Raw genomic sequence first — 72,089 nt, 5'->3', positions numbered from 1 at the left:
ATTCTATCAGTGAACTCCCTGCCCAACAAGGGAACCTGACCTGCTACCAGAAGTTCCAATTGAGAGCATTTGAATGAAGAGATGGGCAGACGCCAAGGCAAGACCTCCTCCAACAATCTGAAAAACAACATGAAAACACCAGATCCCAACGACCCTACAACAGAAGGATTTGAACACTCTAACCCAGATGAAGTGAAACAAAGTGCCATTATGAAAGCAATAGAGTCCCTTAAACAGGATATGAATAATTCCCTTAAGGAACTGGTCGAGAAGTATAACAAAAAGTTTGAAGAAATGAGTATAGAAATGGATGAGAAATATAACAAAAAGTTTGAAGAAATAAGTAAATCCGTGAATGAGACCCTGAGAAACCAAGAAAAAACAATCAAACAAGTAAAGGAAACAGTCCAAGAATTGAAAACTGAAATGGAGGCAATGAAGAAAACACAAAACGAGAACCGGCTGGATATGGAAAACATAGGTAAACGAGCGGAGACTACAGAATCAAGCATAACCAATAGAATACAAGAGATAGAAGAACGAATCTCAGATTCTGAAGATACCATAGAGAAAATAAATGCTCTGGTCAAAGAAAACAGCAAATTCAGCAAATTCTCACAAAACATTCAGGAAATCTGGGACACAATAAAAAAAAAACCAAATCTAAGAATAATAGGGATTGAAGAAGGAGAAGAACTGCAGATCAAAGGCCCAGAAAATATATTTAACAAAATTATAGAAGAAAACTTTCCCAATCTAAAGAACGATATTCCTATGAAGGTTCAAGAAGCATACAGAACGCCGAATAGACTGGATCAAAAAAAAAAAGTCCCCTCGCCATATAATAATCAAAACACAAAACATCCAGATTAAAGAAAGAATATTAAGAGCTGCAAAGGAAAAAGGTCAAGTGACTTATAAAGGTAAACCTATCAGACTTACACCAGACTTCTCTATGGAAACCATGAAAGCCAGAAGATCCTGGATAGAGATACTGCAGAAACTAAGAGACCATGGATGCAAACCCAGACTACTATACCCAGCCAAGCTATCGTTCACTATCAACGGAGAAAACAAAATATTCCAGGATAAAAATAACTTTAAACAATTCGTAGCCACAAATCCATCCCTACAGAAAGTAATAGAAGGAAAATCGCAACCCAAGGAATCCAACATTGCCATCACTGCCTACAATAAACCAGACATCTAGCGACCCTTCACAACCACAACTCAAAGAAGAGAAACACACAAACTCTACTACACACACACACACACACACACACACAAATAATAAACGGAATCAACAACCACTGGTCATTAATATCTCTTAATATTAATGGACTCAACTCACCTATAAAAAGGCACAGACTTAGAGACAGGATAAGAAAACAGGATCCAACATTCTGCTGTTTACAAGAAACACACCTCAACCACAGAGATAGACATCTACTCAGAGTAAAGGGTTGGGAAAAGGTTTTCCAAGCAAACGGACCTAAGAAACAAGCTGGTGTGGCCATTCTAATATCTAACAAAATTGACTTCAAACTAAAATCAGTCAGAAGAGATGCTGATGGACATTTCATACTCTTAACAGGAACAATTAATCAGGAGAAAGTCTCAATCCTGAATATCTACGCCCCTAATATAAAAGCACCCACTTATGTAAAAGAAAAGCTTTTAGAACTCAAGGCAGTCATCAAACCACACACACTAAGAGTAGGAGACTTCAACACACCTCTCTCACCAATGGACAGATCAATCAAACAGAAACTCAACAGAGAAATAAGAGAATTGCTAGAGGTAATGAATCAAATGGACTTAACAGATATCTATAGAACATTCTACCCAAAAAGGAAAGAATATACCTTCTTCTCTGCAGCTCATGGAACCTTCTCGAAAATTGACCACATACTTGGTAACAAAGCAAACTTACACAGATACAAAAGAATATTAGTAATCACCTGTGTCTTGTCGGATCACCACGGAATAAAGTTAGAACTTAATAACAATTCGAATTCCAGAAAGCCTACAAATGTGTGGAAGTTGAACAGTCAACTACTGAATCATCCTTAGGTCAAGGAAGAAATAAAGAAAGAAATTAAAGTCTTCCTTGAATTTAATGAAAATAAAGACACAACATACTCAAACCTATGGGACACAATGAAAGCAGTTCTAAGAGGAAAGTTCATAGCACTAAGTGCCCAATTAAAGAAAACGGAGAAAGCATATATTGGAGACTTAACAGCACACCCAAAAGCTCTGGAAAAAAAAGAAGCAGACTCTCCCAGGAGGAGAAGAAGATTGGAAATAATCAAACTGAGGGCTGAAATCAACAAAATAGAAACACAGAAAACAATTCAAAAAATCAACGAAACAAAAAGTTGGTTCTTGGAGAAAATCAACAAGATTGACAAACCCCTAGCCAAACTAATCAAACGGCAGAGAGAAAACACTCAAATTAATAAGATCAGAAATGAAAAGGGGGACATAACAACAGACACAGTGGAAATTCAGAGAATCATTAGATCTTACTACGAGAGTTTATATGCCACAAAGTTGGAAAATGTACAAGAAATGGGTTGGTTTTTAGATAAATACCATTTGCCAAAGTTAAATCAAGAGCAAGTGAACAATCTAAATAGACCTGTTAGTCGCAAAGAATTAGAAGCTGTTGTCAAAAAACTCCCCACCAAAAAAAGCCCAGGTCCAGATGGTTTCAATGCAGAATTCTACCAGAACTTCCAGGAAGAGCTAATACCTATACTCCTTAATGTGTTTCACAATATAGAAACAGAAGAATCATTGCCAAACTCTTTTTATGAAGCTACAATTACTCTGATACCAAAACCACACAAAGACACAACCATGAAAGAGAATTACAGACCAATTTCACTCATGAACATTGACACCAAAATACTCAATAAAATACTGGCAAACCGAATCCAAGAATACCTTAGAAAAATTATCCATTCTGATCAAGTGGGCTTCATCCCAGAGATGCAGGGCTGGTTCAACATACGCAAATCTATCAATGTAATCCATCATATAAATAAATTGAAAGAAAAAAAACCATATGATCATTTCATTGGATGCTGAAAAAGCATTTGACAAAATTCAACACCCCTTTATGATAAAGGTGCTGGAGAGATTGGGTATACGAGGAACATACCTAAATATAATAAAAGCAATATATAGTAAGCCGACAGCTAACATCAAATTGAACGGAGAGAAACTCAAAGCCATTCCACTAAAATCAGGAGCACGACAAGGCTGTCCACTCTCTCCATACCTCTTCAATATAGTGCTCGAAGTACTAGCAATAGCAATATGACAACATAAGGGGATCAAGGGGATTCAAATGGGAAAGGATGAAGTTAAACTTTCGTTATTTGCAGACAATATGATAGTGTACATAAGCGACCCCAAAAACTCTACCAAAGAACTCCTACAGCTGATAAACACCTTTAGTAATGTGGCAGGATACAAGATCAACTCCAAAAAATCGATTGCCCTCCTATACACAAAGGATAAAGAAGCAGAGAGGGAAATCAGAGAAACATCACCTTTCATGATAGCCACAAATAGCATAAAATATCTTGGGGTAACTCTAACCAAAGAAGTGAAAGACCTATTTGACAAGAACTTTAAGTCCTTGAAGAAAGAAATTGAGGAGGATACCAGAAAATGGAAAGATCTCCCCTGTTCTTGGATTGGGAGAATCAACATAGTAAAAATGGCAATTCTACCAAAAGCAATCTATAGATTCAACGCAATTCCCATCAATATCCCATTAAACTTCTTCACAGACCTTGAGAGAACAATAATCAAGTTTATATGGCAAAACAAAAAACCCAGGATAGCCAAAACAATCTTATACAATAAAGGAACTTCTGGAGGCATTACCATCCCTGACTTCAAACTCTATTACAGAGCAACAGTATTGAAAACAGCTTGGTATTGGCATAACAACAGAGAAGTCGACATATGGAATTGAATAGAAGACCCGGGTATTAACCCACAAACATATGAACACCTGATATTTGACAAGGGAGCTAAAGGCATACAATGGAAGAAGGAAAGCATCTTTAACAAATGGTGCTGGCATAACTGGATGTCAACCTGTAGAAGAATGAAAATAGATCCATATCTATCACCATGCACAAAACTCAAGTCCAAATGGATTAAAGACCTCAACATTAATCCGTCCACTTTGAAACTGATAGAAGAGAAAGTGGGAAGTAGTCTACAAGATATAGGCACAGGAGACCAGTTCCTAAGCAGAACCCCAGGAGCTCAGACAATAAGAGAAGCAATGAATAAATGGGACCTCCTGAAACTGAGAAGTTTCTGTAAAGCAAAGGACACTGTCAGTAAGACCAAAAGGCTACCTTCCAACTGGGAGAAGATCTTCACAAATCCCTCATCAGACAAAGGTCTGATCTCCAAAATATACAAAGAACTCAAGAAACTAGACACTAAAACTCTAACTAACCCAATTAAAAAATGGGGTACTGAACTTAACAGAGAATTCACAACAGATGAACTTCGAATGGCCAAAAGGCACTTAAGGTCATGCTCAACCTCCTTAGCGATCAGGGAAATGCAAATCAAAACAACTTTGAGATACCATCTTACACCTGTCAGAATAGCTAAAGTCAAAAACACCAATGATAGCTTATGCTGGAGAGGATGTGGGGTGAGGGGAACACTCATCCATTGTTGGTGGGAATGCAAACTTGTGCAGCCACTGTGGAAATCAGTGTGGCGGTTTCTCAGGAAACTGGGAGTCAACCTCCCTCAAGACCCAGCAATTCCACTCTTGGGTATATACCCTAGAGATGCCCTAACATACTACAAAAGCATTTGTTCTACTATTAGAACAACATAGCAGCACTATTTGTAATAGCCAGAACCTGGAAACAACCTAGGTGCCCCTCAATAGAAGAATGGTTAAAAAAGGTGTGGAACATATACACATTAGAGTTTTACTCAGCGGTAAAAAACAATGACATCTTGAATTTTGCATGCAAATGGATGGAAATAGAAAATGCTTTACTGAGTGAGGTAAGCCAGACCCAAAAAGAGGAACACGGTATGTATTCACTCATAAGTGGATTCTAACCATAATTAAAGGTCTTTGAGCCTATTATTCGTGATCCTAGAGAAGCTAAATAAGAAGATAAACCTGATGAAGATTATTTAGCTACCCGCCAGGAGGTAGGAAATAGACAAGAGTCCCAGGTAACCTCGGGTGCATGGGGGGGGTGGGAAGGTTGTTGGAAGGGGAGAGGGTTAGAGAGAAGGGAGTAGGGGAGGAATGGGGAAAGCTCGGTGGCCTGGGATGGGGAGAGTGAGGAAGGATGAATATGGGATCAGGGAAGAATATATTTCAAATAAGGGAGTCATTTTAGGGTTCACAGGAGACTTGATTATATATGGGATCCCAGGTCCAAGGAGAGATCCCCAGATTGTTCTCTGGACAGAGGAGAGGGTGCCTGAACCGGCCGTGGCCCATAACCATACTGATGTATATTTTGCTTATCACCATAGATCCTTCATCTGGCGAAGGAGGGCGATACAGACGGTGACCCACATTGGAGCACCGGACTGAGCCCCCCAAGGTCCAAATGAGGAGCAGAAGGAGGAAGAACATGAAAAAGAAAATCAGGACTGCGAGGGATGCTATCACCCACTGATACAAGGGAACGGATCTAATGAGAGTTTACCAAGGCCAGTTGGACTGGGACTGAACGAGGATGTGATCTAACCAGATTCTCGGAATTTGGCCGGATTCTCTGAATGTGGCTGGCCCGAAGTCTTTCTGAAAAGCCATTGACTATGATACTGGGACTTGTTTCCTCTGCATATACTGGATTTTGGGGATCCAGTCTGTTTGGATACTCACCTGCCTGGACCTGGAGGGAGAGGGGAGGAACTTGAACTTCCCACAGGGCAGGAAATCCTGACGAAGGGATGAAGAGGGAGGAGGAGAGGGAGTGGGGGGAGTGGTAGGGTGTTGGGAAGAGGGGCGGAAATGGAAACTTTTATAATTTAATAAAATTTACTCTCAAAAATAAAAAAAAGAATCAAAAATATGGGCTGGAGAGAGGACTCGGTGGTCAAGAGTGATAACTGTTCCCCAGAAAACCTGTTTGGTTCCCAGCACCCACACTGAGCAGCTCACAATCACCTGTAAGGCCAAGGTAACTGACACCCTCTTCTGACCTCCACGGTCACCTACACTTATTTGTACATACCTACATACAGATACAAACATGTATGCATAAATAAAAATAAATGAAATATTTTTTATAAAGGAGTTCAACAGACTTTTTAAAGTCCATTCTCTTTGGAGGGATACCTTGCTCAGCCTAGATACAAGGGAGAAGGCTTTGAACCTACCTGCCTCAAAGTGATGTGCCAGACTTTGTTGACTCTCCATGGGAAGCCTTACTCTCTCTGAGGAGTGGATGGGGGAATTAAAAAAAAGAGTTCAAATCTTTTTTCTTTTTTGATTTTTATACACACACACACACACACACGTGGTCTGGAACTAAGTTTTATGTAGTTGATGAACCATCATAGGTATACACACACACACACACACACACACACACGTGGTCTGGAACTAAGTTTTATTATTCAGTTGATGAACCATCATAGGTATTTTTGTTTGTTATATATAATAGTTTTTAAGTAATAACATTTTTAAATATTCTATAGGATATTTTACTTTACCTAAAGATATTTCTTTCTAATAGTTCTAAGCAGTGAGGATTTGTGGCTCTCTTTTTCTAGAAATTCCTTCCTCTCTCACTCTGTCAAATTCAGCCCCACAAAATTTCTAAAAGGTTCATTGATTTCCTCATCAGACAAGACATTTGGCAGAAAAATACAAATGGAATTGGACAGATTCTCTGCCCAGGGACTGGGCACGGTTCCAAGTGGAGTTTGCCCCCCAAATGGTAAGGCTAACAAGCACCTCCACGCGGTTCTCAGAAGGCTGGTCTCTAGGGGAGAGTTCCTCTGTTACATGATGCCTGCACTCTATCTTCAGGGAACCTTGGCTCAAAAGGATGAGCTCACACTTAGAGAAATATAGAGGAAGGATTGTGGGGCAGCTAAAATGGCTTGTATTGCAGGTCTTTGGGCCACCTCAGGTTACTGAATCGTACCTTTGAGGAATGAATGACAAATACTTGAATCTGTCATCATGATATGGACCCTACCCCAGGGATACATTTTACGTTGCAATAAGTAATAAAGTACAAGTGCATGCATTTTCAGAGATGCATTTACTGCTCATGGAACCAGAAACAGAACATGTTTCTGTGGGGACTCTTTTTAACTTATGCTCAGTGATGACTCCCTAGGTATTTATTGCCAGTGACATAATTGCTATCTCATTCTGACAGGACTTTTAGAGAAATTACTCAGGTTGACCGATCAGACAGGACAGGGAAGGGTGCAGTAAGATTCCTTTAAGGTACTATGTGCTTTAATTCTTCGTATTACTAAATGTCTAGGCATTTATTCAAAGTTAAAAGAACTACTACTCAATAATTAAATAATGTGTTTTCAACCTCAATACTCTTTTTTGAGAAATGTATGCAAATCTCTCTTTTAAAAATTTGTTTTTTTCTCATACATTATACTCTGTCCAAGTTTCTCCCCTCCTCCTCCTCTCCTCCCAGCTGCCTCCTACCCTCCTCTCCCCCATATCCACACCTTCCCCTTGTCCCTTCAGAAAGGAGCAAATCTCCCAGGGATATCAACTGATCACACCATATCAAGGCTAGAGTAGGCAACCCAGTACAAGAAGAGTCACAAGAGCAGGCAAAAGGGTCAAAGATGCCCCCACTCGCACTGTTAGGAGTCCCACAAGAACACCCAGAAACACAACTATAACATGGATGCAGAGGACCTAGGTCAGACTCATATAGGGTCTGTGATTGTCACTTCAGTCTCTGTGGGCCACATTCTCCTAGTATCCTCCACCCCTGTGGCTCCTACGGTCCTCCCCTCCCCCCAACCATCTGTGGGTTTCCCACACTGTGCCTAATGTTTGACTGTGGCTCTCGTACCTGCTCCCATTAGTTGCTGGATGAAATTTCCTCTCTGATGACGATTGGGATAGGCTCTGATCTGAGTATACCTGAATATCATTAGAAACCTTTTCATTGACTTTTTCTTTTGACCAGTCATGTTGGGATCTACCCTAGGTCTCTGGGCTGTCCAGCCTCTGGTCCCTGGCCATACAGGCATTGCTAGGCACCTGCTCCCTCTTGTGGTGTGGGCCTCTAGTTGCACCATCATAGATTACAAGGACCAGGTTTCCACATCAACCCCCACAATGGCCCCCAACAAAGTCATCTCTGTCAGTACTCTCCCTCTATCGTTCCACCCTCCTCAATACTCTTAATTGAATAAATGGTAAAACAATAAAAATTAATTTTTATACTTGTAATACAAATCATCAAAACAGCAGAAGGTTAAATCTCATTTGCCCTGTATCCTCAAACTTCCAGCTGTGCCACCTCCATTGGCTCAGCTCCCAAACACTCCAGGTGCAGGCCCCTGATCCTGACTGCTCCTCCCCCTGCTCCTGTCCTCATCCTGATCCTCTCTCTCTCTCTCTCTCTCTCTCTCTCTCTCTCTCACACACACACACACACACACACACACACACACACACACACGACACCTGTCCCCATTCTCCTGTCCTCATCCTGGTTCTCTCTCTCTCTCTCTCTCTCTCTCTCTCTCTCTCTCTTTCTCTCTCTCTCTCTTTCTCTCTCTCTCTCTCTCTCACACACACACACACAAGACAGCTGTCCACTGCCCACACTCCAAGCTCTTTTAGGATCCAATTCTCTTGTACACAGAGATGTCATTTCCACATTCCTTGTGCAGCCTTCGTTTACACTCACAGTCCTTCCCATTAACTCCCATTAACCGTGGCATGGACAGAATTGGCAACAAAAATGTTAAGCAGAGCCACCCTGCTAGCTTCCCCGCCAGCCATCCCAGCTTCTATCCAGAGGGCCTTCGGAGTGGTGAGTTGATTCGGGTCCCCGCGGGCCCAGCGAGGGGGAGCTAGGACTCTCCCCGACCCCATAGACTCCCAGGTCAGCCTGCTCTGCTGGCTCCACCCTGCTAGCTTCCCCGCCAGCCATCCCAGCTTCTATCCAGAGGGCCTTCGGAGTGGTGAGTTGATTCGGGTCCCCGTGGGCCCAGCGAGGGGGAGCTAGGACTCTCCCTGACCCCATAGACTCCCAGGTCAGCCTGCTCTGCTAGCTCCACCCTGCTAGCTTCCCCGCCAGCCATCCCAGCTTCTATCCAGAGGGCCTTCGGAGTGGTGAGTTGATTCGGGTCCCCGCGGGCCCAGCGAGGGGGAGCTAGGACTCTCCCCGACCCCATAGACTCCCAGGTCAGCCTGCTCTGCTGGCTCCACCCTGCTAGCTTCCCCGCCAGCCATCCCAGCTTCTATCCAGAGGGCCTTCGGAGTGGTGAGTTGATTCAGGTCCCCGCGGGCCCAGCGAGGGGGAGCTAGGACTCTCCCTGACCCCATAGACTCCCAGGTCAGCCTGTTTGCTGGCTCCACCCTGCTAGCTTCCCCGCCAGCCATCCCAGCTTCCATCCAGAGGGCCTTCGGAGTGGTGAGTTGATTCGGGTCCCCGTGGGCCCAGCGAGGGGGAGCTAGGTCTCTCCCCGACCCCCATAGACTCCCAGGTCAGCCTGCTCTGCTGGCTCCACCCTGCTAGCTTCCCCGCCAGCCATCCCAGCTTCTATCCAGAGGGCCTTCGGAGTGGTGAGTTGATTCGGGTCCCCGCGGGCCCAGCGAGGGGGAGCTAGGACTCTCCCCGACCCCATAGACTCCCAGGTCAGCCTGCTCTGCTGGCTCTATCCTGCTAGCTTCCCCGCCAGCCATCCCAGCTTCCATCCAGAGGGCCTTCGGAGTGGTGAGTTGATTCGGGCCCACGACAGGGGCCCAGCGAGGGGGAGCTAGGACTCTCCCCGACCCCATAGACTCCCAGGTCAGCCTGCAGTGCTGTTTCCACCCTGCTAGGCTCTCCCACCTGCCATCCCAGCTTCCATCCAGGTACAATTTCTATATTTCTCCCCTCCCACTGAGCCCATAAAATTTCCCCAGCTCAGCTGCCTTGCACACTGGGCCTGCTCTATAGGGGCATCCCGGACAGAGGCAGTGCCTGTGGTTCAATACCCTGCTTGGGGAAAGGTAGGCATTCTATCAGTGAACTCCCTGCCCAACAAGGGAACCTGACCCGATACCAGAAGTTCCAATAGAGAGCATTTGATCGAAGAGATGGGCAGACGCCAAGGCAAGACCTCCTCCAACAATCTGAAAAACAACATGAAAATATCAGATCCCAATGACCCTACAACAGAAGGATTTGAACACTCTAACCCAGATGAAGTGGAAAAAAGTGCCATTATGAAAGCAATAGAGTCCCTTAAACAGGATATGAATAACTCCCTTAAGGAACTGGTCGAGAAGTATAACAAAAAGTTTGAAGAAATGAGTATAGAAATGGATGAGAAATATAACAAAAAGTTTGAAGAAATAAGTAAATCCGTGAGTGATACCCTGAGAAACCAAGAAAAAACAATCAAACAAGTAAAGGAAACAGTCCAAGAATTGAAAACTGAAATGGAGGCAATGAAGAAAACACAAAACGAGAACCGGCTGGATATGGATAACCTAGGTAAACGAGCGGAGACTACAGAATCAAGCATAACCAATAGAATACAAGAGATAGAAGAACGAATCTCAGATTCTGAAGATACCATAGAGAAAATAAATGCTCTGGTCAGAGAAAACGGCAAATCCAACAAATTCTCTTCACAAAACATTCAGGAAATCTGGGACACAATAAAAAAACCAAATCTAAGAATAATAGGGATTGAAGAAGGAGAAGAACTGCAGATCAAAGGCCCAGAAAATATATTCAACAAAATTATAGAAGAAAACTTTCCCAACCTAAAGAACGATATTAATATGAAGGTTCAAGAAGCATACAGAACACCGAATAGATTGGATCAGAAAAAAACATCCCCGCGTCATATAATAATCAAAACACAAAACATAAATATTAAAGAAAAAATTTTAAGAGCTGCAAAGGAAAAAGGTCAAGTAACTTATAAAGGTAAACCTATCAGGCTTACACCGGATTTCTCTATGGAAACCATGAAAGCCAGAAGATCCTGGATAGAGGTACTGCAGAAACTAAGAGACCATGGATGCAAACCCAGACTAATATACCCTGCCAAGCTACTGTTCACTATCAACGGAGAAAACAAAATATTCCAGGATAAAAACAAATTTAAACAATACGTAGCTACTAATCCAGCCTTACAGAGAATATTAGAAGGAAAATCACTACCGAAGGAATCCAACATTCCCAACACGATCTACAATAACTCGAACATCTAGCGACCATTCACAAGCACAAATCAAAGAAGAAAAACACATACACTCTACTACTTAAAAAAAAAAAAATGACCAGAGTCAACAACCACTGGTCATTAATATCACTTGATATCAATGGACTCAATTCACCTATAAAGAGGCACAGACTTAGAGATTGGATACGAAAACAGGATCCAACATTCTGCTGTTTACAAGAAACACACCTCAACCACAAAGACAGACACTTACTCAGAGTAAAGGGTTGGGAAAAGGTTTTCCAAGCAAATGGACCTAAGAAACAAGCGGGCGTGGCCATTCTAATATCTAACAAAATCGACTTCAAACTAAAATCAATCAGAAGAAATGGAGATGGACATTTCATACTCATAACTGGAACAATTCATCAGGAGGAAGTCTCAATCCTGAATATCTATGCTCCTAATATAAAGGCACCCACATATGTAAAAGAAACTCTTCTAGAACTCAAGGCGGTCATCAAACCACACACACTAATAGTAGGAGACTTCAACACTCCTCTCTCACCAATGGACAGGTCAATCAGACAGAAACCAAACAGAGAATTGAGAGACCTATTGGAGGTATTGAATCAAATGGACTTAACAGACATCTATAGAACACTCCACCCAAATAGGAAAGAATATACCTTTTTCTCTGCAGCTCATGGAACCTTCTCGAAAATTGACCACATACTCGGTAACAAAGCAAACTTCCACAGATACAGAAAAATATTAGTAACTACCTGTGTCTTGTCAGATCACCATGGACTAAAATTAGAATTCAACAACAATGCTCCCCCCAGGAAGCCAACAAACTCATGGAAACTGAACAGTCAACTACTAAATCACCCCTGGGTCAAGGAAGAAATAAAGAAAGAAATTAATCTCTTCCTTGAATTTAATGAAAACAAAGACACAACATACTCAAACCTATGGGACACTATGAAAGCAGTGCTAAGAGGAAAGTTCATAGCACTAAGTGCCCAATTAAAGAAAGCGGAGAAAGCACACATTGGAGACTTAACAGCACACTTGAAAGATCTAGAAAATAAAGAAGCTGATTCACCCAGGAGGTCTAGAAGACTGGAAATAATCAAACTGAGGGCCGAAATCAACAAAATAGAAATAGAGAAAACAATCCAAAGAATCAATGAATCAAAAAGCTGGTTCTTGGAGAAAATCAACAAGATTGACAAACCCCTATCCAAGTTAATCAAACGGCAGAGAGAGAACATGCAAATTAATAAGATCAGAAATGAAAAGGGGGACATAACCACAGACACAGAGGAAATTCAGAGAATCATTAGATCTTACTATGAAAGTTTATATGCCACAAAGTTGGAAAATGTAAAAGAAATGGACATTTTTTTAGATAAATACCATATACCAAAGTTGAACCAAGAACAGGTGAACAATCTAAATAGACCTGTTAGTCGCGAAGAGTTAGAAGCTGTTATCAAAAATCTCCCTACCAAAAAAAGCCCAGGACCAGATGGTTTCAATGCAGAATTCTACCAGAACTTCCAGGAAGAGCTAATACCTATACTCCTTAACGTATTCCACAATATAGAAACAGAAGAGTCACTGCCTAACTCCTTTTATGAAGCTACAGTTACCCTAATACCAAAACCACACAAAGACACAACCAAGAAAGAGAATTACAGGCCAATCTCACTCATGAACATCGACGCGAAAATTCTCAATAAAATACTGGCAAACCGAATCCAAGAGCACATTAGAAAAATTATCCATTATGATCAAGTCGGCTTCATTCCAGAGATGCAGGGCTGGTTCAACATACGCAAATCTATCAATGTAATCCATCATATAAATAAACTGAAAGAAAAAAACCATATGATCATCTCACTAGATGCTGAAAAAGCATTTGACAAAATTCAACACCCATTTATGATAAAGGTGTTGGAGAGACTGGGGATACAAGGATCATACCTAAATATAATAAAAGCAATATACACCAAGCCGACAGCTAACATCAAACTGAATGGAGAGAAACTCAAAGCCTTTCCACTAAAATCAGGAACGCGACAAGGCTGTCCACTCTCTCCATACCTCTTCAATATAGTGCTTGAAGTTCTAGCAATAGCAATAAGACAACATAAGGGGATCACGGGGATTCGAATTGGAAAGGATGAAGTTAAACTTTCGTTATTTGCTGACGATATGATAGTGTACATAAGCGACCCCAAAAACTCTACCAAAGAACTCCTACAGCTGATAAACACCTTTAGTAACGTGGCAGGATACAAGATCAACTCCCAAAAATCAGTGGCCCTCCTATACACAAAGGATAAAGAAGCAGAGAGGGAAATCAGAGAAGCATCACCTTTCATGATAGCCACAAATAGCATAAAATATCTTGGAGTTACTCTAACCAAGGAAGTGAAAGACCTATTTGACAAGAACTTTAAGTCTTTGAAGAAAGAAATTGAGGAGGATACCAGAAAGTGGAAGACCTCCCCTGCTCTTGGATTGGGAGAATCAACATAGTAAAAATGGCAATTCTACCAAAAGCAATCTATAGATTCAATGCAATCCCCATCAAAATCCCATCAAACTTCTTCACAGACCTTGAGAGAACAATAATCAAGTTTATATGGCAAAACAAAAAACCCAGGATAGCCAAAACAATCTTATACAATAAAAGAACTTCTGGAGGCATTACCATCCCTGACTTCAAACTCTATTATAGAGCTACAGTATTGAAAACAGCTTGGTATTGGCATAAGAACAGAGAAGTCGACCTATGGAATCGAATAGAAGACCCAGATATTAACCCACAATCTTATGAACACCTAATTTTCGACAAGGGAGCTAAAGGTATACAATGGAAGAAGGAAAGCATCTTTAACAAATGGTGCTGGCATAACTGGATGTCAACCTGTAAAAAAATGAAAGTAGATCCATATCTATCACCATGCACAAAACTCAAGTCCAAATGGATTAAAGACATCAACATTAATCCGTCCACTTTGAACCTGATAGAAGAGAAAGTGGGAAGTAGTCTACAAGATTTAGGCACAGGAGGCCTCTTCCTAAGTAGGACCCCAGCAGCACAGACAATAAGAGAAACAATGAATAAATGGGATCTACTGAAACTGGGAAGCTTCTGTAAAGCAAAGGACACTGTCAGTAGAACAAAAAGGCTGCCTTCTGACTGGGAGAAGATCTTCACCAACCCCTCATCAGACAAAGGTCTGATCTCCAAAATATACAAAGAACTCAAGAAACTAGACACTAAAACTCTAATTAACCCAATTAAAAAATGGGGTACTGAACTTAACAGAGAATTCACAACAGATGAAATTCGAATGGCCAGAAGACACTTAAGGTCATGCTCAACCTCCTTAGCGATCAGGGAAATGCAAATTAAAACCACTTTGAGATACCATCTTACACCTGTCAGAATAGCTAAAGTCAAAAACACCAACGATAGCCTATGCTGGAGAGGATGTGGGGTGAGGGGAACACTCATCCATTGTTGGTGGGAATGCAAACTCGTGCAGCCACTGTGGAAATCAGTGTGGCGGTTTCTCAGGAAACTGGGAGTCAACCTCCCTCAGGACCCAGCAATACCACTCTTGGGAATATACCCTAAAGATTCCCTAACATACTACAAAAGCATTTGTTCAACTATGTTCATAGCTGCACTATTTGTAATAGCCAGAACATGGAAACAACCTAGGTGCCCCTCAATAGAAGAATGGTTAAAAAAGGTGTGGAACATATATACATTAGAGTTTTACTCGGCAGTTAAAAACAATGACATCTTGAATTTTGCATGCAAATGGATGGAAATAGAAAACGCTTTACTGAGTGAGGTAAGCCAGACCCAAAAAGAGGAACACGGTATGTATTCACTCATAAGTGGATTCTAACCATAATTAAAGGTCTTTGAGCCTATTATTTGTGATCCTAGAGAAGCTAAATAAGAAGATGAACCTGATGAAGATTATTTAGCTATCCTCCAGGAGGTAGGAAATAGACAAGAGTCCCAGGTAACCTCGGGTGCATGGGGGGGTGGGAGGGTCGATGGAGGGGGAGAGGGCTAGAGAGAAGGGAGTAGGGGAGGAACGGGGAAAGCTTGGTGGCTGGGGATGGGGGGGGAGGGAGGTAGGATGAATATGGGATCAGGGAACAATATATTTCAACTAAGGGAGCCATTTTAGGGTTTACAGGAGACTTGATTATATATGGGATCCCAGGTCCAAAGAGAAATCCCCCAGATTGTTCTCTGGACAGAGGAGAGGGTGCCTGAATCGGCCGTGGCCCATGACCACACTGATGTATATTTTGCTTATCACCATAGATCCTTCGTCTGGCGAAGGACAGCTATGCAGTCGGAGGCCCACATTGGAGCAACGGATTGAGCCCCCCGAGGTCCGGAGGGGGAGCGGAAGGAGGAGGAACATGAAAGACGAAATCAGTACTGCGAGGGATGCTATCACCCACTGATACAAGGGAACGGATCTGATGAGAATTTACCAGGGCCAGTTGGACTGGGACTGAACGAGGACGTGATCTAGCCAGATTCTCGGAATTTGGCCGGATTCTCTGACTGTGGCTGGCCTGGGGTCTTTCTGAAATGCCATTGACTATGACACTGGGACCTGTTTCCTCTGCATATGCTGGATTTTGGGGATCCAGTCTGTTTGGACGCTCGCCTCCCTGGACCTGGAGGGAGGGGGAGGGAGCTGCAGCTTCCCACAGGGCAGGAAACCCTGACTGCCCTGGGGGACGGAGGGGAAGGAGGGGGGGAGTGGGGGGAGTGGGAGGGTGTTGGGAGGGGGGGCGGAAATGGAAACTTTTATAATTTAATAAAATTTACTAAAAAAAAAAATGTTAAGCAGAAAAATAACAGAATATATATATCTCCTTCCAGTTCTCTTTCTCTGGATAACCTTGCCTAATTCACAGCAGAAGTAAAGACACCCAGTAAAACTTCTGTTCAGGTTTCAGAATCCAAGAAGAGGCAAGACCTGAGACTTAAAAGCTGGAGGAGACCCCAAATGTCGCAACCTTCACAGGAACTCCTCCCGGAGTGAGGAGTTACAGACACCCTCAGATGGAAGTAGTAACATCTGACCATGTCTGGACCTGTGTGGGCATCAGGTGGAGCTATAGGAGGACCCACCAGGGGGTTACACTCAGGAAAACAGTGTTTGGAATACGATCCTGAATCTTGAGCTGAAGCTGCAAGTCTTCTTATAATGGGATTCACTTAGAAGTACTAACTGTTTTCTCTGTATCTCCAGTTAATTCAATTACCAGAAAGCCTCAGTTTTACACACCTGGTTTCTGAAGTTTATAGCATTCCATGCCTGATGCGCTTTGTAAGTTCAAACATGTCGTTACATCCCTTTCTATCACCATGTGTTCTATCGCTCAGAGCCTGACCTTTCCCTTTGGCAACACATCCCTTACAAAGCTCTCTGATGGAAGGTGGGCTTCATGCAGTTGTCTTCAAGGAAGCGTTTCCAGATTCCACCTCCTTTGTAGCCTAACATGTTCATTTTGTCTTTATTATACTCAAATGAGTTATGATCATCTCATTTACTGGACCACAAGATCCACGTCTTTCTTACTGCTACTATCTCCAAGATCAGACAAGGTGCATCTTACTTCAAAACTCTCAATTCACAAATACAAACACCTCTGAAATCAGATTATGTCACATCTAGTCACCAAGTACATTTTGGGCTGTCATTTGCTATAAATGAGGAGTTTACAGGTAAGGTACACAGGTAGTTTTTCCTGAAATGTAGCCCCCTTCCTTCATTCTCAAAGGATTAGTAGCTAGAACATCTTCTGTAAGAATCCCATCTCCTCCTCTCAGTATCCTTCATGGTCTTTAGGATGCAGCTTTCGCATATTGATAGTCTCTGTGTTATTCCAGAAAAACTTCACTTCCATCTCAAACAGTTCAAAGAACATTCATCTTATTTTTTTATCTTTTTTTAAATATTTATTTATTTATTTATTATGTGTACAATATTCTGCCTGTGTGTATGCCTGCAGGCCAGAAGAGGGCTCCAGACCCCTTTACAAATGGTTTGAACCACCATGTGGTTGCTGGGAATTGAACTCAGGACCTTTGGAAGAACAGGCAATGTTCTTAACCTCTGAGCCATCTCTCTAGCCCCATTTTTCATCTTTTTAGTAAGAATTTTTAAACTCTGTCTCGAAAAACAAAAAAAAAGAATTTTTGTACAATCTTTTCTCATTTTACATAGCTATCCCTGTCCCCACTCCCTCCCCTCCTCCCGCCCCATCCTACCTCCACCCTATCCCACCCACTCCTCAGAAAAGGTAAGGCTTCCCATGGGGAGTCAACAAAGTCTGCATTTCTCTTTAAGGCAAGACTAAGGCTCTCCCCCACTATATCTAGACTGAGCAAGGTATCCCTCCAAAGAGAATGTGTGCCTAGATGCCAGTTCAAGCACTAGGGATAAATTCTGGCCCCACTGCCAGTGGCCCCACAGACTGCCCAAGCCTCACAGCTGTCTCCCACAGTGGGCCTAGTTTGGTCCTATGCAGGTTCGCCTTCTATCAGTCCAGAGTCAGTGAGCTCCCGCTAGCTCAGGTCAGCTGTTTCCGTGGGTATCACCATCACAACCTTAACCCCTTTACTCATATTATCGCTCCTCCCTCTCTTGGACCGGTCTCTGGTAGCTTGGGCCAATGCTTCACTGTAGATCTCTATATCTGCTTCCATTAGTTGTTGGATGAAGGGAGAAAACCCATTTTAAGTGGCCTTGACCCTGACTTATGTTTGTTCCTCAAAGCATAGGCGGAGCTGTGGGTATGTATACTTAGCAACACTGAGATGGGCAAACCAGAGTGTGCTCAGCATAGGAGGTTGAGGAGAGTGGGAGGTGAGGAGCATGTTAGCTAAGACACCCAAAATTAAGGCCTTACCTCTAGCGTCTGGGAGGCAGCCAAGGTAATGGCAGCTTTCTACACTGTTGTAGGAGCTTCTTGGACCCCCTTGACCAACAACTTAAAGGAAGGATTCTCATGCCTGTAACTGGGGGTTTTTTAGATAGCCTATGGCTCTTGGGGCAGAGTACATTATCACACAGTTTGATCCTTTTAGGCTACATGTATGTGAGCTCATGCACATGAGCATACACACACATACATATTACGTACACGTCTTTTAAAGTAAGCTTACAGGGTAATTTATTTCCCTAGGGCTTTTTCAAGCACGCTTAGTGCTGTTTCTCTCTCTCAGGTTTCTCTCTGTGTGTGTTACCCTCCATCCCCCTTTGCCATCCTATTCGCTTCTCTGGAGTTCTGTGTCCTTGCCCACCATGGTCAAGTTCTACCTTCTGGTAGAACTACCTCTTCAGTTACTTCAAGTGATGTCCTCAAGTCTGTACATGCTCCACACAGGCCTCGGAGGCATCGAGCTGGAGCTGACATAGAAGACTCCTCTCTGAAAGCTGGTTCTCATACATTGGAAGGCACTGTTCAGACTGCAGGAGAGAGAGGTAATCAATAGTGCTACGCATTTTATAGCCCACGAACCCTAGCAATGACCAGTCTGGCAAAATATCCCCAATGATGCAATTACTGGCACTTTTATCTAGAGGGACAACCAATAGCTGTCTAATTGGATTCAACAGAATGTAAATTCATGTCTGGTTCTATAAACCTAGCTACCTACTCATGGCCGGTGAGGCCATGAACCCTAGGGTAGAACCCACCTACCAGTTTCCTAAGTCAGTTTGATTTCTAAATGCTTCTCCTTAAATTCACAGAGGGGCACTTCTCAACTCTCGTCAAGGAAGCTCCTCTGTAGGTGCCAGAGAACTCCAAAAATGGTGGAAATGCAGAGGATAAGTGACTGGTGGGGGGGCAGACAAGTTAGTACGTCTACAATGCTAGCCCTATACCTACACTCAGGGAAAATGTGGGAGAGGAGCAGAAAACGGTCAAGGCCAGGGGGCCAGGATGTCTACTGATAGTGACCTAGAAGTGAGGGGAATCTGTACCCATGAAACCTCAGCACTACAACCACGTGAACAACACCTGCATTATGACAGCACAGTTAGCAGGCTGATGTGGACAGACCTAATCTTCTCCGAGGACAAGTCCCCATAGGCCACTACCTCTCTCAAAGAGTCAGACGTAAACACATGTGCATAAGAGCACACTGCATGGGCTCAGTGTGTGTGTGTGTGTGTGTGTGTGTGTGTGTGTGTGTGTAGAAGAAGAGGTCATGAACTTGACACAGAGTGGGGAATTAGAGGGAGAAGAGGGGGAGTAGAAATTATATAAATATTGTACCATATATGAACTTCTAAAAAATGACCCTACTAAGTATGGAGAGGTGGTGAACCTGACTTGGTCGTCTACAATGAACTGGGGTCGAGATGGGGGCGTAGCAGTTGCTGGCATTTCATGGCCTGATTGAAAAAGGAACTACAGATTGTCATATACCTTGCCTAATTTATAATTCCTTAAACACTCATCAGTACAGTCATAAAACAGGGAAGTAAATGAGTGGAAGAGTCAGGCCTGCAGGTCAGGGAGAAGGTGAGGAAGTAGAGGTGAGGCTGGGAAGGAGGAAGGTGAGGGAGTGGAAGAGGTGAGACTGGAAAGGGAGTGGGTGAGGAAGTGAAAGAGGTGAGGCTGGGAAGGGAGAAGGTGAGGGAGTGGAAGAGGTGAGGCTGGGAAGGGAGAGGGCGAGGAGTGGAAGAGGTGAGGCTGGGAAGGGAGAGGGTGAGGAAGAAGAGGTGAGGCTGGGAAGGGAGAGGGCAAGGGAGTGGAAGAGGTGAGGCTGGAAAGGAAAGATTCCAAATCCTTCCCTTGCAGAGTGAAGCGCGAATAGATGGTGGCTACAAGCAGAAATGTGTGTCAACTGGAGACATGGAAGTCTCGTGGCAACTGTTGAAATGTGTTGAATGGCATCTAGGGCTGGGGACAGGTGGAGAGGAGGAAATGAGTCTTGCCCCAGGAAGCCACATGTCTCAGATGGAACAAGCAGGACCAAAACCGATCCACTAAGGTTTTCCCTTGAAAGCAGCAAGGCTGCAGAGATAGGTCAACGATTAAGAGTGTGCACTGCTCTTGCGGAGAACCTAAGCACCCAGCATCCCCATGGGGTGGGGGTGTTGTGGAGGACAGAGGGAGAGTTAGGTGGGTGGGAGAAGGGAAAGAGTGAACAGATCACTAACACCTAGAACTCCAGTTAGCTGCAGATGGAGCTTCTGTGTCTCCTGATACATGCACATACAAAGACACACATCCATACAAACACACACACATACATACACACACATATACACACACACAAACACACACATACATACAAACACACACATACATTCACATGCATACACATGCACACTTACTTTCATACACACATACACACAAATTAAACATAAATCTTTGGAAACAGTATGATAATCATTCTGCGTAGATGGCATACTGTTAAAAAAAACTTTTTATAGCTAGATATGTACTACTATTTTTCCTGACATGGGCATTAGTCACACCTGTGATTTCCTACTTAGAGTCTACCTTTGGTTAGAAGACCCTACAAAACATCCTACAGTTTCTTCTAATTAGACCCAACAAAAGTCCTTGAGGGGAAAAAAAGATCTTCATGATCAATAAGAATCATTCATTATGTATTTATCCTAATTGGCTATGTACTTTATTTTATGTATGCACTTATATTTTAACCAGTCCACTCCGTCTCTAACCCTAATGAAAAGAGAAGGAAAAGCAAGCCTCAAGTGCGGCTTTAGACTCAGAGCTTGTGGCTATCTAGAAGCAGGACAAAGCAGATATGTAGGACCATCCAGCAAACCGGTGCCTGGCAACCCCAAGTCATGATTTCACTCACGCTCTCATGCTCCCGTTCCCATATATGTAACTGCTGGTCCAGAGCCGTGGATGTCCGGAATGTGGCTCCGCTGGGATGCGGTGTCTCCTATACAGAACGCAGGAGGCTCTGAGTTCTCAGCAACATCAGACAAAGCAGAAGCTTGCACACTTGAAAGTCTGGGTGTGTGACATCAAACGCCTTCCAGATTTGTGATTAAACTTGCGCTCCACCAGCAATGATACAAACACACACCAAACTTAAGGTCCTGGGAAGCCGATATATCAATGTGTGATGAGCCATTTCTAGATGGATTCTGGGCCAATGTGAGAAATAGATGGCAAAATTGTGAATGTGATGTGCCTTGCACCCTGCCCTTGCTGTGGTCAGTTCTACACCATCCAACATGACAGCCACCAGCCCTGGGGACTACTGATCATGGATGTAGCTAGTCTTCACTAAGATGGAGAAACTGTACACCAGATTTCAAAGTCTCTAAGCAATATAAGAAGGAAAATACCTTCCCCCTTTTTATGACAAAGCGTCGGGATGACAATGTTTGGGAAGCATTCTGGGAAATTAGTTTTGTTCATTTGGTTGCTGCCTTGGCCGTGCTGGGGATGGGACTCAGTGCCTTTCAAACACAGGGAAGTGTCCTAATAGTGAGCTACATAGTTTGTGGTTTCATTTTCAGTTTTTTTAAAATGTGGTCATTAGGAAAATTTTAATTACACACGTAGTTCAAACATTTTTCTATTGAATGTCATTGTACGATGCCTAATACCTTGCAAAGAGCTGTGGGTTCCATTTTCTTCCAGTTTGTTTTCTAACCTGCATCTCTCAGTGTTCCTGTCCTGGAACTTACTTTGTAGATCAGGTTGTCCTAGAACTCAGAGATCCACCTGCCTCTGCCACCTGAGTCCTGGGATTAAAGGTCTGCACCACTGTCCCCACACAATTTTCACGGAACCCACAATTTGAAATCTTGTTTGAATTTAGGGAATAAAAAGTTGTAGTTTCTAAAATGTGCCAGTAGATGGCGATGATACCATACTTGACTGGAAACCAAAGCAGTCAATTGGCTCTATTTGGACGAGAAATTCTGTTTTTAACCAATTTGAGATTGATTGTTAACAGATAAATTAATTAAACTGAGAAAATGAAAGTAATTAGTACTGGATGAAAGAATGAATTTGGTTAAAATTTACAGATGGACCCAATATTGGAAAATTCTTTTCATAAGCCCATAAACAATAAAATTAAAAACCAGTATTTAAATTATTTTACTTTTTCCTGTAAAATCCTCTGAACTATGATTTTTAAAATAATTTGAATCCCTTTTTCTAATCTCTAGACATTGGTTGTAGGGTAAAAGGGCCAGCCAAAGAAAACCATCCTCACCCTGAAACCAGAGCCAGTGAAAGAAACACACCCTGGTCCTGAAACCAGAGCCAAAGGTTAAAAAGGTCAGTGAATAAAACATTTTTTGTCCCTGAAACCAGAGCCAAAGAAACAGTCTGCCCTTAACCAATTCAGTACAAAAACCAACCAATCCCTGAACAGGAAAACCAACCAATTTCAGATCACAAAATTGACCAATCCCTGAGCACGAAATCCAGCCAATCTCTGAGTTTGTCCAAGCTCGGGGGTGGGGGGGGGGATCGAAATCTAATCCATTCGCACCCTGAAAATCTCCGCCCTCGAAAAACTCCACCCCTAAGAAGTCCTGTAAAAGCCTTGTGCCTGCTCAGTTGGCAGCTGATTTTTCTACCCTGGTAAAAGCAGCCACTCTCCTGGATTCTTTACTCCTAACAAATCTGTTGAATGCGGTTTGGGTGAGACCTTCTTTCGCCAGAATCGAGAGGTGCTTAGTAGTAACTTTTCACCAGAGCCAGAGCCGAGCAGGACTGCAACAGTTTCCTGGGAAAGCTTCTCCAACAGAGCCAAGAGTTGTTGCACCCCCAGGGACCTGAGCAGAACTGTAACAACTTGGCTGGGGAAGCCCTCCCCTGCTGGGGCAGAGCTGCTACACTGGGGAAACCTTTTCCTAGGGCAAGGCTATAAACTGCTGAGCGTATAGAGACTTTGTGACACTCTTTTGCCCCTGATTGCCAGGATCCTTTTCCATCCCAGCTGTAATGCTTACACTGATGAATAAAATTACGAATTGTCCTGATGTTATTATTTATAAAAGAATTTCACCCTGTCATTTATATAAAAGGAATTTATATATTCCTTGCTATTTATATAGCAAGGAAGACTTGGCACTCAATATTTAATGAGCTGTCATAGTTAATGGTCTAATAGCAGTTACTTTCATGAAATTAATTGTTCTGAGGTTAGATTCTTTCTGGATCCTTTTGGAAACATTTGGATTAAAAAAATTGTTTATTTTGATATGCTATTGTTACTCGGAAATCTTGGTCCTGAATGATGGTTCTGTGACAAACAGGGGGGACTTGGCACTGAGACCCACACATGAGATGTGATGGTGATAGAGGCAGAGAGCTACATAGGGGTTTGGGTGGCTTCAGAATGGTCGAGGAGTTGTCTAAAGCCTTCAGATGGTCATGTTGATATCAGACTTCCATCCTCCACGGTTCTCAGAGAATGTTTCTGTTGTTTAAAGCCACCTCCTGTTTGCAGTAATCTGAGGATGCTGAACTGTGAATCCCTTGAATAAGAAAGGGACTTCTAATGAGTTCAGAAGAGGAAAGACTGCTCACCCCAGACATAGGCTTATCTTTTAAGCATCAATGCATTTGGCAAACTATCTTCTAAATGTTATGTTTTTGTTGTTTTGTTTTCTGTTTTTCAAGACAAGGTTTCTCTGTGTAGCTTTGGTGTCTGTCATGGAAATAGCTCTTGTAGACCAGGTTGACCTCAAACTCACAGAGATCCACCTGCCTCTGTCTCCCTCCCGAGTGCTGGGATTAAAGCATGTGCCACTACCACCCCAGTCTAAGTCATTTTTAAAGATCTTTTAGGTCTGAAGAGATGGTTCAGTGGTTAAGGCAACTGGTGGCTCTTTCAGATAACCAGGGTTCCATTTTCGTACCCTACATGTGGCTTGCTATTGTCCTTGACTCCAGTATGCATTGATGCTAACGTTCCGGCATCTGGTCTCCTGTGGGGCTAAAAGGCTTCTCTCGGACTCTGCTTTCTTCCTCCCAGCATTCAATTTAGTTTCCATTCCGTGTGCAGGCCCAAGACAGTTTCTTTATTAACCAATGGTATTCACAGCACACAGAGGGGAATCATACATCTCCATCCTACTGCTCACACTGGCTTCTGCTACTGACCTTCCCTGTTGACAAATCTAGACTGAACATGACTAACCTCTACTCACACTCAGGTGTCCAATGCCCAACACTCACTTTTCTTCTTTGTATTAGCCTTAAACAAAAGAGTATTCCCCAGCAGAGATGAACTTCTGAACTGAGTGAGGGGGATAAAGAAAAAAAAAACTAAATTTTGTGAAAGATCTGTAGGAGGAGCCTGCACAGCCCACGACCAGCACCAATGTCCCCTACACATGCACCCCTCAAGTTGAGTCCTTGAACTCCGGGGCCCATGCCATCCTCTGCTTCAGCCTCCAAATGGGCGAAACTACAGGTGGGTGCAGCCACACCCAGCTATTATTTAGCCTCTCTTGTCTATGCTTTCCTTACCCATGATGCCTATCTCTAACAGTGCTTGCTAGAGCACTTGTTGAATCAGCCCCTCAAAGTATAACATAATGGCAGTGCTTCACATCACTGTAACATCACTGTGGACACACAGAGGGGTGTTTTATCATTCACGTTCGACTCCTGGGGAACTGAGATGTGAAAGTGAGTCTTAGTGATTTTGAAGTGAGACCCAAGGATAGTCACTTCAATATTCTCAAATTTCATCTTATTTTCACAATGAAATCAGTAATTCCTCCTTTACGAGGTTGCTACAAAGATGAGAGACAACTGACTGGGATCTCTGGCCTGTAGTGGATGCTCGGTGACCAGCGGGGAGTAGGGGTCCACCGTGATTTTTACCTGTAAGAAATATTTAGTGGCCAAGAATAACATTTTTCCCTGGGAGAAAAATGAAAACATGGGCTTAGGGCAGTGTTTCTCAATCTTCCTGATGCTGTGACCCTGTGACAGTTCCTCAGATAGTGGAGTCCCCCAACCGCAAAATTATTTTGTTGCTACTTCATTGCTGTAATCTGGATACTATTATGAATCATAATGTAAATATCTGATATGCGACCCCGTGGGGATTGAGACCCACATGTTGAGAACCACTGGCTTAGGACAACAGAGTGGCTGATACTGTATAGAACTCTCGTCTGTAATGGAGACTATTGAGCATGAAGGTTTAGGAAAACTCACTAACCAACTCTGTTGGGAGTGCATTACTTTACTTGGGAATATGGAATGCTGCCTTTGTGGTGTATGGCAGTTATTTCTTACATGTAACACACGTGTGTCCCACGGTTCCCATGGGTCCCACGGGTTTCAGGCCAGTTCCGGAAGGCTCCGAGCTGGAGCCACGTTGCTGGCTGAATGAAGGCTTTTCAGCTCAGCACTTTCTCCTGCCACGCTTCTGGCTCTTCTTTGTCACCATGAGCACTGGTAGATCGTGGCCCTGCTGCTCTGTGCTTCTGCCTTTTTACCACATTGTGGGTACTGTTGAGTGTTTCCTCTTTTAGTAAAACAGAACAGCGCACATGTTTGGGCCATCCTTGGCCACTTCCCTTGATCTCCCAAGTACCACCGTGGCTCTCCAGAAGTCCTAGAGCTTCCGTGTTTGCCAGCGGGGTTTGTTTCTGCAACCGACTTCTAGTTAACTGACTTATCAAGCACTAACCCCTTACTGGTGGGGACAGGATTTACTGTTGACACAAGGATTCGATCCTTTGTAATGTACCCTGCCTTAACACTTTCCCGGCACCTTCGAGTCTGCACACCATCCTGCTTTCAAAGAGTTCCTGTCCGTTCCTGTTGAAAGAAATCGACCTTTCTGCGGTGTGTGAAAGAGCAAGTGGAGGGTTCAGGAAATGGTGCTGGGAAGGGCGGTCTATTCAGAGGGACCAACCAACGAGCTATCTTCCCCAGGTGGGAGGGGAGAGGCTGATATTGCTGAGGTCAAAAGAAAACTGGAATAAAAAATGAGAGTATTGCACCCAAGTTCTGAGGTGGTGTCCTTTCATGCAGAGGCCTCTTCTATCTCAAAGAAACCTAGAACTTCAAGCTTCTAAGCCTGGAGAGCCTATTCACCACAACACAGTAAGCAGGCATAGCATAGTAAATCACAACATCCTGGTATGTCTAAGATAGATTTGTACTGTAATGCCCATGAGTTATCCATGCACAACATGTCTCCTTTCTTGAGAAACGTAAAAGTGCCTGGAGTGCTATATGCCTTCCGCATAACAGTCAACTCGTTCAGGTCTCTTGAGCGGCACCCCGGCCACGTGGATCACTTACATGATACTTTACACTCTGTGGTCTTTGAGGGGATCCACCCTGGCCATGTGGATCACTTACATGATACTTTACACTCTGTGGTCTTTGAGGGGATCCACCCTGGCCATGTGGATCAATTACATGATGCTTTACACTCTGTGGTTTTTGAGGGGATCCACCCCGGCCACGTGGATCACTTACATGATGCTTTACACTCTGTGGTCTTTGAGGGGATCCAACTTACAAATAAGCTAATGTCTCCAGCTCCCTCCAAGGTTCTTCTCCTTACCTGAATCTACAATTTGGGGACTCTTATGACATCCATTTTTTAGAGTGTCTCACTTGTCCCTGGCATAGTAAAACTGCTTTGTATTGGGGTATTTCTTGTCTTAATAGGGACTGTATACTTTCTCTTTTAAGAAGGAGTTTGAAACTTTGGTTCTAAAAAGCACCACCATTGAAAAGATAGGCCCACAAACAGGAAAGAGAACTGAGCATTGCTGAATTTTCATGTCTTTATGTATAATGCTCTCACTTGTGGCACCTTAACACTATACTTTTAATAACTGTGGATAAATGGAAATGTGGATAAATGGACAAATGTGGATAAATGAACAAATGAAAATGTGGATAAATGGACAAATGGAAATCATTTGTGATTAACTCTAGAAACCTCTGTGAGTGTGTGTCTCTGTGTAATTGTGTGTATGCCTATGAATATGTTACATGTGTATGTACAGGATCATGGAACCATAGGTATAGAGACCAGAAATCAATATCAGGTGCCTTTCTCTATTGATTTCCTTATTTATTTATTTACTTATTTATTGAGTCTCTCACTGAACATGAAACTTATTTCAACATGAGTAGCTGACCAGTAAACTTAAGGGACCCTCCTGTATTTGCATCCTCGGTGCACAGAACCACACCTAGATTTTTATGTCAGTGTTAGGGATCTAGATTTAAGTTCACGGTTTATTGGCCAAGCCATCACCCTTTCACAAAACTTGCCACAGCATTTTTCTTTGGGCTACCACCTACTGTCATCTACAGGTTGAGGGTGGGTTGCGTGGGGTACCCTTTGATGCTCTAGTTTGTGTAAGCTGTAGCAATATCCAAGAGTACCAGGAGCAGAAATGAAATTTTCCTATGAAAAACACAGTCCTTTTACAGCTTCAAAAACTGCCATTGGCCAGGAATTATCCTTGGGAATAGTTTGCTTGGCACCAGATAGCTTATTTTCCCAGGATGACCTTAGGATATAATTTGGTAATGAGATCATTTGGCAACTCGGGCTCTAATACAGTGAAATTAAATAATTGAATTGGCAGTGGCTTTTAACTTACTCTTAGTTCTGCAATAGGGACTTTGGCCAAGATTATGAATAAATGTTTGGGCCTTTAAAACTTCTATTTTGTAATTATAATTTGAATAATATGCAAAAAAAAGCTCTGTAGCACTGAGTGCCTTTATATGGACAAGTAAATTCCTTCACTGTACCCAGTTTCTGCAGCACCGTTCAGGCCCAGATTATCTGTGCTCTTTGAATCCATGCATGTCTCACTTCGTTTTAACTCCCAAAGCACACATTGTGTTTCTTGGTCATTTGAGGACACAAAGGCTGATTTCTGCTTCATTTTTCCAACTGAATACAGATTTTCAGAAAGAAAGGGTCATGTTATATTTCTCTTTTGAATCTACTTGACACCAGTCTCAAGTGCAGCATACCCATCAGAATCTCCGTCAGCACTGGTTGGCTAACGAGTTGAAAAATGGCATTGGTTCAGACATAACTGTGTCACCATGTGTAATGTCTGTTCTTGGAGTTCTTTCCACACTGAGCATTCTCCCTTGCTGGAATGTTTGCTTATATGTCAAATGGGTGTGATTGCTGTGCCTTCCACTGGGACCCACAGTGGAAGGAAAAAACTGACTCCTATAGTAGCCGTAGCATGTACATACTTACATACCACACACACATGCACAAAAATACATAAATATGTGCACACACATACATGCAAGCATGTATGCATGTACACACAAATAAAATAAATTTAAAAGAATTCCATATCACATGTTTTAATCTAAAATTCAGCCTCCTTCCACCTAGTGCAGGAACAGGAGTATGAAATGTCTACCTTAAAATACTCGGAAACATCAGCTCAAACAGTTCTTAGGTTTGTCAGTTTCTACTTTTTCATTTAATCATTTGAACCTATCTTGAAACCTATCTCTTTTCTAGGATTTTATTTTGATTTTTCATCATATGTATCTATGTGCAAGTATGTACCGCAAGCGCAGATGCCTGTGGAAGCCAAGAGAAGAAACTGGATCCCTTGGGGCTAGAGTTAACTGGTAGCTTTAAGCTACTTGACATGGGTCCAGGGAACTTAGATCTTCAGCAAGAACACGACTCATCTGCCCAGCCATCTTTCTGGTCCCCCAAATCTATCTTCACATATCACACACAGAAACTGACCAGCCATGCAGCATAGCATTTCCCGACTACTCCCTGTGACACTTCACTCAAGCGGACCTTCTCCATGGGGAATCGCTGCTCCGTCTTCATGTCCTCTGTCTGGAGTACCGTCTTCACTTAAAACTCACCCAAGGGCTGATTAACCAATGTTCAGCTAGTGACTGACTCACGAAGCTTCTCCATGTGTTCTACAAACAACTACAGCCAGTTTGTGCTTTTTCATGGGAAAAATTAAATCATTTAAAAATATTTATAGTTAAGGATTGCTCAGTGGTTAAAAGTGCATTGCTCTTACAGAAGACCCAAGTTAAGCTCCCAGTGCCAAGGTCAGGTGACTTATAACCACCTGTAACTGCAGCACTCGGTGATTCACTCCCTTCTGGCCTCCACAGGCAACTGTGTTGGGGGAAGCTGCTTGTTTGTCCTGGCTGCCCAGAACCTAAATAATCACACAAAACTGTATTAATTAAATCACTGCTTGACCCATTAGTTCTAGCGTCTTATTGGTTAACTCCTACATCTTAATTTAACTCATTTCAATTAATCTGCTAATCCATTATTCTATTAAGCCACAAGGCTGTGGCTTACGGGGTAAAATTCCCAGTGTCTGTCTCTGACAGCTCCATGGTGTCTCTCTGACTCCACCTTTCTTTCTCCCCGCATTATTCAGACCAGTCCTCCCCAACTACCTAAGTTCTGCCCCATCAAAAGGCCAAGGCAGTTTCTTTTTTATTATTATTTATTTTTTTATTAAAAATTTCCACCTCCTTTCCTCCTCCCACTTCCCTCCCCTCCCCTCCCCCCAGCCCCCCTCCTCCTCCTTCTCCAGGCCAAAGAGCAGTCAGGGTTCCCTACCCTATGGGAAGTCCAAGGTCCTCCCTGCTCCTCCCAGGTCCAGGAAGGTAAGCATCCAAACAGGCAAGGCTCCCACAAAGCCTGTCCATGCAGTAGAATCAAAGCCCAGCGCCATTATCCTTGGCTTCTCAGTCAGCCTCCACCGTCACCCACATTCAGAGATTCCAGTTTGATCACATGCTCCATCAGTCCCAGTTCAGCTGGCCTTGGTGATCTCCCGTTAGATCTGTCCCACCATCTCAGTGGGTGAACGCACCCCTCGCGGTCCTGACTTCCTTGCTCATGTTCTCCCTCCTTCTGCTCCTCATTAGGACCTTGGGAGCTCAGTCCAGTGCTCCAGTGTGGGTCTCTGTCTTTATCTCCATCCATCACCAGATAAAGGTTCTATGGTAATATGCAAGATATTCATCAGTGTGACTATGGGACAAGTCAAGGCAGTTTCTTTATTCATTAATGGCAATCACAGCACACAGAGGGGACTCCCATATCACAACTGCACTCATGTGCGCATTCCCACATGCATAAACCTCATGAAGTTGACATTTAAAATTGGTCATCAGATCCTGTTTTAAAAAAAGTTGATAGTATCAAGAACTGATATGGGTTGACATATGTTCATGGACTTTGAAAAGCAAAAGCAAATGGAAGATGGCAGCGACGCCGAGGTTTGGACACAGATTTGCGTGACGTGGGTACAGATGACGTAAAGGAGGGGAAGTGCACTGTTTCCAGAAAGAAAAGCACGCTGTGACAAAGTCAGGCTGGAGTCTCCTCTGGTGTGGTGCATGATTGCTGCTCTTACACTGCGCTCGCTTTGTGTCTGTTAAACTTTGTCAGGTTGACTTGATTTAAAAATCAAATGGAAATATGAACCACTAACATGGACTGTATTTCCTAGGAAAATGTTCTCTCAACTCAGAGAACAGTCTGCCAAATTATGTTGCTCATGTCGATAGTCACTAGCTTCATGATGACATCGTCACTATTTGGGAGGTCATGCTATTCAGTGCCTGGTCATCCTGTGACTGAACCTAGGTTCCGCCTCTGGAACTCTTCATTAAGAAGTACATGAAGGATGGTTTTGAACTAAAATCGATTCCACCCCAGTACTACTCTCTCCTAGTTTCTTTCCTGTTGCTGTGATAAAATATCTAATGAAGCAACTTAAGGGAGAAAGGGTTTATTCTAACTAAAAGTTCAAAATACGGCCCATCATGGCAGCAGTGAAGGCAGCAGGAGCTTGAAGCAGCTGGTCACTGTTGTTCACACTCAGGAAAAAGAAACCAATGAATACTTGTTCTCAGCTCACTTTCTCCTTTTAACTGTTCATGCTCTGAGCATAAGAAATGGTGCCTCCCAGAGTGGGCAGGTCTCTCCACCTCAGTTAACTTAATAAGACAACCCCCTACAGACACACGTGAGGCTATCTCCCAGGTGACTGATTTTACATCTGTTTGAGGTGACAGCTGAGATCAACCATCACATGCCCTCAGCCCACATATCTGTGTTAAGATGGTGACAATGATCACAAAGGCCTCTCTTTTCCTAGTAAAAAGACAGCTGGAAAAGTCACTCTGAAGTTGTGCTTAACAGAAAAATAAAGCTATTATGTCCTTTATCATCAGGATTGTAGTCCCTGGTAAGGTGCACACGTGTCTGTACACAACTGCCACCCATACTCCTGTGAACAACCCTAATAAACCTCCATAGGCATCTCTCAAGAGTGCACGCGCTCTCTCAATACAGAAAAGTAGAAAGGAGACTAATTTGGAGAAGGAAGTAGAAGTGAACATGATAAAAATTACACTACATACATATATGAAAATATCATAGTGAAATTCCTTATTACTTTAATTAATATATGCTAATTTAAAACGCTTTTAAAAACAAAAAACAAAACCTCTGTGAAGGTTGGAGAGGTTGCTCTATCAGTTAAGAATGTTTCCTGCTTTTCCCAAGGACCCAAGTTCAGATCCTAGCATCAAGTGGTTCACAATGACCTGTAACTCTAGCTCCAGGGATCCAATGCCCTTTTCTGCCCACCATGGATACCTGCACACACAAACAGAAAATTGGAGAAGATGTAATTGAACAAGGGGGCCATGCTCCAGCCCCAGCAGCTTTGGCCACACGGTCCTGGCTTTAGAGTCAAAGAAAGAAGAAAAGAGATATAGAATCTCTCTGTGTGACTAAGGAAAGCTGCAGAAGCCAGGCATGTGTCAGGGGTGTCCCTGAATGGAAGCCTCGAGAGCTCATTGCATGAAGCTGTGAAGTTGAAGCCTGGATTGCCTTGGAGATCCCAAAATGTTGGAAATGCCAGATCTGTGGGTTACCTGATAAGAAATGCTGCTAAGAAGGAATAGATCCAGTCCAAGAGGGAGAAGTGTTGCAGTCAAAGCAACTGAAAGAAGTTGGAAAGCTGAAGAACATTTTTATATCAGACATGGGAAGGAGAGCTTGGAGCTTGCCCAGCTGGTGTTTGGTATTGCTTTGGTCCCGTATTTTCTTACTGTGCCCCCTTTCCTCCATTTATGAATGGTAACAGATATCCTGTGTCATTATGTTGGAAGTATGCGATCTTCTTTTCTTATTTTCATTTTATAGGGGGTTACAGGACCCAGGTTCAATTCCCAGCACCTACATCTTGACTCAGTTATCTGTAACTTTCGTTCTGGGAGATTGGATGCCCTCTTCTGACCTCCACAGGCATCAGGCAAGCATGAAGTACACAGAAATACAAAACACCCAAACACATAAATAAAACAAAAATTTAAAAAGAAGTAAAACAAGTACCCTAAGTTGAAAGGGCTTGGTTTACACAATACTTTAGTATATTCAGAAAGGTGTGCCTCTCTGAGTGGGCCAGCAGGTTTCTAGCCTGAGAATGCCCATGAGTCACCAGTCACAGGACCAGCCCTGCCAGCACTTGGCCTGCTTACCAGTTGCATTCCAGGTCATGAGAGAGGTGAAAACTCAACAAGCAGAGACTTGACTTGTGGGTATGCATGGTGGCTGTACAGGGTACAGAGAAGGTCTTATGACTATGCACTTCCTTTAAGTCTTCCATTTAAGAGTGAGATGGAGTCTGTTTATGAAACTGAATTTCATGTAAAACTCTTTGAAAGGCTGAATCCATAAACACTGCACTTAAGCTCTACTGATCTCCTTCATTTCCAAAATTCCTGAAGCCAGAAAGTGGTTTCCTGAAAAGTTTCCCTTGAGGAAGGGAAGCTTCTTTGCTCAATTAACTTTGATTGTGTGAAAACACAATCTGTGGGTGTGTGTTGAGGTAAGGGCAGAGGGAGTTATAAGACCATGTAAGGTTTAGTGCCCACGGGATTAGTCTAGGAAGGTGGGGCTTTGAAGATTTACCCCTAGGAAGGAAGGATACTAGGCCAATGAGGGTAACAGATTGTTTTCTTATTCATGATTCAAAAGCACTCAGCACACATCTAAGGGGAATTCAAGTTCCAAGGTACAGTGAGAATGAAGACATTTCCAAGACTTTATGAGTAAGTAACATTGGAAGAGACACTTGAAGAATGTCTGTGTGTTTATTTAACAGGCTGAATTAATCAAAAGCAATTGAAGAAAATGATCTATTAGCCAAACCCCATGAGGTAAGAAGCTTTGTGGTCCAGGAACACAAACAGGGAGTATCCTGTTGGCTCTATGCCCTCTCTCCTAAAGTGAAGAAGCAAGACAGCTGGTACTTTATCCTATTACCTGCTTTCTCTTGATCCATTCTACAAGAGATACTCAGATCCTTCTTCATAAAGCCAATATCCCACCAGTCTAGAAGGACCAACAATGCTGGGCTTTCCCAAATCCTACTGGCTGCAGGGAAAGCCTAACACACAAAGCCCTAAGCACCCAGAAGCACCTACTGATACATTTCCAGTGTCATTTCCTTCTACTCTTTCTCCAAAGTGCTTCTGCTTCCTGCATGCCAACGTCCCAAAAATGTGTTGGATGGTTTCCATCAATGCATTTATTCTATCTTGATTGCTGTCTGAAATGCCTGGTCTGTGGAAATCAATTTAAGAATTTGATATTCTGTTAAAGTGACACTTCTGTTAGGCATCCCTACCCAAGTAATCAGAAATGAGCAGCCTCTCCAGTGTCGCGGTGCATTCAGTCTCTAGTTACTTGTCACAGTTCTCAGATGAGATTGTCCCGGAAGACAGGTGGCCTGGGTTCACTCTCTAGCACTGCAAACTGTCTTCTTGATCACCCAATTAGCTTCTTTATTTATAAAAATTGGAACTTACTATCTTAATTAGGGTCTTTATCGATGCAACAAATACTGTGACCAAAAAGGAAAGTTGAGGAGGAAAGGGCTTCTTGAGCTTACACTTCCAGATTGCTATTCATCACTGAAGAAAGTCAGGACATAAACTTAAACAGGGCAGGATCCTGGAGGCAGGAGCTGATGCAGAAGCCATGGAGGGGTACTGCTTACTGGTTTGCTTCCCATGGCCTGCTCAGCCTGCTGTCTTATAGAACCCAGGACCACCAGCACAGGAAAGGCACCGCCTAGCATGGATTGGGCCCTCCCTTATTGATCACTAAGTGAGAAAATGTCCTATAGCTGGGTCTCATAGATGCATTTCCTCAACTGAGGCTCCTTCCTCCCTAATGACTCTAGCTTGTGTGAAGCTGACACACAAAACTAACCAGTATACTTACAACATCCCTCACAGAATTCATTAAGATAAAATGTATGTAGAAATATTTTGTAAACTGTTATACATATAAAAACTTCCACTTCCATTTTACTTTTTATTGAATAAAGTTTTTACATATAATATATCCTAATCGAGGTTTCCCATTTCCTAACTCCTCCCAGATCCTTTCCACCTCCCCACTCACCCACCTCCACACTGTACTCTCTGTGTCTGTCTTTCCTCCCTCTCTCTCTTCAGAAAGAAAACCAGCAGAAAAAGAAAGAATGCAAAGAAACACACACACACACACACACACACACACACACACACACCATAAAAGACACAAGATTAGAAACTATAATATATGGGCAAAAGAACAGTTAGAAGAAAAATACCAAACAAAGCAATATGAGACACTCTACAAAAATATCATTGTTTTGTGTTGACATGGAGCCTACCCCTAAGTGTTTTTTTTAAGATTTATTTATTCATTATGTATATAGTATTCTGCCTACATATATCCTATAGGCCAGTAGAGGGCACCAGATCTCATTACAGATGGTTGTGAGACACCATGTGGTTGTTGGGAATTGAACTCAGGAACTCTGGAAGAGCAGTCAGTGCTCTTAACCTCTGAGTGTGGTATTTATATCCAATGAGACTCCATTGGAGAAATCTAATTTTCCCCTTGCAAGTGGGTACCAATTGCAGATAGCTTCTTGGTTAGGGGTGGGATCCCATTTGATTTTAACCCTGTTCATGCTGCCAGTCACTGTGAATTTTCATCTGTTTCAGTCTTCTTGTGTCTGGAAAATCCTCTTTTCTTGGAGTCATCCAACCTCTCTGACTCTTAGAGCCTTTCCTTCTCCTCTTCTGAATAGCTCTTGAGCCCCGAGGGGACGGTGTGATGGAGATATCCCTTTTAAGCTTGAGAGTTCCAATCACTCTCTGCATGCTGTCCTAATTCCCACCTACTTACAGAGTATAAGAGGAAGCTTCTTTGATGATGGGTGAGTGAAGGCTGATCTAAGGGTATACCAGAAGGTCATTGGAGTCATTCTACTGCTGTGTTCCTTTATCAGAACAACAGTATTTGCTTTTCTCCTAAACCCATGAATTATCCTGACTAAAGTTTATAGCAACCCAAGCAGTGTCAAGTTTGGGTTCCATCTCATGGAGGCGTCTGAAATCCAATCAGAGACTGGTTGGTTATTCCCACATTTGTGCTACAATTGCACTAGCATATCTGCAGTCATGTCGACTTTGTAGACTCCAGGGTTTCTAGTTGGGATGATGGTCACCTTTCTCCTCTGGCCGTGTGCAGAGTACCTTTCAGTACTATGAACACTAGTCAGTAGGGATGAAGACTCCATTTACATTTTATATACATAACAGACAGTTTTTACGGTGCTATAATGTAAGGACCAGATAGCAGTAATTCAAAAAGAAAAATGAAATGTTTGCAGAAGATTTGCAAATACAGAGAATTCTAATATGCTTGTCATACAGCTTCCTCTACCAGCATCTGAAATAACCAAGATGTTAATACACAACACATTAGCTGAGTCACACATTTTCTTTCTCACTTTTATCAGTTTAAACTAATGTCCTTTTTCTGCATCAGAACTCAATCAAGAATCTCATGCATTTAGTTGCCACATCTCCAATCTGTGACAGCTTCTCAGATGTTCCCTGTCTTTTGTTATGCCCGGATCTGTGAAGTCCCCCCAAAACCAACAAGGAGACCAAGTCTCGTATGTAAAATCAAAGAGCCTTTATTTTATAGAAATTTACAAACTTGGTCTCTCTGTGTCCAACGTATTGAAATAATTGGAGAGCCCCGAGCTCAGTCAGAGTTAGATTTTTTGTAGTAGTAAAGGAGGAGTTGAGGGGTTTCTGAAGTTCAGGTCCCCTGATTGGCTGACATTTGTCTAAGGGTGTCCTGTCCAGGTGAGTGTGTGCTGACAGGTAATCCTATCTGCAACGGCTGGAATGTTAGGAATTTCCTTCCTTTGGATGATCTGTTCTTGGGTGGTGCCTGGGTAATCTCAGTTTGTGGTCCTTCCTGCACCCAGGTATTGCCTCAGGGTAAACCACTGAGACTCAGGCCTCCGTGTGGCTAGGTTCCACTGTTCCTATTAAGCATAGCATAGCTGAGTCTTTAGTGACCTTGTGTTTTTATAGAGCTTTTTATTTTACAGAAGCAGAAACACCCTGTGAGGACTTTCTCATTTTTTTCACATAATTGACTGGAGTTATGGGTTTGGAAGAATAACATCACAGAGGAAATGTGCCTTCCTCACTGCACATGGAGAGAACATTTTATCAGTGACACACTGGTTGATGTCCAGTGTCTGGAACAGACTGGCTCATGGTGATGATACTCGATACATCTCAACAGGGTTTTCTGTCTAACATTTAGACTACGTAGCAAGAACATAAACAGTGTGTTGATGCCTACTTAGCATTTGTATTTAGTTTCCTAGGTATTTAGGAATTGAAGGGCTGAGGGTACAGTTCACTTACGGAGGGCATGTTAAAGGCAAAGGACTCTTGGATTCAACCTCCATCAGTGCACAAAAGGAAAAATATTTCAGAAGTGGAACTGTTAGGTGTTAGAGTCTGGTCATATTTTCAGGAAAAGTCAAGCTTACTTGACCATCACTGGGAACCAGTAGCTGATTTTAAACAGCTTACTAATTATCAAATGCCTTGCATTCTCAGGTTGGGTTCCTATTGTACTTTATTGGGAAAGGAGAAATGAGAAGCAAGGACTAAATATCAGGGCAGAGGGGTGAGCCTGAATGCTGCAAGTTTGGTGATGCCAAACAGAAACCAAAGAACAAAATTTGCAGTAGAAGGTAATTAATTTGCCTTTGACACAACAAATAAAACCTGGTGGATGGATCTTGGGAAGGACATAGCAAATGCAAGGCTTCAAAATTTTGATTTTAAGTCATCTCTGTCTATGGACACCTTCAGTAAGAGGATGAATGGAGATGGTGTAGCGGGAAGATATGACCTGAGAAAATTTGGTACCTAGAGGAGGGTGAGTAGGAGCCAGTAGAAAATGTAGAGAAGCATTAGAGAACTACAAAAGAGCAACTTCAAGGGTGGTTGATCATGATATTAAAGACAGACAGTCCTTATGATACGAAACGGGTAAATGCAAGAAAAACAACTATGGAGCGATAAACACCTATTCTACTCAGCTCTAAGAAGCCTAGCCACGAACAAAGGAAGAAAATGGTGATTGTGCAGTGGAGTGGACTGAGAAAAGGGAATATTTCATTTCTGCTTCTAATCCTGATATATGCAATGCCACTGAGGCAGTTACCCTCTGAAGCCAATAACTTACTTTGCATATTATAACTGGTATTTTATATACTCGGTCTGCAAGACAGGGTTCAGCAGACTGCTTCATCGCCAGATCTAAAGCGCAGAGGCAGTGGCTGCGCGGAACGTTTTCATATAAATCTTCCAAAGCTTTCCGAAGCAACAGAGCAGATGGGTGCGGTAAAGGGCGACCAGACCCATTACATCCTCACGACGAATAAAAACGTCTAGGGCAATGAACAATTAAAATAAGGTTCACACACTCGTGACTGCATTACCCTGACACTGCAGGCCGCCCCACCCTTCACGAGAACAGAACTCGCCATAAGCGGGCGTTCGCCCTCACTTCCGCCAGGCCTGGCTTGGCATCTTGACCTCCTGTTCTTATCTCGCGCGAGTTCATCTGTGGCGAGATGCATCCTGGGTGACTAGTTAGCGCGCGTGCGGATGACGAAGCGGAAGTGCCGGTCGGGAGGCGGGACCAGAGCCCAAAGGGGCTCGGGATTGCGGAAGTTCTGTGGGGAGGGTCGGGTGGCTGGTGGAGTCCGTCGTAGATTTACGGCTCCAGAGCCGAGGCTGCTGCTCGGGATCTCAGAGCCACCACATCCGGAGGAGTGCGACTGTGACCAGACCGCGACTCGACGGTACCGCTGCCGGTGGTCCTCGGCCCGCCCTCCTCCGCAGGGACCCGCCTCGGAGCTCCACCATGGCGTCCACGAACACCAACCTCCAGGTACCTCGGCCCTCAGTCTCTCTAAAGAGCCGGGCCGGGGGCGGTGCGGGGAGGGTGGGGGCGGGGAGCTAAGAACGGCCGCGCCCCTGTCCCGGGACCAGACAGGCGGGGCCGCGCAGACCCTGCTGCGGAGTAGGGGCGCTTCCCAAACGGGCTGGCCTTGCCATCTTCTGAGCCTCACCGTCTGTTAAGGGGACTCTTGATTTGCTGGTGACATTGGAAAACAAACCAGCAGAGTTGGGCCGAACTGGGCAGATCTCTCCAATCAGGAAGAGCTCCAGTTTCTCTACCAGGAAGAAAGAAAAAGTATAATTTTGGCAAAGCAGTACTCTGGACAGTTTGGAATAGGGTAGTCTTGGTTTCTCATGCTGATAAACAAAACTCTTCCAGGTGTCTGGTGAATATAAATACGAAAATAGCCCAAGAACCTGAGGTTAGAGCTACCCCCATAGATTCATTAAGAATATGTTTTTATGTATGTTCTCCCAGATTGCATTATTTAAAACTAGGGAGTATATTAATCTATATCTTCACTTTCCCGCCTTCACCGTAAAAAGAAAAAAAGTGTTTGTATGTAAATTTTGGATTCCTAAGATAGCTAATGTTAGGAAAAGATTGCTCCTTCGTGGGACGGCATTCATTGACAGGTGTTTGTGGCACTGTCTCTCAACATGGGATTGTCAGTGGGATTGAATATGGCTTGGTATCCAAGACTTCAAGCCCAGTAGATTAGTTATTTGTCAAAGAGTGGAACGAAATACCCTCCAATATCGATCTTTTGGTAATTTGTCCAATAGTTATTTGTTGAGTGTTTGGTATAAGTAGCAATGATAATGTAAACGGAGGATAATTGATTGTGAAGAAATTACACCCAAAGGAGGGCGCTTTAAACAGAGATCAGCACACACAAAGAATGGGTGAAGAGGCTTAACTGGTACTCCTATTTGGAAGTTCAGCCTAAAAGATAATTAAAATGTTTGCTATCTTCAGTAAACTCTAATTGCAACCATGGCTTATTTCTGAGAATTGAGTTCGCTGTTGATGCGTGTGATTATCTTTTCTATTAAGTTTTTGTAAATCTTATTATTTTGTAACCCTATTCAGAAAATGTTGTTTGGATTTAGTTTGGTTGATTTTGGGGTTTAGGGTCTTTTCTTGTTGTTGTTGGTTTTGTCTTTGTTGTTTTGTTTTTCATGAATGTATTTATTGGTAAAGACTTTCTTTTGGATATTAAAGATGATTTCTTTTGTTTGTTTGTTTGGTTGGTTTTTCCAGACAGTTTCTCTGTAGCGTTGGAGCCTGTCCTGGAACTAGGCCCTGTAGACCAAGCTGGCCTCGAACTCACAGAGATCTGCCGACCTCTGCCTCCTGAGTGCTGGGATTAAAGGTGTGTGCCACCACTGCCTGGCAAAAGGTGGTTTCTTTTGTAATACTTAGCATCTTTTTAGCATTTGTACTTTGACTCTGTAACCAGGTGTGTTGTGTTTGAATGGACTGTGGAATGCTAGGTGTTCTTCAGTGACCCAGACTGAAGCTGACAAATATTACAGTATAGGTGTGAGTTACCACAAGAGGAGGCTGCTGAGCTGCAGTTGGTGGTGGGGTAGTTTCAGGCCGACTTTTCTCCACCAGCCTTTTCAGCTTTCTAGGAAGTTCAGATGGAGAACTGCTAAAGGAGCAGCTTTCCCAAGGAACAAAGCAAAACATCTTTGTAGACAGACACTTTCAACGTAATGCAGGATGCAAGAACTAAAGCAAAGAATGGTTCCATAAATACAGTAATAGGATTGGAGGTTAGTGTGCATCCAGGGAGGGTGCAGCTCACTCTCCCAAGGACAAATAAAAAAATGTTTCACGGAGAGGTGGTGTGATCTCAGATAAAGTGAACTAGCTCCGGTCATCTCGGTGTTGGATGTGATCTCACTGAATCTTCAGGACAGCTCTTCAAGCTGAATGCTACTCCAATTTCACAGGATTAGAAACTTGAACTTCTCGATCCTGTGGTGTGCCAAAAGACATGCAGCTAATTAGTGTTGAAGTTAGTTTTGAATCCAGGCCTGTGTGCTTACAAGCATGCAGGGTTTTTTCACTGCAAGATTCTGGTTCTTTGAAGAAGAATGGTGAATGTTTTCCAGGTAGAAACATGATTTTTTAAAAAGTGAAACAAAACAAAAAACCTTGTAGAGAGATGGAGAAAACTCCAAGTAAAAGAACATGGAGTAAAACTCAAAGATGACCGAGTCCTAAATATTTGTTGTCCATTTTGGGGAATTGGTGTGTGTGTGTGTGTGTGTGTGTGTGTGTTCAGAAAGCAACTGATAGAACACAGTATAGTCATTAGAAGCATGTACAGGCAATCATAGGAATCTAGACCAGTTGATTTTGGGGAGTATGCCATACTAGCACTAAAGCCTTGAGAAGCTGGGGTTTTACAGGGAGACAATGGCATAGGGTCTTTTGTATGTATGCCTTGGTTTGGGTTATACCAGCATGGCAGGAACTCAGTGTGCAAGGAAGGAAGAATCAAAACAGGTTGTCACCAGGAGTTTGTATGCTGTATCTTATGTTGGGTCCTCATTCTGATGTACGTGGATGAACAGAGAGACATTTTCATGCTTTTGTTTCAGAATCAAACTTTGATCTGCTTACAGTAACATCTGATTGGTAGCCAGTATGAATGAAAGGAGACCAGTTACAAGACAGAGGTCTGTGTGGTGGAAGGTGGTGACTGACCAAATTAGGATGGTCCCTATTTTAAATGCCCAAGAAAGGCTGGTGCAGAGAAAATTTTAAGAAAGAAAGTAGTTCAGTCTGCGTCTTAAATTAAAAAGTGAGAGAGGAGGAATTGGAGTCTGGGTTTTCTACAAACGTTCTGGGCCGACTATTAGAATGGATATAAGTTGGTTCTGAAGATAAAGACAAGCATGCATGGAGAGAAGAAAAAGAAATTGAGTTCTGAACTAATTTTGAAATGTTTGTTGAGATAGCCAGATGGAAATGCCAAGTGAGCATTTCGTATATACGTGCTTGGGAACTGTACCAGCAATAAGGATCTGGGAGTTTGGCACAAAGGTGGTGGACACAGAGAATCCCATCTTGGAGAATTTACAGAATGAGAAGAATATAGCATATATTCTATAGTGTATCAGAGACACTGGAAATTAATCACAGCGCAGTTAAGTATCTAGTGCTGTAGTGAAGACCAAGAAAGGAGATACTGTTCAGGTATTTGTTACTAGTGCTGTGTCCTATAGAGAGGAAGTTAGATGAGCAAGTGCTTTCACAGTCAAAAGACAGCATTTCAGGAATAGGAGCTAAAGAAACTCAAATGAACTTGGGGCTTTCTCTGGGACTTTGTTGTCGAGGTAAAGAGATGCTAAGGTGGAAGCTAGAGAGAAGTCTAGGATCCCAAGAAAACTGGTGTGTTATAATGGAATATTGTATCTATTGATCTGAGACAGAACTTAAACATGTTTTTCTTCAGGGAAGGGCTGGGCAAAACAGTCCAGTGGTGTGTCACTAATGGAGTAAACATCGAAGGGTGTGATGGAAACGGACTCTTGAGAGTAGAGGAAACTTCAGCCTTTGCAGATGGGGTTGGAACTTCTTTGTCTGGATGCTATTTTCTAGGATGGATACTCCATGATCTACTCAGAAAAAGCCAATCTCAGATCTTCCAGACCTTTGTACTTTATATTGATGGCTAGAACCTGACCGACCCTGGGGTAATGAAGTCACTTGGTCATATGCCAGCCCTGTGCTGATGCGTGCAAAAGTGAAGACATAACCCCTGACTTTGTGAAGCTTTTCATCTAGTGAGAGAGACAGAGAGCAAAGAGTCAAATAATAGCAAAAAGAAATGTATATAACTATAGCAACCTGGAACATTTTATTCGTAGGAATGATGTGGACATCGTGATCAAAATGGAATAAATTTGGAAATCAACTTCATAAAGATTGTCAGCCCTGAGTCCTTAAAAACATTCCATGTGGAGAGGGCATAAATAGAACTGAGGCTCAGACCAAATTCTGAGGGAGGTATGTCAGTCTCAGATGTCAGGGTACGAATCCTGAAGCTGAACTGCTTGTGTGCTCTTGGAAATACCCAGCGAAGAGGAATTGTTGTAGGGATGACAGGAATAGCCAAAGAGCAGAGATGCCTGGAGTTTCCCCTCATTCAGCAACTTAACAGTGTGCCCATCATTTACCAGTGCCATTCTAGGCTCCAAAACTCTCGGCAGAGAGGGCTGTCTTCATGGGAATTACTGAGGAGGTGGCCTGTGAGTGCAAACAACAGCCACTGCAGCCATAGTGATGGGACAAGTGCGGGAAAGAGCGCTGGCAGAGGAATAGAACCCAGCCTGAGGTTAGAAGATTCAGGGAGCCTTTTCTTAGGGGTGGCCAGCTGAAGTAGGACTAGACTTTTCCAGTACAGAGCTAGGGACTGTGGCATGTAAGGCCATATAGACCATGGTCCAGTGTTTATATTCTGCTGATTGCAGCGAGGAGACATCAAAGTGTGGCAAGAGTGGAAGCAGGCTGACTGCCCACACGCTACGTGGTAGTCACAGCAAAAACAAGTGAATTGGGGTGACACGGGAAATGCAAAGATCTGTCTGTATTCCTAAAGAACAGTTCCCTCTTCAGAGACGTGCAGGACAGTTTCACGTGCAGGATGCCACCAAAACCCAGGGCCAAATGGGGCATTCATCACCATCAGACTTTAAGGGATTCAACATGCAAGACTGTTTTAGACTATGAATTCCATACGCTATTTGACACTAGATACATAATAAGAGTTGTGCTGTAAGCTAGGCATGACGGAATGTACGTGTAATCCCAGCAACTCTGGAGGATTGCTTGACTGCTTAAGTTTAAGACCAGCTTGAGCAGCATAACAAAATCTTGTCTTTAAAAAGTGAGATTAAGTTTTAGCATGTCATACTGGGCTTGTAGCAACCCACGATTGCCCACTGTGGGCTAAGTGACGGAAATGAGTGACTAAAGAAACAGCATTTCACGATAATCTGCAGAAAATTTTGTCTGAATAAGGACAATATTTATTTCTGCCTTGTGGCCTGAGCACTAAGCCCTTAGAGTATATGCTGTGTGCGCTGTTGTCCTAAGTACCTGCTAACCATGTCTGTGACTTTTACATTTATATCCTGCCTAGTTAAAACATGGGAAGACTTGCCCTCACAGTCTCACTGTTTGACCTGTGAAGCATAAAACTAGTCCCTTTTTTGTCAATTTCAAAAGATTGTAAGAGAAGTGTAGCCCCATCTGCGTCTCTACATCAGCACATGCTTCCTAATCTAATGGTATTCCTGCATGTGAGTGGCTGTGGAGTTTTGAGTGATTTTCATATTATTTATGTTCTTATGTTTAGTGTAGCCTAAAGCATATATTCCCATTCCCCATTTGTTCTTATTTCTGTTAGATACAGATACTACCTAATTTAACCAAATTAGAATATTTTACTTTGTTTTTTTTTATTATGGCTTGTGTGTGTGTGTGTGTGTGTGTGTGTGTGTGTGTGTGTGTCGCGCACAAACATGTGCCTTAGGAAAGGTCAGAGGACGACTTTGAGGAGTTCGTTCTCATTTTCTATTGTCTGGTTCCCAGGAATCAAACTCAAGTCATCAGTGTTGGTGGTAGGCACCCTTACCCACTGTGCCTGCTCATCAGTCCCATGCCTACACCCCCCACCCATTGGAGTGTTTTAATAATTCATGGTTCTTTATTTTCATATGTCTGCAAATGTTTTACATTAGAATTTATTTTATGTGTATGGGAGTATTGCCTGTATTGTGTCTGTGCTTCCTTTGTGGTATTAATGTCCATGAAGACTAGAAGAGGGCATTGGATTTCCTGAAAATGAAGTTACAGATGGTTGTGAGCTATGGATGGAAGTTCTGGAACTGAACACTGGTCCTCTAGAAGAACAGCGAGTGCTTTAATGCCTCCCCAGATGTTTCTCCAGCCCCTAAATTACAAAGCCTCGTCAGTGTTATATTGACCTAATGTGCAGTTGTAAGAAGTGTGAAATATTCAGTGTGCCCTTCCCTTAGTTGCATGTTGTAAACTAGTACAGTCAGGATATTGATTTTGACACATTGAGTAGCTCTTATTCATTCCCCATATTGACGTGTACTTTTGTGTGCTTCTGTTCTGTCAGGACAGTTTTAGTCTCTAAACTGAACATGTGGCCAGCGTATAAGCAGGCGTCGCACTTAGAGCAGCTCTATAGGGACCCGTCATGCTGCTCTCGTGTCCACTCTCCATTTTCTCCTTCACTCGCATTCCAGTTCCCTGGCAGAATTCATTCCTGCTCATCTCACATTTTGACATTTTGAGAACATTAGATAAATGGAGTCATTAATATGGAACCAGTAGCATTGGCTTTTTTGTTTGTTTGGTTGGTTGTTTTGGTTTTTCGAGACAGGGTTTCTCTGTGTTGTTTTGGAGCCTGTCCTGGAACTAGCTCCCATAGAACAGGCTGGCCTCGAGCTCACAGAGATCTGCCTGCCTCTGCCTCCCGAGGGCTAGGATTAAAAAAGTGTGCCACCACTGCCTGGCAGTATTGGCTTTTTGCAGTAAACATAATAGCCTCAAGATTCATTCAAATCTTATATAGCAATAGTTCATTGCTTCTTATTGCTGCCTAGTGTTCCATGGTATTTTTGTATAACTATTTAGCCATGATACCATTGAAGGCTATCTGGAACATTCACTCATATACAGGCTCTTTTGTGAACACAAATCTTCCTTTCTTTGGGTGATTGTCTAAGAGTGTAGTTGCTTGTTTATATATTAGCTTAATACTTTGTTCTGTGTAGAGGGCCGCAACCACACTCTCCACCATAAGATGGCGCTACACTGCCAGGTGAGCAAGAAAGCGCACACGTGTTGGTAACTTTCCACCACTGCTGTCCCCGCCTACTCCAGAGGCATCGTCTGGGATAATGGACAGTTGACCAATCCAAGAGTGACACGTCCGAAGCAGGGTCTATTTCATATATAAGGGATGACTTCCTTCATATCGGGGTCTCCGCCATGTGGCTTATGCTCTAGCTCCCAAGAAGCATTAAAGCCTTTCTGCAGAAGAATCCTATGTCCCTCATGGTTCTTGCAGGCGAGACCGAGCGCGGGACAGTTCTGTCAATAAAAACCAGTTTTTCAGAATTTCTAAACCATTATACATTCTCAGCATCCCTTCCGGCATTGATGTTGTGTTTGTTTTTATTTTTAGCCATTGTGATAGATGTTTGGTCTTTTTCATTGTGGTTTTCATTTGCATTGTTCAAATGTCTAATGATGGTATGCCATCTATAGTCTCATTGGTGAAATTATGTTTCCCCATTAACTAATTGGATTCTTTTTTAAGCTCTTGCTACGCTGTTTTGGGACAGCTTACAAGAATAGTTCTTTCTCTTCTACTGTGTGGGTCTCTCCAATCAACCAAGCTGGATAGCAGGACCCCTTATTGCTGAGCCACCTCACTGGCCCATTAAGATTCTTTTTGAACTGTTATGTCTTCAGGATCCCTTTGTGCATTCTAGTAGATTTTTCTCCTTGTTAGATGTTTCACAGTGTTTGTCCAGTCTGTGCTGTCTTTTCATCATTTATTAGAATCTTTTAGAGAACGGATGTGTAAATTGATGTTTGATGTTAACATCTTTTTATTTTATACACTGCTTTTGATGTTAAATATAAGAATTGTTCTTGTTTTTTTTTCTATAAGTTTTATGTTTAAGTCTCTGCTCATTTTCAGTTATCTTTTCGAGACAAATGGGATTTAAGTCAATATTCCTTTTTGTTCCCGCATGGCTGTCCACTTGCTACAATACCATTTTAAAAGCCTACTTTACTATTGTTGACTTGATTCTGCATGACTTTAAATGTTCCTTGACTGTGTTTGTATGGCTCTATTGCTGAGAAAGATTTTTAAATCTTTACTGTAGTTCCCATCATAGATGTGAAAAGGTAGAAAATGAATCTTTGTCAAATCATCAGAAAATGCCCATCATAAATACTTTTCATGTTACTAAATTTTTAAAACATTGTTTTAATGATCTTTTAATATTTTTTGGTGTGACACTATTTTAATTTGTTTGTTTTTCATGGCAGGGTTTCTCTGTGTAGCCCTGGCTGTCCTAGAACATGCTCTGTGGACCAAGCTGGCGTTGAACTCAGAGATCTGCCTGCCTCTGTCTCCTTAGTGCACTGCCACGGCCCAGTGCTAGTTGGTTGGGTTTTTTTTCCTTTTTTTTTTTTTTTTAATGTTTTTGCTCAGTATAGTTTTGGAAACTTTTCAGAGTCTTGATATCTCATTGTTCCAAGGGGGTTTTATCTCTGTGCATTATGTTTATGCTTTAGGAAGCAGCACTAGGCTTTTTCAAATGCTTTAAATTTATTTTATGTGTATGGGTGTTCTGTCTACATGTGTATTTGTGTGCGTATGTGTGCCTGGTGCTCACGGAGGCCACAAGAGGGATCCTCTAAATTGGAGTTACAGACATTTGTGATCTGACATGTGCGTGCTAAGAACTGAACCCTGGTCACCTAGAAGACTAGCCAGTGCCCGTTTAACCTCTCAGCCATGTCTCCAGTCCAGCAGTTACTTAATTTTAAGAATTTCCCTAACTACTCTTTTTTAATTAAATCTCTCTGCCTCCCCCATTATGTGCGTTTGGGGGGAGGGCATTGTTTGCTTCAAACTTAAGATTTATGCTTTCATATTAAGTTTATTATTTTGCCTCCCTCAAACAGAAAGCAATAGATCTTGCAAGCAAAGCAGCCCAGGAAGACAAGGCTGGAAACTATGAGGAAGCTCTTCAGCTCTACCAGCATGCTGTTCAGTATTTTCTCCATGTCGTTAAGTGTAAGGCTGCTTTATTTTATTTAAACCTGTGCACTAAAAGGGAAAAGTTGTTATGTGTATAAAAATCCAAAAACAAAACCAAGAGAATTTAAAGATCTAAGGCCACCACATAAAAATAAAGTCCCTTTTCTCCTAACTTTTAAGTCCTGCTCACACATGTGACCGCTGTTATAGTTGTTACTTCATACACCCAGGATCTTTTTGTGTATTCAGTGGAGAAACCCTTGTTTTATAGATAACCTATACAGATGATAGGATTTGAGCTTAATCATTGCCTAAGCATATGTTGGAAATGATTTTGTTATAAAAATAAATTGAGAGATACTAAGTGTATCTTACAAATGCTCTGTTCTGGGAACTGGAGGTTCAGCACTAAGAAACAAGTGCATGAAAACCTGTAAGGTCCATCACCAGTCTTAGATCAGTGCGTTGGGTTGTTTTAATTTGAACTTTCCCATTTAAGTGGAGGGGAGGGGTTATGCTAAAGAAAAACTGAAAATGAAATAGAACACATAAGAGACATGAAGATAATACTATGCATTGTCTATATTGTTCAAGTCCACATTTCAAGATAGAGGCCGTTATATAATACAGTTATCATGTTGTTGGTCCACATAATCTATGTGATTTCTGTTACTTTGTATACTTTGAAATAAAGCAGACAAAGATATTAATGAGGTTATTACTGCTTTACTTCTGATTATCTTTTATATCTTAAAATTTTTATTCACTTGTATTAATTTTATTTATCAACATACGTGAGCCGAGAGTAAATCAGCTTCTGTTTTTCTAACTCCACCTTCCCAGCGTTTAGTAATCTACATGCAGAGTTGTGTGTCATCTCTCTCGTGATTGGTTCTATATAAGACAAATAGCTTTCAGCTATATGAAAACTGTTAAGGGAAGAATTTGAAATGTATAGACTGTTAAATACTTTGTTATTATAGAACATTAACTTAAAATAGCTACCATTTTGCTCTAAGGTTTTTTTGTTTGTTTGTTTTTAAATTCACACTGTTGGCCTCCAGCCCTGAACAGGAGGGAACAGAAAAGGGGTGATAATTATTGGATACAATGAATAAGAGATGGAAGTTCCTAGTTAACAGAATATCTCTAAGTTTGAACCTTTCTCCATTGAATACTATTATTAGCTTCTTTTCTGATGTCCTGATAGAATACCCTGGTGGAAAACAAGTTAGGGAAGAAAGACTTCATTCTGCTTTACATACAGTTCTAGAGGGAATCCTGCTTGTCATCACAGGAAAGGCGTGGCGGCAGAAGAGTGGCCAGTCTGGGAGTCAGTAAGCTGACTGATCACAGACCATCAACACATAGGAAACTAAACAACAGAAAGCAGAGCTAGATCCTAAAACCTTAAAGTCCACCCCAGTGACACAGTTCCTCTGACGAGGCTCTACCTCCTAAATGTTCCATAACCTTCCTAGGCAGCACCATCCACTGGGGTCCAAGTGTTTGGACCCCTGAGCCTGTGGGAAACATTTCACTGAAGCCACAGCAGGTGCTAATGAAATAGTTTCTCATTCCCTTCGCAGATGAAGCACAAGGTGATAAAGCCAAGCAGAGTATCAGGGCCAAGTGTACCGAATATCTTGATAGAGCAGAAAAACTGAAGGAATATCTGAAGAAAAAAGAGAAGAAACCACAGAAGCCTGTGAAAGAGGAACAGTCGAGTCCAGTTGATGAGAAGGGGTATGTATTCTCAAGTTTTAGTTTTTATATCTCATAACCTTTTATTTGTGTCACAGGTTTCTTTGAATAAGCCAGGTATTTTCCAACCCTGAGTCATAGTCCAGAGGGAGCTTGTTACCTATTTCAGTCATTAAGTTTTATTGAGACACAGCCTTGCACATCTGCTTATATACCGTCATCTCAGGCAGCTCTTGTACTGTAACCGCAGAGCTGAGTGGTTACAGTAGGGATTGTATGGCCACAAAACCTGAAAGCCTTTCAAAGACCAAAGTTTGCCAGTCTGTGCTTACTGCTTTTTATACCTCCCTGACTGTTTTCGAGTAACTGAGAAAATACTGTGGGCATGACACTAATACACCCCTGACTGTCAGTTCAAGTGATCTATGAATTAAGTCTCACCCTCTGGACAAAATGAACACGAATTTCAATGTCATTAATTTTTCTTTATGCAAAGTTTTAGTGTGAATTTGCACTATGTCATTGTGAAGAAGGCAACAGCACAGTTTTTAAAAACCGAGCTCCAGTTTTTCAGTGTCTTCCTAGATGCATGAGGTGATCACGGATATAAAGAGCATTTACTGCACTTTAGTGCATGCTCTCCCAGCTCTCCTCAGCAGGGAGCACTTCCTCTAGCTTGGTTCCAGATGACATACTGGAAAAATGACATTCGGGTTGATGTGGCCGACTGGCTTTGAAGCACTGAGAATCTGGTGAGCTCTGGAGCCTATGATGCCCACAGTTTGTGTTCTGCAGGGTACAGGTTTCTTGACTGATGCCCAAGGTCATGAGGAAATGAGGGATGGAGCCCAATAGCTTGTGCTCCCCTCCCATGTTTGTTCATGATGAAATTTTGCCTCTTTACTAGGCATTGCCAAATTTAAGGAGAGGAGAAGAATAAAATTTACAGTTGACTGCCTTAACCTGTGTGGCAGAGTTTGAAGAATATGATACGCTCAGAGTATTATGTTCCTTGTTAAGACATGGTTAGGAAACCGTTTCTGTGGCACATCAAGAGCAGTTTATGCTCTGAAATAGTACAGTAGTTCCCAACATGAAGTGCACAATTCATCATGAGCATATAGCTCACAGATTTCTGCTTGTCCCTGTCTACTGGGACACATGCTGTGTTAGTGAGGACCCTGTAATCACCTGCTCTGCAGTGACTGCCTGACAAGGGAGAGCCAGTGTTTCTTCCCTGCTAAATAACAGTCTTGGTTACAAGTAGCAGGACTCCCTTTGGCTGGTTATATTTTATAAGGGATTATCTTACAGAATTTTGAGGGCAGAAAATAAACCTTGAGTTCCCATCATTAAGAAAACTACCCAGGATACCATCTGGGGATATAGAATGAATTCATCCCTGTGGGATTTTATGTTCAGGTAGAGATCTTATTGCTGCTACCTCCTCCACCAAATATTCCTAGGGCTCAGAAATACACAGCAAGACCTCTGCCTCAGTTTCCACGGGGCAAACCAGTGGTCTTCCCTGAAGATACGTTCTTCATGTAAGCAGCCCTCACCTTGGAGGATTTCAAGTCTGATGAGAATAAAGGCTGTCTGCAAGGGAACCTACGAAACACAGTTGGTTTTCAGTGGTTTTTACAGCACGAGAATCTTGAATAGGAGACTGGGATGTCAGAGTCAGCTCATGGAGTTACTTCATCCATAACCCTGCCATTCTACAGATAACCAAGGCTTTCCCACCCTGGCACAAGTCCTATCAAGTTTTTTAAATCCTCTTTGTGTCTCTCTTTGTCTTTTTCGTTTGTTTGTTTGTTTGGTTGGTTGGTTTTGAGACAGAGTTTCTCTGTAGCTTTGGAGACTGTCCTGGAACTAGTTCTTGTAAACCAGGCTGGCCTCAAACTCACAGAGATCCAACTTTTCTTCTCTGTGTCACTTTATCACTCAACATTGTATCAGAAACATTTTCCATTAATTCTTTTTACAACTTTGTTTTCAAAAGCTGTAGCATATTCTGTCGTAAGGCTCATCTCTAAAACTGAACATACTTTTTTCTCAGTGTACTGTAGATGTAACTGCCCTTGTAGTGAAATTTTAAAATTATCTCCTCAATGTAAATCCCTAGATGTGAAATAGTGCTGTTCTAGTTTGTTTCTCTGTGGCTGTGCCAAATACCACAAGCTAAAGCAATATGGGGAGAAAGGGTTTAATGTAGGTAAAGGGTATAGTCTGCCACCAAGTGAAGCAGGAGCTTGAAACAGACTAATGGAGGGATGCTGCTTACTGAAGGAGGACGTTGTCCCTTGCTTGCTCAGCCATCTTTCTTGTATAGCCCAAGCTCACCTGCCCACAGAGACACTGCCTATAGTGGGCTGGGCCCTCCTACATCAATTAGTAGTAATCAAGGTAGCACCATACATATGTACCCACAGTCCAGTATGACGGAGTGGAGGCAGTTCTCAGTGAGATTCCTTCCTGGGTAGTCTAGTTTGTGTGAAGTTGGCAAAAACTAACCAGCACGAGTGGGTTGGCCCTTTTTCTTGGCATTCAGAAAATATTCACCAGGAAGCTTTATCTGTTGGGGACCTCAGGCTAAGGGTTATAGTGTAGGTAATTGTGTCTTCCTAGCATCGAGTCTTGTTATATTTGGTTCCGACATTTTTTTCTGTAGTTGCTTTTAACTTTCCAAACCCTTCATTGAATAGTGTGGACATACAGCCTGCGGGTACATACATGCATGGGTGTGTCATGAGGATGGAGGTGTATCTGACTTCATCCTGGTTTTGTCCATTTCCAGTGCATAGTTCCCTTTTGATTATCTGCCTGCTTCCTGTTTTAATATATTCTTAAAAGCATCATTTGAAACGCTTAAAGTAATGTTTAATGTTAGTGTCTTTTCTTGCTTAAACACTCCAGGTTATCACTGTTGCATTGTTGCATTGTTTATTAGCAGTGAGTAATCTTGTGCCTGTATTCCATTCTCTTCATCAGGAATGAAAGCGATGGAGAAGCAGAGTCTGATGACCCTGAGAAAAAGAAACTACAGAATCAACTTCAAGGTTACTCTGGATTTCATTCTTAAATTTACTTATTGGAAAGACTCATGGATTGTCTGCTTGAATTGCTTAGTTTCCCTTTATTTCATTGAGTTTCAAAAAATGGCTTTGGTTGCTCATGGGTCACATACTGACTTGGTTCCAGGCTAGGGTTTACTCTCAAGGCTTTCTAATCTTGTGTTGTTTTTAACGGAGTTTTTTTTTTTTTAATGGTGTGTTTATCTACCTTTAAAAGTTGCTTTTTCATTCGTTTTCTCTTGTAAAGTAAGTAACAATGATACTGTTAATATAGCGCAAGGGCCTGAATGATTAGAAACTACCCTGATTCTGCTGCCATGGCTGCACTTGATGTGTGCCTCATTTTCTCTCTGTTCTTCTCTTCCACTTTCCAGTGTTGACAGATATGCTTATTTCATTGCGTTCACTTTGCTCTTTTATCTGCTACACATGGCAAGGCTCTTTGATCCTGCTGTCGTGGAGTATAGTGGCATAATGGCGTGTCCGCTGTTACAGATCTCAGTTCCACTCTGATATCTGCCACTTAAAAACATTCAGATTTTGGGCAAGTTTTCCCAGTCTCTCAGAATCTGAGTCCCCATCTTGAAAGTGGTCATTTCTTTCAGGGAAAGGAAAGCAAGATAATGCAAAAAGATCTTAATAAATTCTAGAGGCTTGATTAATGGTAACTCAGCATATCTAAAATGGCTTCATTGTTGGTTTCTTTAACTACTGAGATACGATTGCATTTTTATATGTTAGCTAATGGCTTTTCAAATAAAAAGCTCAGTCATTAGTAGTATGGGTAGGGTGTGTGTGTGGGTGTGTGTGCGCGTGCGCGCGCAAATATTTGTTCCTGTGTGTCAGAACTCATAGCATGTTGGGAAGGGTATGTGTATGTGTGTATTTGTAGAGGCCAGTGGCGAGTGATTGCTACGTTCTTGAGCATTCTCTGCCTTGCGTGTTGAGGCAGAGTCTCAGCTGAACCCAGAGCTCACTGATTGAGCTAGTCTAGTTGGCCAGCTTGTTCCAGAGATCCTCTCTATCCTCCACATGAAGGAACCACATTCAGGCATACACGCACGTGGGTGCTGGGAATCCTAGCTCCAATTCTCAACACTTGTTTGGCAAGCCCTTTACCAACTGAATTGTTCCAGTTTCTCGCGGTGTTAGATTACATGAAAATCTTGTGTTAACCAGATGATATACATGGAGAAAGAAAACTTACCTTCATTTCATGAATGAAGCCCTATCATGTGGTGTAGATTTTTTTTGATGTTACCAATATTAGTGGAACCCATATAATGCACATTGACTTTCTTGTATCACACTGAACTATTATGAAGCAAAATTTATTCTATTTTAGCCTAGTAATTATAGATTTTTATACTTTAGAAAAGTTACTAAGTATGGGCTTAGATGCGTAGGTAGTAATTTCTAATAAGAAATTGGGTTTAAAAGTATTTAGTGATTAGTGATTCATGTATATGAAGGTGTCTGTGTTCTGTTTAAACAACTACCTGCCATCTTTTTGTGTATATTTGTGGGTGTGTAGGCCAGAGGTTGACCTCAAGCACCATCCTAGATCATTCTTCTTTAGTTTTTGCAACAAGCTCTGTTACTAAACCTGGAGCTCATCTGCTGAGCTTGACTGGTGGGCAGTGAACCCCATGGATCTTCCTGTGTCTGCACTTCACATCCCCAGAGCTGGAGTTACAGACATGGGTGCTGGGGACACGGTGTGGACTTTGTGACTGAGCCATTCCCCAGCAGAGTGGCTGCGTCTCATCTTCTTAGACTGTTTAGTGATTTAGTAAAGCAGTTCTTGTGTACTAGAAAGTTGAAAAAGCTTTTGATGAAACTAGCTAGAGGTTTCTTCAGATAATTACAGGATATTTTTCTTGGACTCTTACTGTAACAGTTTCTGTAGTTTTTTAATGCACTACTCTGAGAAACTAAGGCACTCCTTTAAGTAACGTTGTTAATTGCTTTTTTTTAATGATCCTGTTTAAAAGCCAGATAGACAGTTTTGCAAATCTCAAGAAAGAATTGCAGGTCTTTAAGAGCATGCTTGTCTTTTCCATTAACTCTTTCTCTCTCATTTCCATTCCTTCTGTCTTTCCTCTTATTTTGTCTCCTGTCTTTCTATCTTTAGCTAAAATCACTGAAGCATATTCTCTCTTGTATTCTAATGGCGAGTGTTAACAAGAGAAATAGTAAGCTAGCCCCACTGGATGAGTCCTTTGATGTCCAGGGCCAGTACACAGCTCTCGTCCTCTGTGTCACCTGGTCCGTGTGCTAACCTGTCTGTGTGGTTTGGCCAGGTGGTTCTATTTTCATTTCACTAATAAGGGAGCAGAAATTTAGGCACTGAGTCTTGTCCATAGCTGCATAGTAAATTACCAAGTTCTTGCCTCCTAATGATTTCTAACAATTTTCTCATCACACTGCTTCACAAAGAGTCATAGTACTGAAAACATTGAAGTTTTACAGTGTACTTTTTAAATGTTGCTTTCTAACTTTGCTGCACTAGTCTTTCTCAATTTAAAGATGACCCATTATTTTGTAGGTGCCATTGTTATAGAGCGACCAAATGTAAAATGGAGTGATGTTGCTGGTCTTGAAGGAGCCAAAGAAGCACTTAAAGAGGCTGTGATTCTGCCTATTAAATTTCCTCATCTATTTACAGGTGAAATGACTCCTAACAGTTTTATTTCAAACATATCAGTGATTAAGGTAGAGCATTGTGAATTCATGTCTCCAATATGTGAATTATCTTGAATTGACATTTAGATGTAGTAAACTATTTTTACAAAGATGTTCCTTTCCGTCTCTATATTTCAGGTATACATTGCAGAATAATCTGTCATATGGAGGATGACAATATACTACAATCTGGAGGTCTTAAGAGTTCTAAGAAATTCCTGATTTACCAGGAAACATAGGCTAGTGTGACAATCAGAGGCTTCAATAATTGGGCAATGATATAAGAAAGTATCATTGTAAATCCTACTTCTGCTTAAATGAAACAAGGAGTAGGGGGATTAATTTACTGTGCCTTAATTTGGCTAATCAAAAATTACAGTATTGTCTAAAATATAGCAGGCTACATAGAATTATATAATATGAATTTTAAAAGAATCCACATACAAACTGCAGTGGGCACCTCCTGTCTGCAGCAGAACCATCCCTAAATGACTGATGCAAAAACTAAATAACACCATCATATTGTCATCCTGCATAGGTGACAGATATTTAGAAGCAAGGCTTTACAGCTGCCCCTGCTCTGTGGTTGTGATTCTCCTGCATTAGTCTAGTGTTGAACGGGACCTTTAACTGAACTTTCTGTCCCCGGGGAGCAGAGATCCTTTTGTCTCTCTGTATCATGCATAGTGATTTCCATACTTCGGTTGAACAGATGAGTGAGGAAGTAAATGAACTTCCTATTAGGAGGTCAGTATTTTTGTAAATGTGTTTTTGATTGATGTCTCAATAAAAGGCAGGTCATATACACTTAAGACATACCTTAGATTGATCAGGTTTAAACTATCTTCTTAATCTTACTGATATTTCAAGTGAAGACCTTTTATAATATTCTTCAGTATGGACAATGTCTGCAGTAACTGAAATGAATAGTCTTGAAATTCTCGTGTTATTTTTCTAATACAACATATAGGAAAGAGGACACCTTGGAGAGGAATCCTGTTATTTGGACCACCAGGAACAGGGAAATCCTATTTAGCCAAAGCTGTTGCAACAGAAGCAAACAACTCAACATTTTTCTCAATATCTTCCTCTGACCTTGTCTCTAAGTGGCTGGGGGAAAGTGAGAAGTAAGTGGTGCATTGCAAGTTTTCACTTTGGTGTCTGTGTCAGTCACTCTGTCAGTCTGTGCACTAATAGGTTCCATATACCATTGCTAAATACTCAGGGAAGGAATGTAATATAGGTGTTCATTTCTCTGTCAAGCTCAGTACCTAGCTGGGAATTTATTTTGTAGGAAAAAAGCTAGTGTGTATATGTATGTACTTGTAAATGTGTTTGCATGCACGTGTGCATATGTCTGTGTGTATATAATTTAGTGAATTATCTAGTATCTGGTTGTAATTTGTGTTTTACCCCTGCAGTGTGATTAGGCTGTTAGTCTTTGTGGATCTTATAATATTGGTATATTGCCTTGTTGTGGTCCTTTTGTATTCTTTAGAAACCACAAGCATTATTTACTCTTATTTTTAGACTGGTTAAGAACTTATTCCAGCTTGCCAGAGAGAATAAGCCTTCCATTATCTTCATTGATGAGATTGATTCTTTGTGCGGTTCAAGAAGTGAAAATGAAAGTGAAGCTGCACGGAGAATTAAGACCGAGTTCCTGGTTCAAATGCAAGGTAGTATTACTGGTTTTTAAGGTAGCTTCTGATTCTTGTTTAACCACTAGCGGAAATGAATTTAAGTAGAATTTCTCTTAAAATACTGTTATTGCCCTTCTTATTTTTGTTTTGAGACAGGCTCTCAGTATGTAGCCCTTGCTGGCCTTTTAACTCCTGACATAGACCAAACTAGCCTCATAGATACTCGTGCTTGGCTCTGCCTCCCAAGCATGAGAGTAAAGGTATGCACCACCACTCCCTGCATGAATGTATCACTTTTGTAATTATCTTGCAGGATTCACAGTTTTATTAGTAAAAAGATTATATCTCTACTCATGTACCAGGAGCGTCATGAAAGAATATTTTGAAAAGAATATTAATAGTATTTGCCCATAATCTAGGAGATTTGCTTTTTTGGACAGTATGGTTGGTACTTGAGTGGTGTGGTTCTTGATTAGTTGTAGTGTTTGTAAAGATTAAGATGAAGTACTTCAGTGTTACATAAAGCACTGGATTTCCTAATGGAACATAAATATGTCATGGAGAGTAGATTAAAAGCATTTGCTTGTGTGCATGCTTGTACACAATGGAATTTTTTAGATGCAAAGAATGAAATTGTATCATTTACATAACAATGGCTATAACTTAACAAACTAAGTCTCAGGAAGACTATCATATTTTCTCATGTGTAGTTACTAGATTTTATGAGAAATGTAAACTTATATTTATCTGTATGCCGTGAAAGTAGAAGAAAGTGCCTCAGGGAACAAAGGGAGCTAATGGGAAGGGGAGAGATGGAACATTGGGAGAGTATACTCCAAATTCCTCCCATACGTCTATGAAAATGTCCTTATATGGCAGTGTTATGTGAGTGAGTATACACCAGAGACTTTTAAAACAGAAAGCATCAAATGATTATTTAAAATATTACGTATTTTAATGCAGGAGTTGGTGTGGACAATGATGGCATTTTAGTTCTGGGAGCTACAAACATACCCTGGGTTCTGGATTCTGCAATTAGGCGGAGGTATGATGATAGAATGAAGATCTTATTTCTAACCATCAATGTAGCACTAAATGATAATATCACTTTCCTTTATAGGAATTTATTCTAATAACTTTTAAAAAATAGTTTACTTTTGAATCCTTTTTATTCGTTAATCCTAGCCCTCTTTCTCCCCTTGTGTTGGGGATGGATGGCCTTGACTTGTGTTTTTGCTGGCTGTAATGAAGATAACAACTCTGTATACTGGAGTCTTCCGCTTTGGAAAGTACATTGCTTGGTGTCTATGCTTAACTTTAGTTTTGATTAAATTTTGGAGGAATGATGCTTCAAAATTGACAAAAACAGTTCTGTATCTCAGTGAAAATTTTTCATATAAAGTTCGCAAAATGATTTCCTTTTCTTTTTCCAAACAAAATAGTTTTATTGATTATTTAATCACATAATGTACCCCAATCACACTCATTTCCCAGTTCTTATTTTTTTATTTTTATTTTTTGGTTTCTCAAGACAGGGTTTTGCTATAGTTTTAGAGCCTGTCCTGGAACTAGCTCTTGTAGACCAGGCTGGCCTCAAACTCACAGATATCTGCCTGCCTCTGCTGGGATTAAAGGCTTGTGCCATCACCACCCAGCCTACTTCCCAGTTCTCAAGAGGTCTGTCTCCCAGCCTTTGTGACTCCACCCCACCCCCCATAATAAACAAGTCCAATTTCAATTTTTGTTGTCCATATAGTCACTGAAGCATGGTCAAACTCTAATTGGCGAGCCTCTTAAATAAAACTGAATCATAATCCCTTTTCTTATTTTTCAAGTAACAGTCCTAGCTGTCCTAGAACTCACTTTGTAGACCAGGCTGACCTTGAACTCACAGAAATCCCCTGCCTCTGCCTCCTAAGTGCTGGGATTAAAGGTGTGCGCCACCACCGCCCTGCTCCTTATCCCTATTTTTAAGAGTTCTCTTCTATGGAATCTTTTCTAGGCTGTTACTTTTGGGGGTTTTCATAGAAGCCTTCTATGTCTAATTTTCTTTTTTTTTTTTTTTTTTTTTTTTGGTTTTTCGAGACAGGGTTTCTCTGTGGTTTTGGAGCCTGTCCTGGAACTAGCTCTTGTAGACTAGGCTGGCCTCGAACTCACCTAGATCCGCCTGCCTCTGCCTCCCGAGTGCTGGGATTAAAGGCGTGCGCCACCACCACCCGGCAATGTCTAATTTTCTTAACGGTGAGTCTGCAGTCATCGATACCACTGCAAAAGGTGCTGCCTTGCCCTTTACAGTAAGCGGGAGCAGGAATCAGAAAGCCATGTTGATGTCTGTCGTCTGTACTGCCTTCTGAAGTCGTGTTGAAGTCCATGGGCTGGCCTGCCACTGGGCACCATATTGTTGTCCATAAGAAAATGATTTGTTACTGTTACTCATTATTCTGTAAATAGGGCTAGCTTCAACTCACAGCAGCCCTCCTACTTCAGCCTTAGAGGTTCTATGTTCACAGGCATGAGCTACCATGCTTTGCTAGGAAGACAGTGGTTAGTGGAAAACAAACAAGGTTTGTTACTGAGTGAAGTGGCAGTCATCTACAATCCTAGCACTTAGAAGAAGGCAGGAGAACTAAGAACTTAAGGTTATCTTCAGCTATGAAGCAAGTTTTAGGCCAGTTTAGACTATAAAAACCCTGTTAAAAACAACAAAAAAAGATTTTCTGTCATTTTTTTAAAGTAAAATTGAAACCAGCTCTAGAAACAGTATATAGATTCTTCACAGCTCTGTGGCTCCCTGTAGCATTCTTTAATTGGTGATAAAAAAGAGCACATACGTGTGTGCCACTGTATCACTTTCATGTGTTGCTTTAACAGCATACTAAATTAGCATCCAGTACCACCAGAGGTACTGTGTTAGACAGGTTTAGAAAGTGGGCTGATTCCAAAGACAAGCCTATGCCAAGGTAAGAGAAACTTTTTAAAACATTGCACAGTGAGTCTGCAAAAAATTGTCCCTCCTTGCTTCCTCTCTGCTTCCAAATGCCTGAATTTTACGAAGGCAAGTGTCGTCGTTAGATTTTTTGTTGCTGTGAAGAGACATCATGACCACAGCAACTCTTTTTTTTAATTTTTATTTTATACATTTTTTATTGATATTTATTGAGCTCTACATTTTCCTCTGCTCCTCTCCCTGCCTCTCCCCTCCCCTTCAGCCCTCTTCTAAGGTCCAAATGTTCCCAATTTACTCAGGAGATCTTGTCTTTTTATACTTCCCATGTAGTATCTATGTAAGTCTCTCTTAGTGTCCACATTGTTGTCTAAATTCTCTGGGATTGTGGTTTGTAGGCTGACTTTCCTTGCTTTATGATTAAAAACCACTTATGAGTGAGTACATGTGATAATTGTCTTTCTTTGTCTTGGTTACCTCACTCAAAATTATGTTTTCTAGCTCCATCCATTTTCCTGCAAAATTCAAGATGTTGTTATTTTTTTCCTGCGGTGTAGTACTCCATTGTGTAAATGTACCATATTTATTTTCCTTATCCATTCTTCAGATGAGGAGCATTTACACTGTTTCCAGGTTCTGACTATGACAAACAATGCTGCTATGAACATAGTTGAGCACATGTCCTTGTGGCATGATTGAGCATCCTTTGGATATATACCCAAAAGTGGTATTACTGGGTCTTGAGGAAGGTTGTTTCCTAATTTTCTGAGAAATCGCCACACTGACATCCAAGGGGGTTGTACCAGCTTGCATTCCCAGCAGCAATGCAGAAGTGTTCCCTTTTTCCCACAACCTCTCCATCATAAGTGGTCATCAGTGATTTTGATCTTGGCCATTCTTACAGGTATAAGATGGAATCTCAGAGTTGTTTTGATTTGCATTTCTCTGCTGACTAAGGATGTTGAACATTTCCTTAAGTGTCTTTGAGTCATTTTAGATTTCTCGGTTGAGAGTTCTCTGTTTAGGTCTGTACTCCATTTTTTATTGAATTATGTGATCTTTTGGTGTCCAATTTCTTGAGTTCTTTGTATAGTTTGGAGATCAGACCTCTGTCTGATGTGGAGTTAGTATAGATCTTTTCTCATTCTGTAGGTTGTCTTTTTGTCTTGTTGACCGTGTCCTTTGCTTTACAGAAGCTTTTCAGTTTCAGGAGGTCTCATTTATTGTTTCTCTCAGTGTCTGTGCTGCTGGGGTTATATTTGGGAAGTGGTTCCCTGTGCCAATGTGTTCAAGTGTACTTCCTACTTTCTCTTCTATAAGGTTCAGTGTGGCTGGCTTTATGTTGAGGTCTTTGATTCATTTAAACTTGAGTTTTGTGCATGGTGATAGATATGGGTCTATTTTCATTCTTCTACATGTTGATATCCATTTATGACAGCACAACTTGTTAAATATGCTTTCTTTTTTCCATTTGATATTTTTTTGCTTCTTTTTCAAAGATCGGGTGTTCGAAGATGTCTGGATTGATATCCGGGTCTTCTATTTGGTTCCATTGGTCCTCCTGTCTGTTCTTATGCCATACAGCAACTCTTTAAGGAAAACATTTATTGAGGGGGCTTGCTTACAGTTCAGAAGTTCAGTCCATTGTTTTCATGGAGGGACATGGCAGTGTGTGGACAGACATGGTACTAGAGAAATAGCTGAGAGTCCTACATCTTCTAGGCCACGTGAAGTGGTCTGTGACTCTTGACAGTATCTTGAGCATATGTGAAACTTCAAATCCTGCCTCCACAGTGACATCTTTCCTCCAATGCGGCCAAACCTAATAATGCCACTCCCTTTAGGGACCATATTCTTTCAAGACACCACAACAAGTAAAATTATTAACAAACTACTTTTAATGTATAGTACAAGATTATTCAGAATGAACTCATAGTGAAAAGAACATTTTATGTAATTACATTTATGCAATGTAATGCTTAGCCTTAAGATTTTAAGTAGTTTTGCTGTTTTGAACTTAGAGAATTATGGTAGTCTTTGTTTTATATTATGAATCATTACTCTGTTCATCACAAGTTCAGAGTTCAGATCTGTAGGATCTGCCTTTTTGCCATAAATTCCAGATGCAAACATTATGGTAATGAATGATTAGTGTGTTTATCACAAGTTCAGAGTACAGATCTGCCTTTATGCCATAAATTCCAGGTGCAAACAGAACAGAAATGATCCAAAAGTTGAGTGTGAAAGATTAAACCAGTCAAAACTTGTTTCCTGATTATTTTGCTTCTAATTTTAGTTTTTGGCATATCATAGTCTCCCCTGACATGTGTATATAAATGTGTGCATATATATACTTGCACTTAAATACATGAGTATTTCAGCCAAGCACTAGGCCAAGCTCTTGGAGTCCAATTGAAGAGAAGGAGGAGGGATTATATTAGCAAAGAGAAATCAAAATCGTGATGGGGAAACCCACCACAGAGACAGCTGCCCTGAGCTTGTGGGAGCTCACAGACTCTGGACTGACCTAGGCCCTCTGCATCTGAGTGACAGTTTTGTAGCTTGGTCTTTTGTGGGGCCCCACAGTGGGACCAGGACCCGTCCCTGACACATGAGCTGGCTCTACCCTGTAGTGGTATGCCTTGATACAAGGGAGAGGAACTTGGTCCTGCCTCAACTTTATCTGCCATGCATTGTGGACTCCCATGGGAGGCCTTACTCCTTCTGAGTGGAGACAGAGGAATGGATAGGAGGGTAGAAGGGAGGTGCGGGGAAGGGATGGGACAGTGAAGAGGGAGGAGGAACTGGCTGGTAAATTTTGAAAAGCTTATGGGTGTTTAACTCTGGTGTGGTTTACCCTAATTTGGTACAGTTGAGAATGTCTAACTAAATGCCTGTCGTTTTCTAAATATACACATTTTACATTGAAATTAAGATATATATTTAATGTCATTTGTATAATTTCTTTTAAGATTTGAGAAACGTATTTATATTCCTTTGCCTGAAGCACATGCCCGTGCAGCCATGTTTAAATTGCACTTGGGCAGCACTCAGAACAGCCTCACAGAAGCAGACTTCCAAGAACTTGGGAGGAAGACGGATGGCTATTCAGGAGCAGATATAAGTATCATTGTTCGGGATGCTCTTATGCAGCCTGTTAGAAAAGTTCAGTCAGCCACTCACTTCAAAAAGGTGAGCAATTTATGTAACACATATATTTCTGATGCATTGAAAGTAATTCCTCACTCAGCATGGCAACGTATACACCTTTAACCCCAGCACTTAGGAGACAGACAGAGATATGTAAATTCAAGGCCAGCCTGGTCTACAAAGTAGTTCCAGAACAACCAGGGCTACACACAGAAACCCTGTCTCAAAAGACTATAGTGGGGCGGGGGGAGAAAACTTCTCCAGTGAATATTATTCATGATCCTAAAATACTGTGTTTTTATATAGAGTGATTTGAGGCATTTCTACGTCTTTCAGATGGTTTAGAATGTACTTCTTGGGTAGCCAGAGCAATCTGGAGGAGAATCTGGTATATTTGCACCATACCAGATTGTAAACAGATAAACACAGACAAAACTCCTGATCTCATGCAGCTGGGAAGAAAGATAGACATAAATACAAAGAAACTGCGTGTGAGTGTGTTCACAGAAAGCTTTTACTTTACTTTACACCTACCTATACCAATCCTGAAATAAAGTTAATCATGAAATAAATTTGATAAAAATGTATTGCCATCTGAATATTTGTATTTTACTTTGCTGCAAAGGCACTTCTTTTAGAAATTGCTAAAACCTTGTTTTAACTGTGTTATGTTTCATGAAATGACGGAGATTATTAAGCACTTTATTTTTGTCCTAGTTGACTTTCTGTTGATGTGATAAAACTGTAACTAAAAGCAGTCTGGGGTTGGGAAGGGTGTATTCCTTATGGTTCTGAGTTTAGTCCATGGTGAGAAGTCGTCAGAGCAGGAACCTGAAGACAGAAATTGATACAGAGGTCATGGAAGAGTGTTGCTTCCTGGCACTCCTTTTTTACATATAACAGGACCACCTGCCCAGAGGTGATACAATCGACTAGGTCCTCCCACACAAATCATTAATCAAAAAAATGATTGATAGACTTCCTATAAAAGGTAAAAAGTTTTTCTCAATTCTTCCAAAATGATTCTACCTTGGGACAAGTTGACAAAAAACTACCCAGTGTGGCTCTTACCTATTGTCTTACTTTGTATTGCTGTGAACAGACAACATGTCCAAGACCAAGGCAGTTCATAGCAGAAAGCATTTATTTACCAGAGGGCTTGCTCACAGTTTCAGAGGGTGAGTCCATGGCAGGGAGCATGGCAGCAGACGGGCGGCATGGTGCTAGGGCAGTAGCTGAGAGCTTAACATCTTATCTGCAAATTGTAAGCAGAGAGAGACAGACTGGGCTTGTGCTTTTGAAATCTCAAAGCCCACCCCCAGTGACACACTTCCTCAACAAGGCCATATCCCCTAATCCTTTCTAAACTGTCTACCATCTGGGAACCACACATTGAAATGCCTAACACTGTGTGGGACAGTCCCATTGAAACCACCACATATGAAGTCTTTTTTTTTTTTTAGGTTTTTATTAAGAGACATAGATAATAATTTTAAGGTTAAGTAGTCCTGCAAAATGTCACAAATTTTTCAGCCATGGAAAAGAACAATTTAGGAAAATTTTGTAATATGTTTGTTTTGATCTGTAAGGTGACTACTATTTAATAAGCATTAGATAAAAAGAAGAAAGGGTAGCTAAAAGTAACAGCTTCTCTTTCAGAACTTTTTAATCCCAATAATTGCATAAATTATTTTATGAAGTATCAACCTATAGAAATGCATCAAGAAAAATTGTAAGTCAATCAAAATCTAAAAAATTTTAAATCAACTTAATTGATAACATCTTTTCCTTATACTATTGTTCCTGGAGTAAACATTTTAATACAACATAAAAATTAATGTATTTTTAGCTTTTCTGATAATGATCAAACTCTTAATTCTTATTTCATTTATTCAGATAAATTCAAGTTACTGTGATTACAGGTTCGTGGACCCTCAAGAGCTGACCCTAACTGCATTGTAAATGACCTGCTGACCCCCTGCTCTCCAGGAGACCCCGGTGCTGTGGAGATGACATGGATGGATGTCCCTGGAGATAAACTCTTAGAGCCAGTTGTTTCCATGGTAGGACATTTTAAATCTTTATACACTAATTTGTCAAAATTATTTTTGTGACACCAGCTAGAGATTTTTTATCAGGTTCATGTAAGTAATACTTGAGGAATTATTAATTGTGCATAGATATAAAAGTAATAAAGTTGTGAAACTTGTGTTAATTGAAAAGGCTATATTTTAAAAGCAAAAATTTCTGACTTTATAAGTCATCCACAAAATTCTCATATATATTGAGTAAAATACTGTTAGAACTTAAATAAAATTTGAGTTTTGCCCCTGAATCTTACATGTTTAAAAATATTCAAAAATATCAACTCTTGTATGATACTATTCATAAATAGTGTTGGTTTTGTTTTACTTCTTAAGGCTACATAGACAGTTTAAATAACGCAGCTCTTAAGTTTTTCTGCAGAAAACATTGAACCTTTTTCTCAAATACGATATAAGACTTTTAAAAGATTTTTGATTTTATGTGTGTTTCTACTGTAGGAATAAAAGTAATTCACCAGATTTCTTTTGTAAGATGTATTTTTAGATTACTGGGGTGCTGGAAAAGTCTGTTTGGTTGCTGATGAACACTCAGTGTTAAACTTCTGCTTAAGCTGCCAGTTCAGAGTGTTGGTGCTAGGTTTTCCAGGAGCATCTAGAGAGGAAGCTCTGAATGGCTCCCTAGACAGACACCAGGCATAGGTGTATGTGTATGCCTGTGTCTCATTACTGCTCATCTGATATTATTCAGAAATTTCTTTTGTTGCAGTCCTTGATACATTAGATTATTTTTTAAGTTTTTGTGTTATGTCCTGCTTTGAAGAATTCACAATAACTTAGTGTTTCCTTATTTCATTTGCTATTTTATTTTTAATGACTTTCTAATGTTAGCATATTTCAGTTTCACTGTTAGTTTTAACTTAAAAAAATCTCATTACTCTAAAGCATTGCTTCATTTAAGTTAAACCAAGTGACTTACATAATACATAAATGTGTTTTTGTAGTAAAAAGGAGTATGGTTAAGTACAATTCAAAAGGAATATAGTGATGTTACTACAAGTGCAGATTTCAGTGTTCATTGGAAGGATTAAAATAATGTAGAGGATTTTCTGTTATTGAAAAGCTAATAGACTTTCAGAATGTGCTGCTTCAGTTACAAATTTCCACAGAGATCATAATAAATTGTTAATTTTTTGTACAATTACCATTTTCCTTCTGAGTTACACTTGATGGGAAAAAACCTCTTGTTGAAGGACTGAGATCATAGCTGGGCTGTGAAAGGTGTTAGTCCCCAGGCGTCTAGGGGACATTACCTCCTTGCAGTAGGTAATGAGCATCAGGAAGGCCACAGGAAGAGTCAGGGATTTATTTGCTCTTAGGAATTTGATGCTGCAGACTTTCCTATTCAACTGTAAATTAGTAATTAATAACTAACAAGACAGTCCATTATTAATGCTCTCCTTTTCTCTTAACAGTGGGACATGCTGCGGTCTCTGTCCAGCACGAAACCCACCGTCAATGAGCATGACTTGTTGAAATTAAAGAAGTTTACAGAGGATTTTGGTCAGGAAGGCTAGTGCAAGGCAGCAACAACATGTTTACTCTACACTTCCTCTTTTCTAGGTATTTTGCCTTTCTTGGATGACATTCAGATTATTTCCAGTAAAACTCTTTCACACAGGAAAACATACATCTCCCTTCATGTTTCTTCAGGCTTGTGTTATACTTTTTCCTACACTACCTGTTAAATTCTCCAGTTAACAAAAATTGTAAGGAAGCGAGCAATAGTGAGGAGAGCCTCGAACTTGGCTTGATGTGTGGTATTTAGGATTTTTAAGAGCACTCTTTCAAAGAGCAATGTCTTTCCTTCCTTTCCTTCCTTCCTCCCTTCTTCCCTCCCTCCCTTCATTTTTTTCCTTAAGGAAACTGAAATGGGGCTAAAGCTAATGATAATTATCTTGAAAAAATCTTTAAGCATTCTTATCAATGTAAAGTTAATTGCTTTATTAAAAATTAAAAACGGTAGAATCTTTACTCTCAGGGATGGGCGGTAAAGCACAGAGCACACTGATGAATTAGGGGTTTGTACCACAGCCAGTGCTCTTGTTGACTTTGTAGTGGGTTGAGTCTTCCTGTGTAGATAAAATGATTCCGCTGCAGGCCACAGGCTTTTCTGTGCACATGACACCTTTCACTGTGCACTCAGACCTTCTCGGCTAGTCATCTTCGCCTTGGAGCGGAAAGCTGTCCTTCAGTGTCTTTTTGTAGCCAAGATTGACCAAAAGAGGTGGCAAAGAAGTATAGTTTTTTTTAAAGAATTGTTATGAAATAATTGTAATGGGAACCTTTAATAATAAGAAAATGGCTTCCCTTTGGACTTTAGGATGTTTCCTGTGTATAACATGTGTGTGTGTGTATGTGTGTACATATATATATATAATTTTTTAATATAGGAAAACGAGAATCTTGTCTTTCACTTTTTAAGTTCAGGGAACAGTTTGTCCTAGCTACACAAACATTATCAGTGTGGTATTTCATGAAACCTTAGCGATAAACTGATGTCTCATTAAACATAGCATCATGTTATTTTACTGTCTTCAAATAAATGATATGAGTGTATGTGTTACACACTTGTGTACCAACTCTGAGTTGTGCCTTGGACATTTGCATTGACTACATGCAAACAATTACTAGGTTAACTAGAATTGCTATGCAGTTCTACCTTGCAAGTGCTACACAGTAATTGCATTTTAAAGTATATTTGCACATTTTACATGCTATACTATATGACTGCCTTTAGGTTTTCTGTACAGATTTTTTTTGTTGTTGTTGATATTTGATGAAAATCCTAGGCCTGAGATATACTGTCCTTATGTGAAGTAAATTGCTATAACCTACTTTTGGCTACCTTGTGTATTCTTTATTTTGGGGACCTTCTACGTAGGAGACAATGTCTAAATTGGTTAAAAGAATAAATTTATTAAAATAAACACATACATATCTTTTTGGATAAAAAGAATTTATAATTACTAATGAGTATGTGGAAGAATCAAGAGTGGACATGTGTACTTACAATCTCATGAATTCAAATCCAGCGTGGGCTTCATAGCAAGACCTTCTCTTTAAAAGAAAATTAAAATATACTCTTCAACAACTACTATATGAGAGCTGCAGTATATTTTGGCAGAACAACACAATTCTTTCCAAATGAATTGGTTTGTGTAGTGTCTTAGAAGTCTGTTGCTATGAAGAGACACTCTGAGTACAGCAACTCTTATAAAGGAAAACATTTAATTGGGACTTGCTTGAGTTTCTGAAGTTTAGGCCATTGTCACAGTGGGGAGCATGGCTGCATGTTGGTTGATCTGATAGAGAAGTAGCTGACAGTTCTACATCAGAATCTGTAGGCAGCAAGAAAAGAGAAAGCCACTGGGCATGGCTTGGGGTTTTGAGAACATAAAAGCCCACTCTCAGTGATATACTTCCGCCAGCAAAGCCACACCAACTAAACTGTCTCAAGTAGTGTTACACCCTGTTGACTAAGCATTCAAACGTGAGCATTTAGGGACCATTCTTATTCAAATCACCACGTGTAGTTTGTGGGTAAGTAATCTGTAAATTGTCATGGTCAGTCTCTGAGTAATAAGAATTAATATAAATTTATTTAAACACACTTGAAAGTAAGAATTTTTTGTGGATCCAAAATTTAAAGACGTGCTCTCTATAAATTCGAATATATCACAAGGTGGTATATACAATAGTGTTGCTAAGCAGACACTTTAACCACACTTTACTTTTTATAGGCAGGATCTCACTGGGCAGCCCTGGCTGACTTGAAACTCACTCTGTAGACCATGCTGGCCTCAAACTCAGAGATGTACCTTCTTCTACTTCTCATGTGCTATAAGGCATGCACCACTATGCTCAGCCTCTGGCACTTAATTTTTGTATATTCTTTAAGACCTCTGTGTTGCTGTGACTTGGGGTTATTGTTCTATTCCCTAAATCTATTTTGGGGAATGGATTTATTGTGAATTTAATATCTTTACACTTCTGGAATGGTTGGATTTGCTTCATAAACCATTTTCCTATTTCTGTGTCTGTTTCAATGTGTGGGGGCACATGTGGACATCAGGGTGCCTTTGTGGAGCCACCACTTATTTTAAGTTCAAATTGCCAGGCTTGCCTGGCAAATTCTTCTGTGCACTGAGCTATCTTGCTAGCTCTTCATGTGTTCTTTGTCTAGGAAAGCAAAAGACCTTGTGTGTACCTGCTCTGCTCTAGGTTCTTCACCATTATCTATTTTTAGGTAGACATCTTCTGAGCAAATGTGACCCTGTGGCTGCTCATCTTTATGAGCTACACACCACATGATGAGCAGTGTTTTGCCCAAGTCTTAGAAGTCAGAGACACTGTAATATGCCAAAAGAGAATTGACTTCTGAGCTCACTCTCTGCTGGCAGGACACCAAAATGAATGCAGCTCACACTGAAAAGCACCCTTTGCCACACTGCACCAGGGGCCAAGCATTGACATAAGTTTCTTTGGGTTGAACTAAGGCTTGGAAGGAGTAGGGTTCTGTTTATTTTGAGATGAGATCTCATTTCATTTCCCAATCTCAAGTGATTCTCCCATTTCACCTCCTAGGTACTAGAAAGATGTGGATAGCCTTCTGTAAATGTATTGCTTTTATTGCATAGTGAATAAAGTGTTTCAGCCAGTGGCTTAGCAGAGTAAAGCCAGGCAGAAAATCAGAACAGATTTAGAAAGAGAGTAGGTGGAGTCAAGGAGACACCATGTAGCTGCCGAAAGAGAAAGAAGCCAGAACAGAACCTTACCCAGTAAGCCACAGCCTTGGGACGTTACACAGAATAATATAAATGGGTTAAATTAAGATACAAGATTTAGTTACTAAGAAGCCTGAGCTAATAGGCCAAACAGTGTTGTAATTATTACAGTTTCTGTGTGATTATTTAGGTCTGGGCAGCCAGGAAATGAAAGAATAGTCTCTGCTTACAAAATGGCACCCATACATTTGGGGCTAAGCCACGTAGCCAGCCACACACTTTAGATCCAGGTGCTTGTGTGCCTACTTGGGGTTAGGAGGAAAGTAGCTAAGAGCACACCTGGTGCTCAGCACCCTCATCTGGGCAAGCGGCTGGATCAGGTCAGCTAGGCATGCACAGGCAGGAAAACGTGGCAGATTCCTGCCCCCATTCACAGAGGCATTTCCAGGTCTTGCAGCACTCTTCATGGGAAATTTAGCTTTTACTCAGGCAAAAAGAGGTTATATGCTGCACAGTACTTCTCGGAGTTGAGGTGGTAAGCACAGCTCCCACCTAGCAGTCCCAGAACTGGCAGTAAATGTACCTCACCATATTGAAAGACCAAGAGAGGAGTCAGCCTCCAGTGTTACCACAACCACACTTCTTACAATTTTAAAATGCTTCTTTTCAGAAAAGGGTTTCAGGTGCACAATAAGACAGATTAAGGCATAATCTCTAAACAAGACACAGTGTGTTTAAAAATGTACATAAGCTTGGGAGAGAGGACAGACTATGGACAGTTATAAAAAGAAGCCTTTAAAGAGACAGTAAAAGTAATATAAAAGAGTACAGTCATAGATTAAAGAAATAAAGAAAAGCCACATAAAGATGGAAAATACACAGTCTAAATTATGCATATTCTGTTTTCTTTGAATTATTTGACAACAGTGAGACATTTGTTTCTGGGAACTGCTAAGTTAGCTCAACAAAGTTATCTGACTTCAGAATTTGGGTCTAAGGATATGTTGTTTTGGAAAAGAGGTTCTGCTTTTGTTTCCACAGATGAGAACCTGTAGATTCCTTCCAGACTAATGTGGTTTGATAAAACAAGAACCCCCGAAAGTTCTTCATGAACCCAAAAAACCAAAAGCAGGGAACAGTTTGGAGAAAACTATACCCAAATTCCCAAAATGATTGTTAATAAATGTTTGTTTTCATTCAAAAGGGGTTGGGTATAAATTGTTAATGGTGACAATCAATCTCTTAAAAAATAAGGAAGATAAGATATAGAGATGCATTGGTGTGAATCTTGGTCCATTGATACAAATTTAAGGTCAGTTTTGCTACATGTGTTTCTGTTCTTGTTTAAGGTACTATGGTTAGACAGCTCATTTAAAAATGTAATGTATAATTTAAAATTGCAGTTTAATAGGTAGTCATTTATAATAGTCAAACTTATAGTCATGTTAGTTATGCTTTTTAGATATAGAGAGATCTATTTTACTTAGATAATCTTTTACACTTCAAAGATCTATGGAATATGGCATTTAAAATGTTTTAAGAACTTAAAAGTGAGACATGTCTGCTTCTGACAGCACCAATTAATTCAGAGAGGTTGATGGGCATTGAAGAAATTTGTTATGGAATTTGCCTTAAATGTGACAAGGCTAGCCATTTGGGCAAGAAACTGCTCTTGCCTGGTATGCTGTATGAACTGGACATGCAGGACGTACAAAAAAAAAAAATGACTACTGAGCATTCCAAAAGACAGGATGGTCCTTCAGGGTTCTTGCTTCACAGAAGAAACTGCCATACATTCTGTAGGATACAGAAGAAAATGACTGACAAACTGCCAAGATAGGCAAAACAGCCTTCAAATTTCCTGCTTTATGAAAAAGTCTGCCAGATACTGTGGGCCTATAGGCTGAAGATGGATGCCCCAACGTTACAGAAGAACTTTGGTCCAGGCAGCAAAAGGTCTCTGCCAATTCTAAATTTTTGGAAGTTGCTTACAATGTACTTCCTGATTACTTAGGTAGTATTATATCCTTCTGGGGTCTTTGAAGAGTTGAAAACAATAGTTAACAATTTTCCTTAGTTATGATAAAAGAAATTTGATGTGAAACTTTAGTCTCAAAAAGAAAAAAGTAGATGATAGTATGTTTTCTTATTTTTTGCCTGATACAAGTAGACTATTGTAACTATAATTCTTACTTGATACCTATTTTGTTATATGGTGTGGGAGAATTATCTGTATTCTGTCAATCATTTTAATAAAACGCTGATTGGCCAGGCAGGCAGTATAGGCGGGAAAGCCAGACAGGAAGTAGGGTGGAGCAAAGAGACTGGGAGTATTCTGGAAGCAGAAGCTCTCTCTCAGCCATTCCTGTACAGACCACCGAAGAGGCAACA

At 41.3% G+C, this 72,089-nt stretch overlaps 1 protein-coding gene across 1 annotated transcript; it reads left to right on the top strand.

Moving 5' to 3' along the window:
• Positions 1 to 38,549: 38,549 nt before the first annotated feature.
• Positions 38,550 to 67,808, top strand: Vps4b (vacuolar protein sorting 4 homolog B). Its single transcript, XM_048443868.3, has 11 exons — positions 38,550 to 38,818; positions 47,591 to 47,702; positions 49,256 to 49,412; positions 52,365 to 52,432; positions 54,996 to 55,115; positions 56,103 to 56,259; positions 56,663 to 56,811; positions 57,739 to 57,820; positions 62,692 to 62,911; positions 64,792 to 64,932; positions 66,387 to 67,808. Exons 1-11 carry the CDS (start codon positions 38,792 to 38,794, stop codon positions 66,486 to 66,488), a joined length of 1,335 nt encoding a protein of 444 aa, XP_048299825.1. The 5' UTR covers positions 38,550 to 38,791; the 3' UTR covers positions 66,489 to 67,808.
• The last annotated feature ends 4,281 nt before the right edge of the window (positions 67,809 to 72,089 follow it).

Source organism: Myodes glareolus, chromosome 5 (assembly GCF_982192425.1).
Source record: "Myodes glareolus chromosome 5, mMyoGla1.1, whole genome shotgun sequence".
Taxonomy (NCBI): domain Eukaryota; kingdom Metazoa; phylum Chordata; class Mammalia; order Rodentia; family Cricetidae; genus Myodes; species Myodes glareolus.
The sequence above is the reverse complement of the archived record's forward strand: the minus strand, read 5'-3'. Positions and strand labels throughout refer to the sequence as shown.

Bases quoted from the DNA above. Each gene is read 5' to 3' on its own strand.
- Vps4b (XM_048443868.3), top strand. From the start codon at position 38,792: ATGGCGTCCACGAACACCAACCTCCAG. The intron at 52,433-54,995 runs GTTACTCTGGAT...ATTATTTTGTAG, and splicing joins ACTACAGAATCAACTTCAAG to GTGCCATTGTTATAGAGCGA. The intron at 55,116-56,102 runs GTGAAATGACTC...TACAACATATAG, and splicing joins ATTTCCTCATCTATTTACAG to GAAAGAGGACACCTTGGAGA.